Genomic DNA, 72089 nt, shown 5'->3' with positions numbered 1-72089 from the left:
AATGGGCTGCATCACTGTCTGGTACAGCAGCTGCACTGCCTGCCACCGCAAGCAAGCAAGCAAAGTTTATTTATATAGCGCTTTTTACAACAGGTGTTGTCACAAAGCAGCTTTACAGAAAAATCGGCATTACAGAAAAAAAATCTGGGTCCAAACCCCCATGAGCGTCGCCAGTGGCGACAGTGGCAAGGAAATACTCCCTAAGAGCAACAGGGAGAAACCTTGAGAGGAACCAAGACTCAGAAGGGGAACCCATCCTCCTCTGGTCGACACCGGATAGCAAACATTGTTAGTATATAGTATTATAGTACAAAGCAGGGAAAACAGGTGGAGCAAATGGTTAATTAGATTAGTTTATGATTATGCAGCAGCATCAGCATCAGTGGGGTCAGGTTGTGAGGGTGAGGTTTGCACAGCGTACAGCATGAAGCTCCATGGTGGTTAAGCCAGTCCAGAAGGCAGGCGAGCAGTGGCACCCGATCAAGGCAACAGCATCAGACGCACAGGATGGGCAGCTGTTCAACTCGCAAGGCCCTTAAGGGAGTGGTGAGGACGGCAGAAGCCATCATAGGTAACAAACTACCAGCCTTACAGGACGACTATCAGTCCTGCTGCCTCAGGAAAATCAAACAGATCCGGTCAGACAGCGTCACCCAGCACACAGCCTGTTCACCATCCTGCCATCAGGCAGGAGATTCCACAGCATACAGCCCAGAACAACCCTTCGGGTCCTTCGCCAACTACCATTTCACTCAGTCACTCTGTCAGCATTATTATTATTATTATTATTATTATTATTATAATATCATTTTACTGCTATGGACAATAACACAGTCACTTTAAAATGTATATATACTTCACAGAATATCCCTTGTTTAATATATTTGTACATAGAGTGTTTTTCGTACAAAGGTCCCTCCTGGTCTCTGTGTTTTGTGTATATTTTATATATTTCAGTTTTAGTAGTTTTTATGTATTTTTACTTTGTTTTGGCTGAACTTTTTTAGTATGTAAATGATGCTGCCCTGCTGTAGAGTGATTAGCTGAGCCTCACCACAAGCAGTAATGCTAACCAATCAGCGCTCAGTAGCAGTAATGTTAACCAATCAGCTCTCAGTAGCAGTAACGCTAACCAATCAGCGCTCAGTAGCAGTAATGTTAACCAATCAGCTCTCAGTAGCAGTAACGCTAACCAATCAGCGCTCAGTAGCAGTAATGTTATCCAATCAGCTCTCAGTAGCAGTAACGCTAACCAATCAGCGCTCAGTAGCAGTAATGTTATCCAATCAGCTCTCAGTAGCAGTAACGCTAACCAATCAGCGCTCAGTAGCAGTAATGTTATCCAATCAGCTCTCAGTAGCAGTAACGCTAACCAATCAGCACTCAGTAGCAGTAATGTTAACCAATCAGCGCTCAGTAGCAGTAACGCTCACCAATCAGGACTCAGTATCAGTAACGCTAACCAATCAGCGCTCAGTAGCAGTAATGCTAACCAATCAGCGCTCAGTAGCAGTGATGCTAACCAATCAGCTCTCAGTAGCTGTAATGCTAACCAATCAGCGCTCAGTAGCAGTAACGCTAACCAATCAGCGCTCAGTAGCAGTAATGCTAACCAATCAGCTCTCAGTAGCAGTAACACTAACCAATCAGCGCTCAGTAGCAATAATGCTAACCAATCAGCACTCAGTATCAGTAGTCTTAGCGTCCTGCTGCCCAAAACCTGTTTACTGTATATACTGGATGTGTTTTCTCTTTGATCTTTTAATGGGGGTTAATCTCAGTCTGAGTATGTAAACCTGGATTATCACAGAAAGTCCTTACTGGATTTAACTGCAGCTGTGTTTGTTTGGTTTAGTGAAACTGAGACTCAGGAACCCTTTAGAAGGTGAACCGACCCTGAAGTTCAGTCAGGTGGAGTGTTTATAGTTTTATACAGTGTAATAGACTTTAACTGTGAAGACTGTGATCTGTGCCCCTCGTTATGTTTATTATTACATAAACCACACCCCCTCTGTTACAGCCCAGACTCAACCCAACACAGAGCAGGAGACAGACTTCCAGCTGTGGAAAACGCAACAGGAAACAGTACTAAAATTAATAAATAAACTCAATCAAAAAGGCTGCTGGACACACAAAGCAGAGCTCGGTTACAAGAGCACAAATGTCCAGGGGTGGAAAATACCAGAGAAATTGTTTTAATTATAGGCCTACTTAATTACTGTTTTGGAAGATAATCGTTAATCAAGCACGACTCAAACTGAGTACTTGTACTTTTACTGAATTCCAAGAGAAAAACATCTTTCACTCAGAATCTCACAGACCAGCAGATTTCTCTGTTTCTGCTTCCAGTCAGTCGAGGTCCTGCAGTTTCATTTACTGTTCATATTAAAGCATTTAACCAGAGTAAATCTGCCCATAACTCTGTTAATTTATCTCCAAGTTAGAGTCAGTGCTGCTCATTAAATCACCATCAAACGAAAACCTAATTTATCTATTAAAACATTTCATTGTATTTTTATACAGATTATTTTACTGAGCTGGTTCAGAGTCAGAACTGAACCACATGAGACTTAACTGATCTTAGACTTTAGACTAAAACCCTTTTGCTCTGAGTGACTCTAAACCTTAATTATGTTTATTTTATTAAAACTGATGATTAAACATTACATTTTGTCTCTGCAATAACAATCATAACTACCCAAACTGTACCAAATGTGTGAGTAGTGACTGTTTCAGTAGTGACTGTCTCAGTAGTGACTGTGTCAGTAGTGACTGTGTCAGTAGCGTCTGTTTCAGTAGCGACTGTCTCAGTAGCGACTGTCTCAGTAGCGACTGTGTCAGTAGCATCTGTTTCAGTAGCGTCTGTTTCAGTAGCGACTGTCTCAGTAGTGACTGTGTCAGTAGTGTCTGTTTCAGTAGTGTCTGTTTCAGTATTGACTGTTTCAGTGATAATTTTAGCTCATTCTGAGCTGAGAAACTCAGCAGTTCATGACCAGCAAACACAGCTTTGAACAGCTGTTCACACAGAAAATCATCATATTTTTCATTAAAACACTAAAAAGTGCTGAACTGCAGAAAATATGACGATTCTTAATGTTTCTGATTTTCAAGGTTTCCGGCTGCTCTGATTCTCTGGTTGGGGCTGAAGTTCTAAACTCCCAAAAATAAAAAACATAAATCAGTACACATGCATGCAATACTACAAGCCCAGGAGTAAAAATCCTGGACTAAATAACTAAACTTAACTTGTGTGACGGCCTGTGATAACTAACTAACTAACTAACTAACTAAATAAATAATTAAATAAATACATGGTTAGATCAGATTCAGTAAAAACATCACATGGTTTAGGTTAAACTTTCCCTAAAAAGCTGCAGTTCTAGATTGTTATCAGTTTGGCTGGTTAATGAATCATCCAGGAGGTGAATCTGAAGGGATCTGAGTGATCAAAGCACAGCACCTTCAAACGAGTCAAATAACCCGAATCAGATGAGCTGTAGATGGAGAGAGAGCTACATACATCACCTTCTAACACAGTAAGTTCATCACTAATGGAAACGTTCAGCACTGAGGTGCTGATTAAAGCAACTACAGCAACCTACAAATTAGTTTGTTATAAAATCTAAATGGCATATTGTTCGTATCTGTAGTTTGGTTCCCGTGTTCCAGACAAGAACGTTGGATTTCTAGTTCACTTAGAGATCACAGTGACATATCTGGTACCAAATCAGGAGATGTAAACAAACACAATTTGGGAAAAAAGTATTTGGTGACTGCTGAATTTTCCTAACAAGGCTGTGCTCAGGTATGTCATAGTGCTAGTGAGTGTGAGAGACTTTGATAGTGTGTGTGAGAGGGTTTGATAGAGAGTGTGAGAGGGTTTGATAGAGAGTGTGAGAGGGTTTGATAGCAAGTGTGAGAGAGGGTTTGATAGAGAGTGTGAGAGGGTTTGATAGAGAGTGTGAGAGGGTTTGATAGAGAGTGTGAGAGGGTTTGATAGAGAGTGTGAGAGGGTTTGATAGCAAGTGTGAGAGGGTTTGATAGCAAGTGTGAGAGAGCTTGACAGTGTGTGAGAGAGGGTTTGATAGTGAGTGTGAGAGGGTTTGATAGAGAGTGTGAGAGGGTTTGATAGAGAGTGTGAGAGGGTTTGATAGCAAGTGTGAGAGAGCTTGACAGTGTGTGAGAGAGGGTTTGATAGTGAGTGTGAGTGACTTTGATAGTGTGTGTGAGAGGGTTGGATAGTGAGTGTGCGAGGGTTTGATAGTGAGTGTGAGGATTTGATAGTGAGTGTGAGAGACTTGATAGTGAGTGTGAGAGAGTTTGATAGTGTGTGTGAGAGTTTGATAGCGAGTGTGAGAGAGTTTGATAGTGTGAGAGGGTTTGATAGTGAGTGTGAGAGGGTTTGATGGTGAGTTAGAGTTTGATGGTGAGTGTGAAAGGGTTTGATAGTGATTGTGAGAGAGTTTGATAGCGAGTGTGAGAGGTTTGATAGTGAGTGTGCAAGTGTTTGATGGTGAGTGTGAGAGAGTTTGATAGTGAGTGTGAGAGGGTTTGACAGTGAGTGTGAGAGGGTTTGATAGTGTGTGGGGATTTGATAGTGAGTGTGAGAGACTTTGATAGTGTGTGTGAGAGTTTGACAGCGAGTGTGAGAGAGTTTGATAGTGAGTGTGAGAGGGTTTGATGGTAAGTCTGAGAGGGTTTGACAGTGAGTGTGAGAGGGTTTGATGGTGAGTGTGAGAGGTTTGATGGTGAGTGTGAGAGGGTTTGATGGTGAGTGAGAGTTTGATAATGAATGTGAAAGGGTTTGATAGTGAGTGTGAGAGAGTTTGATAGTGAGTGTGAGAGGGTTTGATGGTAAGTCTGAGAGGGTTTGACAGTGAGTGTGAGAGGGTTTGATGGTGAGTCAGAGTTTGATAATGAGTGTGAGAGTGTTTGATGGTGAGTGTGAAAGGGTTTGATAGTGAGTGTGTGAGAGTTTGATAGCGAGTGTGAGAGGTTTGATAGTGAGTGTGCAAGAGTTTGATGGTGAGTGTGAGAGGGTTTGATGGTGAGTGTGAGAGAGTTTGATGGTGAGTGTGAGAGGGTTTGATGGTGAGTGTGAGAGGGTTTGATAGTGAGTGTGAGAGGTTTGATGGCGAGTGTGAGAGGTTAGTTAGGATTTCGGCCTAAACGGCCTCTCATAGCTAATGCCAATACATAAACACTCATAAAATGTATGTATTAGGCCTACAACCACCTGGATTATCATTACAGAAAAAGCTAACTTTTATTTTTGTAGAGTTGCTAAAGCAGTAAAATAATAAAATGCAGAGATTTTAGTGAAGTATCCCAGTGTCCCCTAAACCTTCTGCTCTTCTGGATTTCAAATCAAACATTGGTCAAATCTAAACATCCAATGGAAATAATTATTTAAGCATTTATCTACCAACACTACTATACTATAAATCTGTTTTAGAAAAGAAACTCAACACTTTATTCTCATTGTGGATAAATTGCTTTCAGGGTACAGTGCACAAGATCTCCAAAGCCTAGCTGTGCATCTGGGAAGAATGATGGGTCCATGATAGAACCTCTAAAGTTCAGCAGAAGAGGAGGAGAACCCAGCTGTGTCTCCATGAAGAGTGATGAATCCATGATGGAACCTCTAAAGTTCAGTGCAGGAGGAGGAGAACCCAGCTGTGTGTCCATGAAGAGTGATGAATCCATGATGGAACCTCTAAAGTTCAGCAGAGGAGGAGAACCCAGCTGTGTGTCCATGAGGAGTGATGAATCCATGATGGAACCTCTAAAGTTCAGCAGAGGAGGAGGAGAACCCAGCTGTGCATCTGGGAAGAATGATGGGTCCATGATGGAACCTCTAAAGTTCAGCGGAGGAGGAGGAGAACCCAGCTGTGTGTCCATCAGGAGTGATGAATCCATGATGGAACCTCTGAAGTTCAGCAGAGGAGGAGGAAAACCCAGCTGTGTGCCTATGCAGAGTAATGGATCCATGATGGATCCAGCACAGGTCAGCTGTGAGGGAGGAACTTCTGACTCACGGTACATTACTGCCACCATAAACACCAGTTCCTGAACTCTGTGCTACATGTTGCAGAATCAGCTTGTAAAAGTTGGAGGTTCTTTTGACCCTTTTTTAATAAAATACAGCAAGTTTGTTTTCAGTGTCCAGCTGTGTGTCTATAAAGAGTGACCAGTCAAATTACAGCTATCAGCGTTTGTAAGTTATGTTGAATTCTGGCTAACTTAGGCACAGGCACAAGTTTAGATGATGATTCAAATCTGAGGGAGTGAAGTTGAACAGCTGGCACTGAAGGAACAGAAAGTTGAAATTACACTAGTTTAATTTTGCCTTTTCACAGTTTGCCTGTTTTGTGAGAAGCAAAGGAGATCTTTTTGCTAGGCGTTCTGCCTATGCTTTTTTCAAAACAACACGCCCAAAAAAAAGAAAAAAAAAGAAAAAAACATGGCACATCTAGTGTGTATAGTTTTGATTACTTCACATTTTCAATTTTCACGTTGTTTATTCATTTCAGATTCAGTATGTTACAGCCTTCAGAGTGAAAGCATAAAATGAATGTGTTCTGTTGTGAGAGGAGCTCTTAGCTGTTGCTGCGCCACCATCATGCTTAGCTTTTCTGAAGTTTTCCCTGATTTCTCATCTATAGGCGAGGTCCCACACCACTGATCACTGAGCTACTCTACAATATAAATAGGTGGAATGTGTTTATTTACCCATTCAGATGTGGGATACAAATTTGACACATCAGAAGTTTAAATAGCATCATCATTGTTAAATACTGGCATGATTTGACCCTGTGAACCAACCCTATTCAGCTCTGTGACACATATAAGCAAAACAATAAGGACTCAAAATAAGGACTAAAATTCTTTTATTATATTTTTTTTACATATATAAGCATCATCATCATCACCTTTATTTATATAGTGCCTTTCCCTTGCTCAAATACGCTTTACATATTTGTGCATACAGCATGAACATATTAAACAGGAGATACACAATTAATAAGAAGAGACATGACTAATAGAGATACATAGAATATATATATATATATATATATATATATATATATATATATATATATATATATATATATATAAACTAGATATCAGAACTTTAGAGCTTTAGAGCTGTAAAAAGCATCTTGGTTTTGCTATAGTTCTGTTTTAAAAATGTATATATTAGAAGCGCTCTTAGAATTTAGAACTGAAAAAAACACTCTCTCTAAGGAAAAATGGGGCCTCAATGATGCACTGTAACAAACTGCTAGTTAGCGAACTGGGTGAACTGGATGAACCGTTAACTGGAGTTCTGACCTGTAAATATTTAGTCTCACAAGGGGCGTCTTAGCAATGCTTGGGTTCTAGCAGGACATCTGATCAGGTTCCTTCCACTTTCAAATCTATCAAAGTAATGCTGCTACTATAGAAGCCCTCTTCAGATACTACAAACATTGTATATTATCAACCTATTTCATTCATTTTTGTTCAAAACCCTGGAACGGATGACCTAGCACATCCATCTTCCCACTTTGAAAGGAACAACTGTCCTGACATTGAAAAATATGGAGCTACATGTCTTCAGTCCTCGTGTTCTTTGATTTGACAGCTCTTTTTGACACAGTAATTCAGATGCTCATTCCAAAACTTTCAGACTTGAAAATTGGCAGGGCTTCTCTTGATTGGTTCTCATCCTATCTTTAGGATCGATCCTACTTCACAACATCAGGAGAATATAACCCTTCCAGACTGCAGAAGCTGCTCAAGTTTTTGTACAGGTGCCCCTCAGTGGTAGAAACAAACTTCCCCCTGTACAGTCACTCATTTCCTTCTGTCATGTTCTGAAAACTCTCGTATTCCAGCAATACCTAGGACAATACCATATTGCATATTGAGTTAATAGGTCATTTATCTTCAATTCTCTGTACAATTTTGCACAATCTACACCCATTTTTTTTACTTTGTTTTTTTTACATGTCATTCAAACTGGCCAATGTCTATATTGGTATATGTGTATTTAATTAGATCAAGCTATGGTATGATTCTTGTTTTTTGTGGTTAAATATTCTTGCATTATCTCCAGGTAGTTTGCATCAGTTTAGCTTTTACAGTTTGCATGTTGTGAAAGTCACTTTGTATAAAAGTGTCTGCTAATTGGCTTCATGTAAATGTTAGTATATTAGAATATAAGTAGGAGACATTGTGGGGCCCGATGGTAGAAGATTTCCAATAGTACATCCTAGAGAACTTTGGTGGAATGGCTTCACATAAAATCCTCTCTGATTGGCAAAAGAATAGTATGACACTTAATAGTAAATTTTAATACAATGTTCTTTACAATTTTGTGTTTGGGGCTGCAGACCTGGGGTGGCAAACATTACAGAGGTGGTGGAAACTGCCATCTTTTTCCACCCTCTATATCCACTTTTGCTCTTCAGATTACATATTTAAAACATAATCATGTGCAATTTCAGGGCATAACATATCACATGTGATCATATATTCACATGAGGCCATGAAAAATATGATCACATGTTAAATATGTGACTTTTTTTCCATAAGAATAAAGATGACAATGTGTCTTAGTCAAACACTTACCATAAATTACTATTGATTTCCATCTGTACAGAATTTAATACAAATCTATATGAATGACTCTATCTATGAATGCTATATGACAGTTGTCTGGGGAATATTTATAAATATGGCAGGAACAGTCAAAACCATAATACATGCAACATTTGTCTGCTGAAAAATGTATGAGAAATAATGTAAAGCAATAAATTACATGATAAATTATTATAAACAATGAGAAAATTATTACTGTAAGTTGTGCTAATCCTTTTTGTGTTACTGTGTTTGACTCCCTCTAGGGAGAATTACTTAGAAACAGCACTGCAGATAAACACTCTGTTGGAGGAAACTGGAGACCTGCAGCAGGATTCTTACCAGCCAGCAGATGATATCATTCACAGAATCATAGAGAAACACAAAACCAAGATGAAAAACAAGTATGAGAACTTATTTGAGGGAATCAAAACAGAAGAAAACAAAACTTTCTTGAACAGGGCTTACACTCAGCTCTACATCATAGAGGGAGAGAGTGAAGGAGTGAATGAAGAACATGAGGTTTTACAGATGGAGAAAACGTTCAGGAAAGATGCACAAGACACTCCAATCAACTACCTAGATATCTTTAAACCTCTACAAGGACCTGAAGGAGAAACAGAAAAAGAGAACATTACAGTTGAGTTGGCTAAAGATCTCAGAAACAAAGAAAGAAAAGTACACAAAGAATCAAAACTGCAAAAGCTCAGAACTGTGCTGACTAAAGGCATTGCTGGCATTGGAAAAACAGTGTCTGTGCAGAAAGAAAGAAAAAGAGACAAAAGACCAAAATGGCCAAAGCTTAGAAGTGTTCTGACTAAAGGTATTGCTGGAATTGGAAAAACTGTCTCTGTGCAGAAGTTCATTCTGGACTGGGCTGAAGGAAAAGCCAATCAAGATGTAGATTTCATGTTTGTGCTTCCGTTCCGGGAGCTGAACCTGATTAAAGATGATCAATACAGTCTTCATGGACTTCTGTATGATTTCTGTCCTGAACTCAAAGATGTGGATCCAAAGGTATATGATCAGCACAAAGCTGTGTTTATATTTGATGGTCTGGATGAAAGTAGAATTCCACTGAACTTTTCAAAGAGCAAGAAGGTATCTGAAGTAACCATGACATCATCAGTGGGAGTGTTGATGACAAACCTCATCAAAGGAGAGCTGCTTCCCTCTGCTCTAATCTGGATAACCTCAAGACCAGCAGCAGCCAATCAGATCCCTCCTAAATACATCAACCGTGTGACAGAAATTCAGGGGTTCAACGATCCACAGAAGGAGGAGTACTTCAGGAAGAGGATTAGTGATGAAGACCAAGCCAAGAGAATCATCTCCCACATTACGACAGCGAGGAGCCTCCACATCATGTGCCACATGCCAGTCTTCTGCTGGATCTCAGCCACTGTTCTTCAGCAGATCATGAAACAGCGTCATACAGATATGCCTAAAACTCTGACTGAAATGTACTCACACTTCCTGATCACTCAGACACACATGAAGAACGAGAAGTATGAGGAGAAAGATAAGAGAGACCCAAAGAACCTGCTGGAGTCCAACAGAACCATGATACTGAAACTGGCTGAACTGGCTTTCAAACAGCTGATGAAGGGCAATGTGATGTTCTATGAAGAGGACCTGAAAGAGAGCAGCATTGATGTCACTGAGGCCTCAGTGTATTCTGGGATTTTCACTGAGATCTTTAGGGAGGAATGTGTGCTTTACCAGAGGAAGGTCTACTGCTTTGTTCATCTGAGCTTTCAGGAGTTCCTGGCTGCTGTTTATGTGTTTCACTGCTATGAGAGCAAAAACATGAAGGAACTGCAGATTTTTAAACCAATAAAAAGAGAATAGTCTGACCATGTTCCATTGGATGAAGTGCTAATGGGAGCAGTTGATAAAGCTATAGAGAGTCAGAATGGACACCTGGATCTTTTCCTCCGTTTTCTTCTGGGTATTTTACTGGTGTCAAATCAGAGACTCCTTCAGGGTCTACTGACACCAACACAAAGCAGCTCAGAGAGAACTACAGAGTACATCAAGAGATTAATCAAAGGAGATCACTTTCTCATCTCAACTGACAGATCTATCAATCTGTTCCTCTGTCTGTCTGAAATGAATGACCAGTCTCTCTCCAGAGAGATTCAGGAATTTCTAAAATCAGAGAAACACTCAGAAAAGAGGCTCTCTCCTGGACAGTGTTCAGCACTAGCCTATATGATCCTGAACTCAGAGGAGGTTCTGGATGAGCTGAATCTTAAGAAATACAACACATCAGAGGAGGGTTATAGAAGACTGATCCCAGCTGTGACTGTCTGCAGAAAGGCTATGTGAGTGTTAGACCAGATTTATATTATATCTAGTAAAACCTTCAATATTATTTCAACATTGATGGTTGAACAGGACAATTGTCCACATATCATTTACCCAATTAAAAACATTTTAGCAGCAAATAGCAAACCTAATCCACCTAGTCCACCTAAATCTAATTTCTATGTGAGTGTCACTGCTGTGCTGATCATCCACCACCCAGTCCGCAAGCCAAATTTTATCTGGACAACAGAGATCCTATGGACCAATGATTAATGGAGTAGAGGGTGGCTGATAAACAATACTTAGCATAAGTGGATCACATCTTTTATGTTAATAGGAGAATGCAAATTGATGAGCCATCCATGAGAGTAAAAGTATTGTACATCCAAGTCATAATCTTGTTCACACTCCTCCTGCTTACTCATGTTTAATTTTCTCTGCATTCATAGCTCTGCAGGAGTATCAGAGTATATTTAATTAATTATATTGTAAGGTGACCATGTAGATCAGTGCTGTAATAGCATTTCTTAATTGTACACGGTTTGTCAGACCCACACAGCAACCATTTTAATTATGGCTTAACAACAAAAAACACTACAACCAGAACATGTTTAGACTTGATTTGCCACCATGAAGGCATCCTGCGTTGGAGATTAATCATTAGGGATAGATTATTTATGTACATGGTTGTCTAACTCTTCATAAATAAATACACTATACCTGAGAAAAAACAGTTTTACCCTATTTAAACCTCATTTTTAAATGTGTCTATAAACTATGGCCTGTTGCTGTTTGACATGCCTTCATATAAATTTACTTCTCTAAACTAGAGCACTGGGAAAGGTGGGAAAGGACTGAGCAATGTGATAGACTAAAGACTAAACTGCTTAGAGCAATAAAGAAAAACATAATTCTTTTGATACTTGATGTTTGATACTCGATACAACACTTTTAACATATATTATATACTAATATTACTAAGATTAGAAAAATGTATTCTTTTTCAGATTAGTTGACTGTGCTTTCACCAAGGACGCATGTGAAACTCTCTGCTCAGCTCTACAATCCGCAAATTCCTTCCTGAAAGAACTGGACCTCAGTAACAATGACCTCAAGGATTCAGGTGTGGAGCTGCTCTCTACTGGACTGAAGAGTTCACACTGTAAACTGGAGATACTCAGGTGAACTTTCTATGAATTTATTGCTCAGGAAAACATTTAACAAACCATAAAGTACTAACAACATCATTTATTTAATTTGTTTAAAATGCTATTATATGTCCCACTACTACCAGGTAAAACACACATTTTTTTGTAAAAGTACACACATTTGTAGTCTGAACACAGTACGTTTTTTTCTCATTCCATTCAGAAATTGTACAGTAAATTTGAGTAAATTTTAAGAACTGTAATTTCTCTCCTATTGTAGATTGGCTATCTGTAATCTTGGAAAAAAAGCTTGTGACAATCTGGGATCAGCTCTACAATCAGTAGGATCCTCCCTAAAAGAGCTGGACCTCAATAACAATAACCTGCAGGATTCAGGAGTGGAGCTGCTCTGTGCTGGAATGATGACTTCACACTGTAACCTGGAAATACTTAGGTATTTTAAAAAATTGTATGTATTTTTGAATTGAAAGGAGTTAAGCTGAGAAGGTGCAATATGTTATACTTGAAATGCTGCATTGTTTTTTTTATTTTAATTGTTAATTTCTTGTGATTTTAGAGTTCTCTTATACCAATTTAAAAAAACTTAAAAAAATACTTTAAAAATATTTAAAAAATACTTTTTCACTTATTCTTTTCAGAAATGCTTAACTGAGTATATCATCTCACTTTGTAGACTAGCTATGTGTAATCTTGGGGAAAAAGCATGTGAAAATCTAAGCTCAGTTCTACAATCAGTAAACTCCTTCCTGAAAGAGCTGGACCTCAGTAATAATGACATGCAGGATTCAGGAGTGGAGCTGCTCACTCATGGCCTAAAGAGTTCACACTGTAAACTGGAGATACTCAGGTGAGTTTTTGTGTGAATTAGATATTTAATGATGAATGTTAAGTTCTCACATTCAATGATATTCAGAAATGAATACTGTTGGACTGAGGAGACAGACATCTTTCAACCTCCTTGGGAGGTACAGGAGCTGTTGAGCCCTTTTAAAAATGTGAGAGGTGCTGAGGGTCCATGGGAGATCTTGGATTATGTGACTTGACTACATATTTGAAATGACTGTTTTACAGTGTTTTCATTGTTGAATATGAATTATGGCTACCAGTTACCTTCAGTTGCTGTTTTGCTTTTGATGTGTGCTTTTTTAACTACTTACGTGAAATTATTGTATCATAGTGTCTTAAATGCCCTTTTTTTAACCTGTGCGAAATAGCCTACTCCTTTTTCTTAGTTTTTAATGCTTTGTTACTGAAATAGAGCAAGAACTCCTGCCTAGTTTTCTGACCTGTACCCTGTGTTTACATTGGATTTATGACTATGTTTCAGTTTTTGACACTGACACAGACTGAACGTAATTATTATTGTTTTATTCCTTTCTTTTTGTATTTGCAGCCACACATCAGTGTCCTTGTGCCCAACACTGTCACAATGACCACTAAAATTTACTTTTTGCTAAACACCTCTCCTAGTCCAGCTCTCCAACTGGAGCCTCCTGCCACCAAGGCCTACCAAGCCAAAAACACCAGAGTTCTATATCATGGCCTTTCGGGCCTGACTGGTTGAAACCTTGTAGGAAAAATAGATCCAGCATGAAGTCATCAGTCTACCTTGAGTGCATGTCTAAATCCAGTAGGAGAGATGTCTTCTAGCCTACTTTGATGATTGTGATGTTGGGTACAAACTTTTAATTAACATAATTATGTTAGAGTAATTAAATTAAATGAAAAAGTAAAAGACTGGGATAATAAAAATGCAGTTACAGAGGAGAAGGGCTAGAAATGCTAACAGTGTTTTAAGCTGAGCTGAAAGCTTCTCAAATAGGAACGTTTTAACCTTGGATTTAAGTGTCCAATGTCAGGGCTCTTCTATTGCTCTTTGTCAACAGGTTCCATCTTAAAGCAGCATAGTAGCTGAACGCTGCTTCTCCATGTTTTGTATTTACCTTCAGCAAGACTAACTGACTAGTTCCTAATGATCTCAGAGTTCTGCTTAGCTCATATTGCTGTAACGTAAGAAAAAAATATGCTGGTCCTACACCGTTGAGCAATTTATAGGCCAGTAATAATATCCTAAAGTCTATTTAAGAATGGGGGTGATGTGTTCCCTTTTTTACTCCTAGTGAGACTCTGGCAGTGGCATTCTGAATTAGCTGAAGCTGTTTGTCTTTTTTTTTGGAGTCCAATTAGGAGATCATTACCATGATCAATCTTGCTAGAAATAAATGCGTGAATGAGTTTCTCCAGGTCTGGTTTGCTCAGAAAATCTCTAATCTTGTTGTTCTTCAACTAGTCTGTGCCTCTCTATTCCCAAATAATCTCTGTTTTATCTTTATTCAACTGCCTATCTAGTTAGTATTGTGTTCAAGGCACTTACAAAGTGAGTCAAGGGGACCATAGTTGTTTGGGGAGAGGGCCAAGTAGATCTGAGTATCATCTGCATAGCTGTGGTAAGATATCCCATAGCCTTGTAGCGATATCTCAGAAATATTATTTTCAGCTTCCACAAAGTAGATAGACTTAAGAACTGGGTTGGGCTCTCAGGAACTGTCCTAAAATGGTTCAGGTCATACCTGCAAGGAAGGGACTACGAGAATTTTATAGTGGTATCAAAGGCAGCACTGAGATTCAGTTGTAGTAGAACAGATGTTTTACCAGAGTTTGTATTTAAACAAATGTCATCAATCACTTTAATTACAGCCATCTCAGTACTATGATTAGGCCAAAAACCTGACTGAAATTGTCTAGGCAGCTATTTGAGGACAGAAAGCCAGCAAGTTGTCTGAAAACAATTTTCTCAATTTTTCCAATGAAAGGTGGATTTGAAATTGGTCTATAATTACTCAATAGAATTACGTCTAGGTTTTTCTTTTTTTTAAGAGAGGCTTCACCAGTGCAGCTTTTAATTTGTTAGGAAAAACACCCAACATGAGGTGCTTACTATCTGAAGTATGTCCGCTGCTATTGAGAGAAACATGTTCTTTAATAAGTTGGTTGGTAACATGTCAAGACTACAAGTGGAGGATTTGAGATGACTCACTGTTTTTATTAAAATCTCAATATTGATAGCACTATACTGTGACATTTTAACCATGATATCTTTATGTGGTGATTGAGAGGACATGGGCTCTTTGGTGTATTAATGGCTTGCCTGATATTATGGATTTTAATGTTAAAAAGTTATTCAAACTCATTACATTTCAGACTCCTGTCAGCTGGTGGAAGATGTTCCAGTGCTACTGCCCCTAGACTGTGGAATTCTCTCCCACAATCTCTTTGTGACTGCTCTACGTTCTCCTCTTTTAAAGATCAACTTAGAACCGTTCTCTTTACTGATCATTATTCTTTTTTTAGTTGTTGTTGTTTAGTTTCTCAATGTAAAGCATTCTTGAGGCTGTGAAATACATTATATAAGTTTAAATGATTATTAATATAGTTTTTCCAATTATTCTCAGCTTATTTTAACCACAACTACATAATCAGGGATAATTGGGGATGCTCAAGGAATGTGGACTTCTTAGTGCTGATCGATTGACTCTTCAGTCTACTGTAAATGTAAATGTCATTAATGCCAAATGTCTCTTTTTCTTCCTTTCTGCAGACTATCTGGTTGTATGGTTACAGATAAAGGCTGTTCTTCTCTGGCCTCAGCTCTGAAATCAAACCCCTCCCACCTGATAGAACTGGATCTGACCTACAATCACCCAGGAGAATCTGGAGTAAAGCTGATCTTTGATCTACTGGAGGATCCACATTGTAAATTGGAGAAACTACAGTGAGATACTGACTTACTGTCTCTATACAAAAACTTTCTATTCCTATTGATATAATTATAAATATTACACATATAACTGACTGCAATGTTTTACTGTAAACATGTTTATTTTATGATCAGATGGTAAATTGTTATTCTGAAGTGTGGAAAAGACTTTCTTCAATTTTATTTAAATTAAATAACAATATTTAATTGACAGTAGGAGTTAACTCAGTACAGAAGTCTGCATTATCATTGGTCTAACTATAAAAGACATTTATTTTACTTTCATCTGAATTGTACAAGTTAAACTGTAAGGTTAAACTGTAATGTTTACAGTTAAACTGTAATGTTTTTTTTTATTCTTTTCAAAGAACAAGGTCAAACATGCTGTAGCCCAATTGTTTTTTTGTTTTTTTGTTTTTGGGTTTTTTTGGATACAGATTACAGTTTACCACTACACTAAATATGAATACATCTACTGTTCAGTTTGCTACTTGTGGCTATACCTCGAAAGACTCTATGACTGTAGGAGGGAAGAGAACTCAGAGAACTTGAGCTGGAGTTCTGGGCCATTTAAGCTTCAATTTCAATTGTTGGACCCCTCTTTGATGAGTCGAGGTAGGACTATGGAACAGGGAGGAGATAGGGTTTGGAAACTTTATCACAGGAATGGAAAGTAGAGATGGAAGTTTATAGTTAGATTGGAAGGGATAAGAGCTTCAGGCATGGTCCTCCTTTAGTTATTTTATTACTCTATTTGTTCAGACCATACCTTAAAATATAGTTATAGTGTAAAAAAACTGTATGAGACTGTTTGACTATATGAGATGCATGATTGTAAAAAGGGATAGTACTGTTAGAACTTTGGCTGAAGTTCTTGGTGACTATTGCTTTAACTCCTAGTTGCTTTAACTTCTGAGGTCTTGAACTGTGTTCAGGATTATGAGTAGTATGCCTGAGAAGACTGACATCATGAGTTGGACATCAATACATTGACACAAATCCCTGAGTATTGTGAGACCTATTTTGAGTATCAATAATTGAAGTAGATGCGGAATGAAAGGTGGGTCATATGCAGCATGCTAGGATTTGTATGATTTGGTACAGCAAAATAGCCTGTTTAGGTAAAGAAGAGGACTATCTGAGTTGGCCGTTTGTTGAAGTTGGAGTTGAAACAGCCTGAGCATGGCTAGGGTTGTGAAGATAGACAGAAAAAGATGATAGTTGGAGTAGATATCAATAATTCTTTCAACAATGTTGTCACAAGCATGATGTCATAAGAAAGACAAAACATTATTTATAAACTTATAACAAGAGTATCAAAACAAAATAAACAAAATGATTAAGTAATATAGTAACAATCAAATCAGTAAAGCAATCAAATCAAAAAGGCCAAATAACAAAACAAAATAATAATAATAATAATAATAATAATAATAATAATAAAACAACAAAAACAGTTGCAAGCTAAGTGTATGTGGTTAGAGATTAGAAGTTTAATCCCTTAAAATCTCAAGATTATATACTAAGACTTGTTATTTAGTAACCACAGGGACTTCAATGCAAATCGGTGGAGCTATTCTTAGCTTACAGAAGTGTGTAATAAATGTTAATTTAGCAGTTCAAGGGAGAGTAAAAGTACTCCACAGTGAAGAAAGTGTTACAGTTGTGAAACAGTCAAGCTTAGCTTTCAGAAGAGAAAATGGCTTGGAAAAGAAATGTCTACAAAATCCCCCTCTAAAATATAAGTACAACTAATTTTTTTTATTGCATGTTCAGAGAACACAATAAATCTTACAAGGGGAAAAACAATTCCTTTCAACTTTTTGCTAGCTCACTTGTTTCACTTGTGTTATTGAATACTTCTGACATGAACTATAGAAACTTGGGTTTGGGTCTTAGAGTGGGGGTGTACCCTTGTACAGGGCAGGTTTCCAACAGCGAAAGTTTTCCAAAGACATGTATTCTTTAAGTGAGGTCACATCTGGACCTCAGCTTAGCCTGCAGAAAAAAACACTTGAAAATACATAATGTGCAGGAGGACAATTTAGAAACCCATCGCCTGCTGGAGTGTTACCAGTGTCCATGGGGTAGATTGGTGGAAGCTGAGTTTACAGTAGAGTTCACCAATTTTATGCACAAAGGGCCAGTGTGGCTGCAAGTTTGAAAGCAGGTGAGCTCTGGACTCATCAGATTTGGGGACTTCAGTTAGAGAGAGATTTACCAGTGTGGGGAGTGATAAAGCTAGCAGAGGGTCAGAGCACAGAGGACAAATTCAAGTTCATGATCTGGAGCATCTGCAGGAGGATGCCAGAAGAGACTTGACTCAGGTGTTGGTAGGTGGGGTAGCTAGTGAGAGGGATAGTGGATTCAGTTGTGCAGCTCTTGGTGGGTGGAACTGAATGTGAGGTGTGAGGGTGAAAATTAAGGTGGGAGAACTGAATGGGGCAGGCAGCTGAGGATTTGGAAGACCTGGAATTGGGGTGGTGAATGAAGGGGAGAGTAGATGGGATGAATGAGAAAGGTAGGATGAATGAGGGAGGGAAGGGATGAATAAGAAAGGGTCCGAAGAATAAGGGACTAGTGTTTCACAGCTCCTGCGAAAACAATATCTCATAAAAGTGCCGTTAAGTTGATTTCAGCTCCTATCACTCATATGGACAGTGTTTCGTCCGAATGCCCTGTCCTCTGATTAGGTCTTTTAGGGTTTTTAATGGCTTGTTCATGATTCCTCTGATTGTATCCATCCATTTTATTGCTCTTCCTCTTTAACAGTTCCAAGCATAACTGTCTTTTCCAAGGAATTGGCTCTTCACATTCCAGATTGGTTATCTTGGCTTAAAGCAAGAAGTGAGGCTTGATATATTAAGTATCAATTTGTTTGTTTCCTTTGTTGTTTAAAGTACCCATAAGTCTTTGTCAACACCAAAGTTCAAAAGCATCAATATTTTTATTGTTCCACTTTGTTATCCACCTTTCACATCCATAAAGAACTACAGGAAAAATAATTCTGATCTTTGTTTGTAGAGACAAATCATTACATTTGAAGATCTGAAGGCTTCCTTTATCCTTGTTCTGTTGAGTGCCAATCTGTGTCGTATTTGTTGACTGCTGATGATCCAGCAGCAGTAATTTAACAAGTTGTCCCCAGATCTGTATTCTCATTACAAGATCATATGTGGCCCTTTTAGACCACCAATCTTCAATCTGTGATCATCTTACTCTTGCCCTGCTTCTCTTGTTATAAGTATAGTGGGCTTGTCTCACTTCTTTGCTGATGTGGAGCCAGTATTTTTGTCCTGTCATGACTGTAGCTTGTTAATCTATGTAGAGAACAATATGATGAGGTGTTCTACAAATTATACACATTTCATAATTTCACGTGATCAACACAGTTGAAGGCTTTCCTGTAGTTAGTAAAACACATGTTGACTTCCTTCTCAAATTTCTTGGCATTTTTCAGTTGTCCAGAATACATCAGCAATGATAACTCTGGTTCATCTACCTTTCATAAATCCTGCTTGTACATCTGGCAGTTTTCTTGCAGTGCAAGTCTCTAGTCTGCTTTGATCTTGAGCATAATTTTACTGCTGTCTGAGGGAAATTGTACAATAGTTGCACAATAGACAACTGTTCTCTGAATGTTTCAGATTCAACTCATGTTGAAATGAATAGATATATATGTAAGTGTGTATGTTTTTTCTTTAGGCTAGAGTGTGGAGGGAAGATCAGGATGAAACCAGGACTAAAGAAATGTAAGACACAAATGTACACACAGAAACACACACTGTTTGTGCTATTTCATCTAATATGTGTTTTTGTGTACAGATTCCTGCAATCTCACTCTGGACCCGAACACAGCAAACAGAAAACTCTGTCTGTCTGAGGGTAACAGAAAGGTGGTGCGTGTGAGAGAGGATCAACATTATCCAGATCATCTAGACAGATTTGAAAAGTGTGAGCAGGTTCTGAGTGTGGAGAGTCTGACTGGACGCTGTTACTGGGAGGTTGAGTGGAGTGTGTTTGGGGCTGATGTATCGGTATCATACAGAGGAATCAGGAGGAAAGGAGACAGTGACTGTGAATTTGGATTCAATAAACAGTCTTGGAGTCTGGAATGCTCTTATATGAGGTACTTTGTCAGACACAATAAGAAGAAAACCGAGATACCTGCACCCTCCTCCCCCTCTAACAGAGTAGGAGTGTATCTGGACTGGGGGTCCGGCACTGTGTCCTTCTACACCATCTCCCCTAACACACACACACTAACCCACCTATACACATTCACCACCACATTCGCTGAACCGCTTTACGCTGGGCTTAGGGTTTATTATCACTCCTCAGTGCATCTGTGTAAAATAGAATAGCTTCTATACAGGGTTTGGAATTTGGGCTAATTACTGGTCAGTGTGTATATATATATATATATATATATATATATATATATATGGGTTAACAAGATAAAATAAGAATGTTTAAAGGACTACAGTCAAGCTCATGGTAGGAACAAGACTTTTTGAATACTGAGTGTTTAAGAACTGTTCAAATAGTCCAGGATGAGCAGGGGGAAACCAGCCACAGGTGTTGCGACTCAGAGGAGGGACTGAATGTTCTCCTTGAAAAGAGGGTCCCAGACATCTGCAGCAGTGACCCAAGGTCAGAGACTGTTCTGAACGGCCTTCACCTTGTCTCCTTTCAGCCTAACCTCATCATGTCCAAGCAGTGTTCCAGGTATTTCAAAGGGATTTGGAGGAGTTGGACCACTTGACTTGGAGATTATCTACCTTTTGGAGTGCTTCTGTGCTTTAATCTTTACTAGTCTCTAGCTGGTTCTTTTTGCTTTTTTATCAATTTAACTTGTATTTTAATATTGCTATGTACTTAAACAGGCATTGAGAGGTACTTTTCTCATCAGCACCTCAAGACACATTTGTAAAAGACTCAAATCAGCTAACAATGCCACATAATGCAATACTAAGGCAGACCATGGAGTTTTGCAACTGTAACCAGCGGACATCAACATCACTACCACAGATGGACAAAGAAACTCAGTGTTGTTTCCATTGTGAGGATTTAATTCTGATGATAGAAGTAATACAGGCTTTAAGTATTGAGTACAGAGGCCCTGCTGCTTCTCTCCTCTCCTAATATAAGAAATAAGTCAAAAAACAACAAAAGTAGCAAATAAAGGATAATTCAAAAACAACAGCTGATTAACTATAATAATTTCTTGGCTTTTTATAGAGACAAGACAGGCACATAGAGTAATGCTGTCACTCTACTGCACTCCACTACGAAAGCACAAATGTGATGCTCACAAAATATTTCAGGTTTTAACAAATTTACACATGAAATTATGCACACTTGATAACAGAAATAATATACCCCCTAAGTATTGGTTACCAAGCCCTTAATTCTCTCCTCTAAAGCAATAAATGCATGAGTATAATTCACTCTAAAATTGACTGTAAGCAAAACATTCTAAAGCACAATTGCTAAAAATGAACCCAGGAACATGTATATGATTTTTAATATTATGAGATTTTTCATGCACTGAAAATGTATTGTTTTGTAATGATTAATAAAGATTAAATATTGAAGATTTATGAGAGGAAAAAGGGGAAGGGGACATCCCAAAATAAATTGCCCTGCACCAATACGAACTGTATTATACAGAAAAATTTTGTGTAATTCTAACATTATAACATAAAGTGATTTACTGCATTTTACTGCATCTTTACACACTACAGTAATATTACAGCTGCACCACATCCATTTTGATGCACTGAAATAGCACTATTACAGCAAACCTCACAAAAATGTCTAACTTGGACTGAGTCTCATATGCCGAACCAAAAATAATATTGGACTAAATAATAAAGTGGAACTAACATTTGCATGCTGTTTCCTCCATCCTGCTAAAAAAGGATGTCTCATTCAACTATTTACACACAACCAGAAACAGCACAACCTGAAAATCGTGGCATAAATGAAAGCATTACTTTTCCTAATAATGGGTGGATAAAGCCATGCAAGGCTTTCGAGGCTTCTTCCTGATTGTGCTAAGAAAAGAACTTAGCTTTGGAACACTGAAAACAGTGGCATCTGGTTGTTTGCAAACATGATAGCAGCATGAAGAAGAAGTTTGCGTACAACGTATTGTTAATTTCAGTCCAACATGTGCTCTGGCAGCCACATGTGTTCATTTTAATGTTTGATAATCACATTCACTTTTTAATTATTTTTATTGTGCCTGTGTTTTTTTTCTGTGTATTTGTTTTCTTATTCATGTATTTTTATTGGATGGATATGAACGTGCAACAATAAGATGTTAAATTTGTTTGCATTGTGTGTTCAAGAACTGAGCATATTTTATTGTGGTTAAGAAGTTGTAGTCCTTAAATTCTGAATGACTTCTTACTCAGAAGCTACAGTTCAAGCTGAAGGAAAAAATAAACTTTTTACAAATTTAGTAAAAAGTGTACTATGATCTGTCTACTTTGATTTGAAGGCACATCATGTTATTTCAGAAAATCACTTCATCACTTTTCTTCTGCACAAAACACATACATGCAGAAAGTAGTAGGATATTTTATGGTCAAATGTAGTGGAAAGAAAGTAAAACTCTCAGAAATGGAAATACTTGGTAACACTTTCTATGAATGTCACCTTTGTAAGCATCTATAAACACATTCATAACATGTTATAATGCATTCATAAGGCATTATAAACATGGCTATAAATATTTATAAAAATGCATTACACGTTATAGCCATGCTTATTATGCATTATGAATTGTTAACATAATACATTATAAGTTGTGTTCATAACAAATTATAAGAGCTCATAAGTCGTATTAGTCTGCTCTAAGTAAAGTGAAGCGTACTGTACTAAAGCCTCCTCCAGTGTTAAGAGTGAGTCTTCAAGTTGAAGTATTTACTGAAGAATTTACTGAAACACTAAAACATTCACAATAAAGCACATTACAGGCTTCAAATGTCAGAGTTTAAACTAGAGCTGCCATCAGTGTTTTACCCAATGTGGGAAAGTCAATGTACACCACCGTTAGCCTGGTATTTGTCTTTACACTCTCCAAGCTGGGACTGACTTCTTTGGTACTGACAGTATAACATGTTATCAACAATACTTATAATGCATTATATTAACAATTCATAATGTATAATAAACATGGCTATAAAGTGTAATTCAGTGTAATTCATTTTTATAAATGTTTATAATCATGTTTATAATGCCGTATGAACGCATTAGAACATGTTATAAATGTGTTTATAGATGCTTACAAAGGTGACATTCATAGAAAGTGTTACCAAATACTTTTACAAAGTATAGGTTCTTAAAAAACACTTCATTCCTGTCTTTAGTGACTTTCTCACAATGGTAAAAGGCTCCAACACTGTCTATCACTGTGACTTTGCAATTACTGTGTTTAAACAGATCGTCTGTTTTGTGTGAACTCTTCTTATCAGAACTCAGTTGGTCAGTGTATCACTGAGCATTAGTGTCTAATAGAGAGATTATACTGTACTGTACGGTCGGTTTATGTTTATGTCAGATTCAGTGCAGAGAACTAAGCAGTTTATGTGTAGATACTCATGCATGTCATCATTAAGAATGCTCAATGTGTTTTCCAGAGCTTAAACTATTCCACCTAATTTTCTCCTCAGTTTAGTCATGTCCAGTTCCAACCATTAGCTGGGTCTCTGTCTATCACACAATGCTACCAAGCCGGGAGGTGAAGCACAAGCTTCCTCCAAGAGTCATGAAACTCAACAACACATCTTGTCAAACTGTCACCAACCCAATATCATTGAAGCTCAACACACTTGAATTTTTGTCATGCCCTAAAATGCATATACGTGAAGTCAGGTACACTAAAACCTGAAGCTTAATGGGGACCTTGAGTGCACAAGTAAAAAGGCAGCTGGCGGTCATTTTGTGTGTGACAAGTGCACCCCACAAAAATGTTTAGTAAATCTGGCCCAAACTCTCCTGAGATATCAAGGATAACTTGTGAGCAATAACATGTCCCTCTGTACAGTGGTTCTAAACACAGTTCAATTTAAGTGAGTTGAAACACATTCTTCAGAAGCTGGCAGAGACCATATACTCCTTCAAAGCATACCAATAATCAGTGACTTAGGAGCTGTAGCCAAAGCATCAAGAGAAGCTCATTACTGTCTTCAATAACAATTACCATCTGGTTATTGCGAATGGAAAAACAGCCTAACGGGAAAGATGGGCAACTACATGTCAAGATTAAAGGCCATTAAACATGAGGATGTCATAGTGAATGCTGGTAAAGGAGTGAGATACTCTGCTGGTGGTGAGACACCAAATAAGGACATTAAGAAAACAAAGAAAGGTGAAGTCACCTGACTGATTTTCCAGATGGACACAATGCCTTCAGCCCTGGCCCGACAGCTATTGGTGGATGAAATGAAAAGGCACCAATCAATAGATGGACTTAAAATCGTCCCTCAGCAGAAAAAAAAGTTGTGAAGGACAAGCCTCCAGTCTGCCAAATGGTACAATGTCTCAAATTATAATAATGTCTCGAAAATGCAACCATGTGAATTTTACATATATCACTACATTTAATTTGCCAGTATATGCAGAACTCCATTTCCAAAAAAGTTGGTATGCTATGCAGAATGTAAATAAAAACAGAATGCAATGATATGCAAATGATGTAAACCATGTTTTTAAAGGAAAATACTACAAAGACAATATATCAAATGTTGAAACTGAGAAATTTTATTGTTTTTTGAAAATATGTGCCTATTTTGAATTTGATGCCAGCAACACGTTCCAAAAAAGTTGGGACGGGGGCCTGTTTACCACTGTGTATCATCACCTCTTCCTTTAACAACACTCTGTAAGTGTTTGGGAACTGAGGAGACTCTGCTGTAGTTTTGAAAGAGAAATGTCTCCCATTCTTGTTTTATACAGAATTTCAGCTGCTCCACAGTTCAAATACTTTGTTGTATTTTCCATTTCATAATGCGCAAATGTTTTCAGTGGGTGACAGATCTGGACTGCAGGCAGATCAGTTTAACACCCGGACTCTTTTAATACGGAGCAATGCTGCTGTAGTACATGCAGAATGTGGTTTGACATTGTCTTGCTGAAATAATCAAAGCCTTCCCTGAAAAAGACGTCGTCTGGATGGCAGCATATGTTGCCAAAACCTATATATTTCATTTAGCATTAATGGTGTCTTCACAGATGTGCACGTCACTCATGCCATGTGCACTAATGCCCCCTACACCATCATGAATACTGGCTTTTGAACTGTGCACTGATAACAAGCTGAGTGGTCTTTAGCCCAGAGGACACAGTGTCCATCATTTCCAAAAAGAATTTCAAATGTTGATTTGGCGGACCACAGAACACTTTTCCACTTCCCCCTCATCCATTTTAAATGAGCTCAGGCCCAGAGAAGGTGGCAGTGTTTCTGGATCCTGTTTATATTTGGTTTCTTCTTTGTGTTTTAGAGTTTTAACTTGTATTTGTGGATGCAGTGATGAACTGTTTTCATAGACAGTGTTTTTTTCAGAAGTGTTTCTGAGCCCATGCAGTGATTTCCTCTACAGAATCATGTCTGTTTTCAATGCAGTGCTGTCTGAGGGCCCAAAGATCACAGCCAGCTAATCATGGCTTTTGGCCTTGTCCCTTTCATACAGAGATTTCTCCAGATTCTCTGAATCTTTTAATGATATTATGTACTGTAGATGATGAAAAGCAGATGTTCTTTGCTATTTTATGTTGAGAAATGTTATTCTTGAATTGTTGCTCTATTTGATGGTGCAGTCTTTCACAGAGTGGTGAACCCCTCCTCATCTTTACTTCTGAAAGACTCCGCCTCTCTGGGATGCTTTTTTATACCCAATCATGTTACTGATATGTTGTCAATTAACCACCAGGTGTAGCATTACACAACTTTACCAGCCTTTTGTTGCCCCCGTCCCAACTTTTTTGGAATGTGTGGGCACATATTTTTCAAAAGACAATAACATTTCTCAGTTTTAACATTTGATGTGTTGTATTTGTACTACTTTTAATTAAATGTAAGGTTTAAATGATTTGTACATCATTGCATTTTGTTTTTATTTACATTCTGCACAGCGTCCCAACTTTTTTGGAAATGGGGTTGTAGATAACTTAAAACAATGAGAGCAGTATGATGTGAACACTCACTGCTACTTCATTAAGTACAACAACCCTGTTTCTACGCTCATTGTCCATTTTATCAGCTCCACTTACTATATAGGTGCACTTTGTAGTTCTACATTACAGACTGTAGTCCATCTGTTTCTCCGCATACTTTGCAGTATGATTTTGTGTGTAGTTCTTCAGTTCAGTGCTAGATGGCAGTGTTGGGTATATTTTATATGCTAGACAGAGTGAAGGGGACTTTCACACTGCAGAGAATTTCCACATGTGAAAACAGGGTGAACTGAACACTGAACATTAAACAGTGGCTGAGGGAGCATCGCATACTCCTCACAGTCTCCAGCAGAAGTCAGAATGTGTCTGATTTTTATTATACATCCTCACTCAGTAACAGGAATGTTAATCAATCAGCACTCAGTAGCAGTAATTCCAAATAATTAGCACTCATTAGCATTAATGCCAACAATCAGCTGTAGAGGAGCCAAAGAGAAAGAAACCTTGAGAGGAACCAAGACTCAAAAGGGGAACCCATCCTCCTCTGGTTGACATGAGAGAGAAAATAATAACAGCAGAGATGATTTTCTGTTTCTTATTAAAGTTATGTGTTTGTGACACTACAGAAAATGATATCTTGGCAAGTGGAATCTAGCAAATATAATATTTCTTATTTGGAGATCACTGTAAGAATATTATGAGATTATACTATTTAATTCTGGACATTTTTTACTTGTTTTAAGTAGCTGTATGTAGTAAAAATACTTGATCCCTGAAATAAGTTAATCGTACAGATTTTTTTACAACAACCTCAAAAATTAGAAATAGATCTTATTGATCTAATTGAAATGATTGAGTCAACAATAGATCAGAACATTGATTCAATTAAGTTAATGTTGATTCTTTAACATTAATTTAACATGAATTCAATGACTTATCTGATATACAATTTTTTGTGTGTATGATCTCATAATATTATGAGTGACAGCAGTGCAGAGTGATCACATTATACACTATCACTAAAGTTGTATAATAATAAAAATGAAATAAATTAATAATAATTTAAATTTCACCCACGATTCCCCCAAATTAAATGTCTGTCATCAGATTAAACCTTTTTACCCCCCCCCCAACATGTTCCTCTGTACAGTAAATCTGAACAGATAAACTGAAGTGAATGAGTTTTGTGAGTTTGCTGCAGTTTTTATTGTTATGATCAGTATTTCAGTTCATCCAGACAGTAAAAACATTTTTAACCCTTTTCAGTCTGAACGTAACATTTCATTTCATTAACTCACACAAACACGCTCAGTACACCAAATATAATAATCATACTGTAATTAAAAACATCTCATCTTGAACTATCAACTGTTTATCAAATATTACTTATATACTAACATATGTGTTCCCAAAAGAGCACTTAAAGAAATGTACACCATTTCTTCAACCATGACTGCTGTCCACTGCTGCTGGGTGCTGGTTGCTGAGAGTTTGCATCTGCAAATACCTTAAATTTACAGTCTATATTGTATAAATTTGTAAGCTCATCTTCAAATGTATTTTGTTCCCCATACTTTTCAGGTGTCTTAGCATCTTTGTGCATAATGTAACCACCAAATTCATGTTTATTATTATCACAATTATTATTGACATCAGTCTTACAGCAGGCGTACGCATTCCAGAAGTGAGTCGGCACGTTCACCTTGCCCTCATTCTTCAGCGTCTCAAGATCTTTTTCACGACTCGGCACAACTCCAGTTACTACATAAGCTCGTCTCCCTTTGTTCAAACAGTCTTTCCACAGGGTCTTTCTCACATCGTCTTCCACTTTAGCCCAGTAGATGCCGTTAAAATTCTCCTCCTGAGGTGCTGTGTTGGTGAGGATGCAGGTGCTCTTTGCAGCATCCTCAGAGTCAGTGTGGCAGACAGGAAACAGGTGACCTCTGGTGTAGCCTGATTTTGAGTAGTCAGAATCAAAGGCCTGGACTTTTCCAAGCTGTAACAACAGATGAGGTCACACAGTCAAAAGAATGTCTGTTAAAAGTTGTCTGAGGTTTCAGAACAAAAGGATTGAATGTGTCTACATGGCTTTTCTAAAACACACACACAACTATAAAAGAGAGTAGCCTGGTTCACTGATCCTCTGACTTCTAATAGTATCAACAGAAAAATGTTCTACATTCACTTAACTTGACTGAAGTAAACTAATTTAGGTTAGATTAGCTAGCTAGGTCTCTATGGAGAAGGGGGCGTGGCCGAGCATCAAATGCAGGACGGAGAAGCCAGTCGGGCTAACCCAGTGGCCTAAGTAGCTGATGATCTTCACCTGTGCCTTATTTCTACCAGCCTACTTATAGTCATCTCTTCCCTCAGTAGGTGGCAGAGCCCAGAGAGAGAAGGTGACCCATGAAGGTGTGAGCTGAGCTGAGCTGAGCAAAAAGAAAGAAAGAAAGAAAGGACTGAAAAGTCCCAGTAAGCATCTTGTCTTAATTTGTCTGCAGGCTGAAAAGCTGAGTGGTTTTTGCGTTGTGTATAAATAATAAAAAAAGCTCTCCATCTTCACGTCTGTTCCGGCATCCTCCCTCCACCCATTATTAAAGTTGTTACAGTCTCCCTCTATCAGATGGGTTCTACCAGGCTGGGAGGGTGAAGGTGAGCATATTCTTCCTCCGAGACACGTGAAGTTCCACCACTTTAAAAACTGCTACTAACACAACGTCACTGGAACCCAATATACTTGGCGGGGGAATGCTAACTGCTTGGTCTATTACATCAGCTAACAGATGCCCGTGTTGGATAGCATTGCGCTCAGTGATGGGGAGAGGAAAGACCACCCTACCCACCCTGAGAGAGAGAGTAATGATGATCTCTAAGACTCCTGAAACGTTACTCTTGATGGTAGTTCAACTGTTCAGCTACAATATAGAAGACAAAACAACAAAAAAGCAACAAAACACACCAGAATAAAACAGTATAATCTGCATATTTAAACATTGCAGGTAGGTCCTCCACCTTCCCATCACTCAGCAAGATGCTAGCCGATGTGTGTATTTGTTGGCTATCATGAAAAAATAGCCGTTAATGCCCAAGAACACTGAGCTGTCATATGATGTTAGCATTAGCAGCAGTTTGTAAAGATGCAGTAGAGCTTCCACTGATATCTGTCTTTGAACGTGAAATGTGAACCGTATGAAGTAGTTCAATAAATTCTTCATTTTTGACAGAAATTAAAACGCTACTGTTCAAGGACCTGTGATTGAAATCTACACGTTCTTACCTGTGAGTCAGTCCTGAAGTCCATTTTAGGTCTTGGCACTTTGCAGTCCTCTGTCCTTTTAAACTCATAGGCAGAGTAAACGGGAATCTTTCGTTTGGAATCATACAAAGTTGCATAATGATATTCTTTATTGTATTTCTGACAAATCTGCTTGTTGTCATCTGACACAGCATTGTTGTCAGGAAACATTCTGGGTGGTTTGCCATCCAGAAAGAACTGACTACAATGCTTTGTAAAGTCATCTACTACATCTCCCAGAGCTCCTAGAGTGAGGAGCATCAGCACAGCAGCCAGCAGCTTCATCTTCAGAGAAAAAGAAGGGAACACTCAATTATACAGAAAGAGGAGAACACTCTCTCTTCTCTAACAGTCTGCAGAAAGAGGAGAACGCTCACTCTTCACTAACAGTCTACAGAAAGAGGAGAACGCTCACTCTTCACTAACAGTCTACAGAAAGAGGAGAACACTCTCTCCTCTCTAACAGTCTACAGAAAGAGGAGCACGCTCACTCTTCTCTAACAGTCTACAGAAAGAGGAGCATGCTCTCTCCTCTCTAACAGTCTACAGAAAGAGGAGAACGCTCACTCTTCTCTAACAGTCTACAGAAAGAGGAGAACGCTCACTCTTCTCTAACAGTCTACAGAAAGAGGAGAACGCTCACTCTTCTCTAACAGTCTACAGAAAGAGGAGAACACTCACTCTTCTCTAACAGTCTACAGAAAGAGGCGCATGCTCTCTCCTCTCTAACAGTCTACAGAAAGAGGAGAACGCTCACTCTTCTCTAACAGTCTACAGAAAGAGGAGAACGCTCACTCTTCTCTAACAGTCTACAGAAAGAGGAGCACGCTCACTCTTCTCTAACAGTCTACAGAAAGAGGCGCATGCTCTCTCCTCTCTAACAGTCTACAGAAAGAGGAGAACGCTCACTCTTCTCTAACAGTCTGCAGAAAGAGGAGAACGCTCACTCTTCTCTAACAGTCTGCAGAAAGAGGAGAACGCTCACTCTTCTCTAACAGTCTGCAGAAAGAGGAGAACGCTCACTCTTCTCTAACAGTCTACAGAAAGAGGAGAACGCTCACCCTTCTTTTGTAGTCCAGTCTTCAGAGAGTGTCCTCTCACAGCTTCTGATGGAGATTATATATCCTCACTCTGGGAGGAGCTCATGTTAAACCACACACTGTGGATTATACTATCAAACCATCTTCAATCTATTTATATGTACTTTCCCAGAATGTCCAGAATGTACTCTACTGTTCTTTTGGTGTAAATGTAATTTTACTGATGGTTCACTGTGTGTAGTGGTTCAGTCATATAAATTATTATACACGTCTATCAAAACAGGTAAACGTCATTAATCTGCTCTCACTTCCACGCTGATGTACTGTAGCACGTATGAGACATGTTTTGCACGTTTATTCTGGTTCTGGTGTTCTACAGCATTTGTTAATGGGCTTGTTCTGCTAGGGACCCTTATTCTGAAGGTGGGAGGACATATCTGTTGGAATGGGAGAAACTGAGTCAGGCAGGGCCTCGGATATGAGGAGTGCAGAAGCAGCAGAGATGGGATCGGAGGCTTGGCCTGAGCTAGTGCGTGAGCTAGCTGTTGACCTTGAGCCCCAACTACAGCTGTTGCTGTTTTCAGTCCATGTTCTATGTTATGTGTTGTTCACCCTCCGTCACCCTCAGTCCAAGGCAGATTAAAACAGGGCTGAAGCTGAGAAAACCCAGCACAGCTCGCCAAAGATATTACATTAACAATGCTATTTCATTTCTGTGAAACTGTTACATTAGTGGGTTCCACATATCATTTCTGTCCAGATGCCTCCCAAACACTGAAGTGCTACTCCTCCATCATAACTGCCTCCTTTATACATCTAACGAAATAGGATAAAAAGAGTATTATCAATAACAGATATCCCGCTGGTCATCATGGGTATAGGAACAAAAGCAAAGATAAATTAAATAAACGTATCAAATGAATAAAGGCCTGTATTGAACACTGTGATTGAAAGATACCACCTGAATCCTCCCCGGTCAGAAGGATGGAGGATGGCTAGTCCCATTGATTTAATAAGAATGTTTAGAGATTTGAGTATGTGTGTTTGGGTGGGTAGATGTGTGATTTGGTAAACAACCAATAAGAAAGATAGATATATAGACAGACAGAGAGGCAGGCAGGCAGGCAGACAGATACATCGATAGATAGACAGACAGACAGAGAGGCAGGCAGGCAGACAGACAGATCGATAGATAAATAGTTTTAGATAATACAAGTTCTAGAAGTTCTAGTGAACAGTGAATGAATAATCATAATAAGCTGCTGAAAATATATACAGGTATGTAACTAAATGGAGCTCAGTGTAAGATACTTTATCATTGTATGAGTAATATAAAGCGTGAGCTGCTCTTGTTGTGTGTATTTTGTATTGTGCGCTGGTCAGCGATTGACCACACGGGGGCACGCTGCTGTACAAGAGGTCACCCACAGGGCTCTTTCCTCATTCACACTCTCCACTTCACTTTCATTATTAAAATTTATGAAAGCTTTATATTAGACTTTGTGAATTTGGGAAAAGTAGAGGACGAGTGTTCACCTTTTCTCCTGTTTTAATGTAGAAATTTAGGATAGACTTGTGTATTTCTGTTCAAGTTAGTTAGTTTTGTAAACTTTAGTTGTTTGGTGTGTTATTTTAGGCACATGTTCTTCCCCAAAGCTACATTTTTTCCCCTCAGCAGTTAACAACTCATGTAAACCTAAACCTTCTTTTAGGTTTAAATAAATGAACCTTCTTGTGAAACAGTGTCTGGTGTTTGGTCTGGTGACAGACCGGGTCAGAACAGAACTCGTCCTTTGCTGATTTTTGTCCGGTGAGTTTTTGCATTTTATTCACTTGCTTGCTGTTTTTCTTTTGGAGGGGGAGGTGTGTACATAACCTCACAGGCTGATTAGAAGGTCAATCTTCACTTTTCTTTTATGTTTTAGGTTGCTTAGCTATATGCCCACCAGGCTGAGATGAAGAATAGTAGCCTCAGAGACTGATGAAAGACACCTTTTGCCTTCTAGGCTCAGTGGAAGGCCAATGATAATTTACTGTAATTTATTTAACATAACCTACGTAAGATGCTTCCACAGCTGATTGGATGGCCGCTGATCATTTCCCACTGTTGCTTGACATTTATGCTTTTATTTCCCTCACGGCTGATGTAAAAGTGCCATGTTGAAAGGCTGACAGGAAGTATTACCGCCACACAGGCTGATTAGAAGGACACGGTTCACTTTTTTCAGTGTTACCGAGTTAAAATCCTTTCCTGCACATTTTAGTATTTCTCCTGCTTTAACACCCACTTTGACTCAATGATGGCTGATCAGGTGTGTTGGGAGGAGGGAAAACAGAAATGCTGAGCAGTGGAGCCTCCAGGACCAGGGTTGAGAAACACTGTGCCTGTCTATCTTATCAGCCTTGGAAGGTTGTAGTATTTAAAGCAGACTTGGACACATCGTCAGTTAGTCATGTTAAATAATTTACCATAATCTAATCATTGGCCTTCCAATTAGACTAGAAGGTAAAAAGTGTTTTCCATCAACTTCTGAGGCTAGTGCACTTCACATCAGCCTGGACGGCACATAACTAAGTAATGTGAAAAAATTATTGACCTTCTAATCTACCTGCGTGGCAATAATCTTTACTATCGTCCTTTAAGACCACACCAATTTTACACCAGCAGCAGTGCAATCTATTTATTTTATCTATATGTTTTATTGTTAGCAAATATATTAGTTAATGTTAATCAACACTTCATATGAAAATAACATTAACACAGTTGTTACTGGTTTATTTAATATAGTGAACCGCTGCTAATGTAGTCCCACATGTTGTTCTTGTTAACAGATGCATTGCTTAATGTATGTTGGTCAACACTTATTGTAAAGTTTATACCAGTTAAATGCATTTGAATACATTTCTTACAGTAGAGTTTGAGAGTCAGGCCTTCCTTTCTGAGCACTCACTCCCACAGCCCCCACACTCCTCTGTTATCAGTTTAACATTGGCTCTATGGCTCTTTAACGGTCCAGAGAGACAGTAAACTAACGGACACACTGTTTCAAAGCAAACACTGGAACAATATACATATGCGTTATGTATGAAGGGTATCAGCCTATAATTTGCATTCTGCAGTTTATGTTGAGGGCTGTAAGAAGCTGATTATGAAGAGAAGCTTTAGTCATTCAAACTAGTGTGTAAATTCATTGGAACTGTGTTGTACTGTACAGTCTTTAATCTTTGAGATTAAAAATCTCAAATACTAAAATTAATCCTAATAGTGTTTGTGCTTCAAAAGCCAAACATGTGATTTCTAGAATATAAAAATTGATGCACTGAAAATAACAGGAAACATAAGAATAATAAACATTCAATAAAGAACATTTTTATGCAATCAATATTGTGGCAATGTGAATATAAACACTTTTTAAAGTCCCTTTTTGAGAGGAGTGCTGCCTCCCATGAGCCCCCACGTGTGCCCTCCTCAAAAGGGGACTTTATAAAGTGTTTATGTTCACAGGTTGGATTAGATTCTTTATTGTCCTTCATAGAGGAACATTGTCTTCACAGCCTGTGCTGTTCATACATTGTTCTGGGACATGCAATATCATTACATACATTTGAATGAATACTAGGAAAACAGTACAGACAATGAGGCCATCCATAAAGCGTGTTTAAACATATACAGCCTAAATATTAGTTACTTCCTTTAAAAGCAGTTTTACAGCATCTATTTCAGAGGGGAGGCTTGTTAAGGGCTGATATGGCTGACAGTACAAAACTTTCAGCAAAGCTTCTTTACACTCTAGTGCTCTGTATCTCCGGCCTGATGGGAGTAAAGTGGAGAAACAGTGCAGTGGGTTATCGGGGTCTTGTGCTTTTGTGATGGCTCTTCTTAAAATAGCTTCATTGATCAGGTTTGACAGGTTGTGTTTGCGAGACCTATGATTTTTGAGGTATGATGCGTAACATTTTGTTAATGTTTGACACACTGGAAAGTAAAAGGTTGAATAATACAGGATAATAGACTCAATCATGTTCCTACAGAGGAGCAGGAGCAGTGAAGGGGCTTCGTAAAGAGCACTTCTGTCAGCAGAAAAGTCTCTGCTGACATCTCATGTGAATTTCCATTACCTGCTTGTCAAAGCTGGCTTTATTGTCCGGATTGAGTCCAAGGTACTTAAAACAGGACACAACATCCACATCTTCCCTCTGATTGTAATGGTAACTGAGCTGTGAACAGTGCAGTGGAAGTTTGGCGAGATGATCATCTCCTCTGTCTTTGATATGTTCAACTGTAGATATTCATTTGTGCACCACTGTGTTAGATGGGAGAGGGAGTACTGGTAAGATGAGACAGAGTTACTCTCTTTGAGAAGTCCAAGTATAGCTGTGTCTGAATACCTTAGATAGGTGGTGGCTGGTGAGGGGCTTCTACAGTTGTTAGTGTACAGGGTAAACAGAAATGGACTAAGAACGCAGTCTTGTGGAGCTCTGGTGTTAATAGTGGTGTTGAGGACAGGACCTTACCTATCCTAACAGCTGTGCACCCAGCAGATAAGGAGTGGAGGGACTTTCAGATACTGGAGTTTTTAATCATCTGATGTTGCTGGAATGTGTTGAAGGTGGAGCTGAAATCAATGAAGAGAATTCTGGCAAAGTGACCTGGTGTCTCTAGATGCCACAGCGTCCACTGTTCCCCATTTAGCCCTATAGGCGAGAAACTGGTGAGAATCCAGCTGTGGTCTAACAGCTGGAAGAACAGAAGTCGGCGCCAGTTTTTTCAGGTGCTTCATCATTATTGAAGTTAGTGCGATAAGCCAGTTATGATTTAGTTCAGAGGGTGTGTTGTTTTTGGGCACAGGAATGACTGTAGTCGTTTTCTACTGACCCAGTCCTGATGGACTCCATGAAGAGTGAATGGAGGACAGGTGAGAGCTCCACAGCACAGACTTTATGCACTCTTGCTTGCCGTCTGGACCTGGAGCTTTACTTGTCTTGGACCTTCTGAGCAGCAGGTGAACATCCTCTTGCATGAAGAGAGGGGCAGTGCATGCTGGGTCTGATTTGGGTACAGCCCTAAGAACTCCTCACATTCCCCAGAACAGCTGAGAATATCAAAATGTGCATATAAAGTGTTCAACTCCTCTGCAAAGGAGACTGGGTCATTTATTGCTGGTACATTGTTTTTTGGTTCTTGACCAGTAAGAATTTTTAATTTCTGAAAGACTTTTCTTGCATTCATTATTCTAAAGTCCTATTCCCATCTCTCCATGCGCTCGGTTTGTCCTGGATAATATCATTCTTCTCTGAAAGGCACATGATTTCATCTTTGAGTTTAAGTTACGTTGTTGCGCTTTAGTTTTAAGTGTATAAGTGTTACTTGTGCTCTATGGTGTTTGTGTGTAGTGAAAATCGGTGTGCGGTAAGAGCTCACAGAGGAGAGATAGTGATAGAGGTGGGCTTCATGCTGTTCAGGTGGGTTATCAGTGGCTTCTTATACCTTGTTCTGAATAAAACGGCCAGGAGAACTCAATGTGAACATTAGACGAAGTAATAAATAAAATAAAATGCAAACAGTAGAAGAAACAGCTCTGGCCTTTCCCACAGTAGACAGAGTGATAGACGGACAAAAACACTGAAATAAATGCAAATGAAGGTAAATTTCAGCTGGGTGGGACTAAACTTGGTGTCAGATCTGCCAAAGCACCAGTCAGAGTTATCAGTGTGTGCACGTCAGCTACTCGGGTTCCTCTCCTCACACACCAGCAAATACAGAGCACTAACTTAGCATTTATCATCGTACATCACAGAACCGCTCAGTGTAAATAAAACAGTTTATCAGACTCGTTCCAGTGATCAGATCAGCCTTCAGGCACCGAGAGCTTTTACTGAACTGCTTTTAGCTGGAATTTATTACAGGAATCTCTAAACCTTTGCTCTAAAACCTCTAATATGACTTTGGTATGTTTTAGCTATTGTTTGACTTTGATAATTCTTTTAATTTATTTTATTGTTGCCTAGTCATTGTTACGTGTATTGTATATTTATTATTATTGTTGATGATGATGATGATGATGATATTACCTTTTTAGTATTTGATTTGTTTTTCCTATCAATTTTTTTTCAATTTCTGTTTTATCTTGGCTTCATTGAAAATGAGGGTAATGTACTTTAATGTACTCTGGAAAATGCTTTTTCTATGGCAAGTGAGGACCTCAGAATCTGAAGGATCTGGAGAGGTTCTGTATGGAGGAACGGTCTCAGATCCTTTGCCATGTGAGAAAATCACAGCTGTTATCTTTGCAAAGGGAGGCACACAAATTATTAAATGAAAGGGTGTCAACACTTGTGCACATAGAGATTTGAGAACCATTTTTGTTAATATTTTGAATCAAAGATCAAAAGGATAAGAAATAAACATGTCTTTACAGCCTGTTTTGCTCATGTGGCGTGTTTGAGGAGGGCACTACATACATTACTGATAATATTAGCGATGGACTTTTTCTAAACAGTCCCATGACCCGTATATCAAACCATCACATAAGGCGAAAGTACATAGTAAGCTGAATAATAATGGTGTATTGCGGGGGTGATTCTTGGACCAGGGCTGACCAATTAGACCAGCCCCCCTCAAACGGTAACTGGTGCTAGCAGGAGTGTGTGAGTGGATCAGAACATTTTGCTTATCAGAGACAAACTTCCTTAGGTGTGTTGACCTGAACACATAATAAAGCCTAAACTACCCGACTACTTACCTAATTTAGTTATCCATATCAAAGTAAATCAAGCAGAGCCAGAGTGGACAGTCAGGAGAGTTGGGCTAATGTATAAACACATAAAAGCTCAAAAACACTCAGACACACTATAAATGTAACAACTGAGTGTGAATACGTAGTAATTTAGGGCCTGTACAGCTCCTACTGACTGTAACTCATACAGAGGATAGAGATTAGATGAAGCTGAAGTTCTTATTCTTATTTCCTGTTCCACCTTAAATGATGGCGCTAGTTTGTAATTGCTGCACTACTTAAGGTGGAACGGGAATTGGAATAGGCAGCTAACATCAGCCTCGAGAAATTATCAAATGAAGTGAGACAGTGAGGTGCTGCCAACACAGCAGACAGCGTTTATAAATAGAGTTTATTACTGTATTCACATTTTCATACATGATTTATGTAAAGATGGATGGCAGCAGCAAGAGCTGAAGGTATGAAAAGGCTAGTTAAGCAGGATGAGGAGATTTCTGAGCAGGTGGGCAGCGAGAAATGCTGACAGGACATTAAATAAGACAAAAGGTTTCATCAGTTTTTTCATGTTATCACTATCTAGCCACCTTGTTTATCGCAGTATAATACATAATAGAGCAAGGAAGATGAAAATGCACAGATTTTAGCAAAAAACTATTGCTGCACAAAGTGAATGCTGGGTGTGTGTAGCAGGAGAAACACAGTTAGAGTTTAAGGTGGGCTGGTCCTCATCATATAACTCCTGATCTGAAAACCTGAACAGAGAGAAAAAATTTATCCTGAAAACAGCTTGTGGTGGACTTCCAGAAAACGTCTCCAGCTCCTGTCACCCTGCAGGGTGAGAACACTGAGGTGGTTAACACCCACAAGTACCACAAGAGAGTCTGTGGTGTCCAGTTCCATTTTCTGTTCTGCTGTGTGCTGGGGTGAAGAACACTAACAGACTGAACTAGATCATTAGAACGTCCAGCTCAGTCCTGGGGACCAAACTGGACCCAGTGTAGATGGTGGTGGAGAGGAGGATGCTGAGGAGGCGTCAGTGATCATAATGAACCTCTCCCACCCACTCCACAAAACACTGAAGGCACAGAGGAGCACAGTGAGGAGCAGACTGCTCCAGCATCACTGCAGGACAGAGCTTTCACAGGTTATTTCCTTCATTACTACTTCCTCACTAGTCATGCTCTTTTGCACAATACTGTATTTTATAGAAGTTCTACAGCAGGTACTTTATTTATTACTGTGGACCAATGTTGAACTGTAAACCACCTCATCTGTGGATTACTGTCATTACAACACTGCAACACTTAATTAATTAATAGTAACTGTGACTATATATTGTATAGTTATAGCTATATTATATAGTATTGTATAGTATTACATGCAATACCGTTCCTTATTCTGTTCTACTGTTTTTACCTTACTAATGTGTATTCTAAGTCCAACTCCTGTCCTGACATCAGCGTACAGGATCTGTACACACATGGCTATGGTCAATGTATTTAAGTAGAAGAAACATCCCAGACAGACCCAAGTGATTGTGCTTTTTCAGTGTCCATGGTGAAAGAATTCAGACAATAAAAACCCGAAATGCAGAATGGCTCTGCAAAGAAACTCTTCAATATCAAAAGTATTACTCTGCATGTAGTTCCTCAGTTCAGCATTAGATGGCAGTATATCTCTGTGTGTAGTTCTTTCAGATTTCTATCTAAGTGACCCTTATTAATGCCACAATGGGGAAATTTCACCTCTGCATTTAACCCATCTGTGCAGTGAAACACCACATAAACATTAGTGAAAGCACATACACTAGGGGTCAGTGAACACACCTGCCCAGAGCGGCGCCTGGGGAGCAGTTGGGGGTTTGGTGTCTTGCTCAAGGGCACTTCAGTCTCGTACTGTCGGCTCAGGGGATCAAACCGATGACCTTCCGGTCAAAAGGCTGGTTCCCTAATCTCCAGCCCATGACTGGCCCCCTCCTCTGCTTACTGTTTGGGTTTTTGGTCTCCCTACAGAAAAGGGGTTCCAAACTTTTTGCCACTCATGGCAAATCTTAACCTACTGAATTTCACTTGACACTTCACTTAATTACCCAACATAACAACTCACAAAACTGTGATCTGTTTGGTGTAGCAGCGACTGGAGGTTGATGAGTTTGACAATGTCAGCCTGCAATTTTTATATTATAGTTTACATTGAGGGCTCTATGAGCTACTTGTACAAATATTTAATTACATTTTTTTTATTCTCAAAAAAGGAACTAGACTTTCCATATAAAAGGGAAAAATATAAAAAGGAAAATATTTTTCTTCAAAAACCCAATGTGTAATATCTAGAATGAAATAAATAGTAGTGAGAATGATCACATGCACTGAAAAACACCAACGCATTGCCACTCCCTCACCATCTTCCTGATTATCCATTTACATTTAAGCATTTAGCAGATGCTTGTAGACCGACTTACAGTAGGTGAATGTAGCCTTCCCAAGGACTCTTATTGGTGTAGCATCATGAATTAAACCCCTTTCTGCTACATGGAAGGCAGCACTATTTCCCATTATGCCATATTCCCCACTACCCCATCCAGTGTGGCTGTACTATGGCCTTACATTTGCAGGGGTGGGAAACCACAAATTAGTTTAGCGTCCCCACCTTCTGGAGAGGTTTAAGAGAAGCACTGCCTGTTTCTATCACCCTGTAAGTTTGGTGCTCATAGCTGGCTTAGTGATCTCCACCTAGGTCATTCATCCTGACTTCCAGATATTTTTCCATCTCATCCGGCACCATCCTGGGGTTCTCCATATTCTCTATGCTCATTGATTGATTAAAAGGTTCTGTCTGACTTTATGAGGAACCTGTGACACTTCCTAGGCTGAACCCTAAGCGCAGTCATAGCCCTTCCATGCTCCACTTGGACTCCTCTTGGCTCTGTCCACTCACACCACACTACACACACCTATGACTCATCCTAGGACTCATTTTGTTTGGTTTGGTTGTTTGCTAAGTCTCTGTGTGTCTTGAGTTCCAAGCTGGTTTTTTTTTATTTATGCGTGTTTTGACCCCTGCCTTTCGTCTTTCTGCTTTTTAAAAATGCATATGTCTCAGGTATTGCCTGACTGTGTTTTGACTCCTGATTGTACAGACTGTGAGTGAAGTGTTGGACTGCCACGATCACTTACAATCAACCTACATGCCTCTTTACAGGGTGAGAGCACACTCCAGTCTACAGAAAGGTTGTACTACCTACGCTGTGTGAAGAGTTACACTTATGGTGAAAATCCTTCACAAAGGCAGTCACTGATCAGCTGTAAGTGTCTGATCACACTGCACTCAATAATCAGTTCAGCTCACAGTGATAAACTACTCTACTGAGGAAACTGATGAGAACAATGGTTAAAACCTTAACAATGGTCTTATTAATTTTGGTTAATGAGGCTGAAAACATTTTTTTACATGAGGTTTTATACTGTGGTACTGCACAGGTGAAGAATCAGGAGACGTCATGTTCTGCTTAGAAAAATGCTCTTTCATTCTAGAACAAGCAGAAAAAAATCCTGGTGAAACAACTGAAATGAGGGCAGGCCACTCCTGACCCTGTACTTTCTCCCAGTGTTGAGCACTAACCCAAATGAACTTAACCCATACCCCAACAGAAAACACATACAGACAACTTACATTTAGAATAACAGCAACAAACAACATAAATGGGGCACTGTGTGTGTGTGTGTGTGTGTGTGTGTGTGTGTGTGTGTGTGTGTAGATTCCTCTGAGGTGAATCCAGTGTGAAATACATTTGTGCTAAATGTAGGTCAGCTTGTCAGTCAAAGACTGTTCACTCATTAATAAGGTGTAGGAAGGGTAACCTAACTGAGCAACTTCTATGGCCCAAAATATTAATGTTAAGGCACTGAAAAGTGATGTATGTATTACATTTACTTGAATTTCTTCATGAAAACTGCTGTTCATTTTTTTTCCTTTGCTACCTCAATAAATTCATTAACTTGGTCACCTCATGGTGAAAACTCTAGTTAAAGTTAGAGAACATCTGCAGGGGAAACTCTATGTGGCTGCAGAACAACCAAAGCTACACCCTGTCCACATGCCTCAGCTCAGCCACTCCCATCAGATCCATGGTGTCAAATGTCAGATGTAAAACCCAGGAAGACAGAGAGAGAGAAAGAGAGAGAGGAAGAGAAAAAGGCCTCACCATCCTCTTCTGTATATTTATGGAGGGTGTTTGCTGAAGGTCAACATCTGCAGATCTAACATCACATGTTGAATCACATTCTTCTTTAGTTGCAGGTGAGTAAAAATGACTTTATTAAGCAGTAACAGAGATTTCAAACGAATGTTTATGAACAGCTGGAACAGTTCAGGTTGAGAATGCTTTCGCTTTCGTTTTGTGAAAAAAGGTTTTGTCTGAACTTGTTTGGAAATGAGTTCAAATGCTTCCAGATTTAAAGCAGTTGCCAAAAGAGAATGTTAAACTAATGAGTTCATGCGTTGTGTTTTCATCAACCACTGTTATTTGAAAATCCTGTAATATTATTTGTTTGTCAGATATCACTTCCTGTTGCACTGAGAGTGAACTTATTATCCTACACTGTACACTACGCTGATTCACTAAGATCTGAAATAAGTAATAATTTGCATGTACAGCAGAGTATTTGAGTGGAGACATTTCAGCTCCTTTCGTTTCTGTAAACACTCTGCTCCAGCTCTGCTCCAGGTTTTCTATGTCCTGCTCCTCGCTCACCCATCAGGGGCATATGATTCATTCTCAGGAAATTTATTTTCTGGAATGTCTGAATGTCTTTTCCATATATCTGGAACATATAAACAAGAAACAACATATTTTATTAATACTATATTTTCTGGTCAAGTTTGAATGAAAAATGAGTTAAACATTCTGTGCTGCACAGGCTTTTTCAGAAGGTTTATGTTTAGTGTTGGCCCAGTCATGAGCTAGAAACCTGCTGAAGGTGCTTTGTTTACCAATGATAAACAAATGCAACATCTTCTTTATCATTCACGCAGCAAAATGAATGACATGAGACTGACTCTGTATGATGTCTGTAGATTTGTGCTGTGATCGGTGAGAATTTCTAGTCTGTAGTTCTGCTGAAGAGACGCTGTGTATGAACGGCTGCCATATGAGCTGTGGAGTCACTGTCACATCACTCGTCACTCAGAGGCAGTCAGTGTGGGAAAAAAGGACTGACTGGCTCGAGGGATGGAGTGATACTGGAGTGATTATGGAAAGAGAGAAACTCTGACACTCTGACTTTCTGAAAAGCCGTTTTGTGTTCCAAGCAAAATAACCTCACTAACCTAACCACTCCCACTGCTCTCTGCTCACATAACAGATTGTGTGAGCAGTTAGTGGGTGTTTTATTGGGTAATTTACAAAAGAATAATCACTCAGATGAAGACATGACCAAAAAGAAATCTGAAATGCAGATGAGGCTTTATGTGTGCTAACTGTTCTTGATAGCTGTGACAAGTTCAGATCTCAAAAAGGTGTTAGCTGAAATGTAAATACATAAAACAGATACAGGAAAAATAGGACAAAAGAAAAAGACAGTCAGTGGTAAGGTAAAACTGAAAATGAAAAGGTAGGAGAAAGATAAGAATTAAGACAAAGAATAAAAGAAAATATAGCATACAATAATACTTACGTAAATAAATGAGGTTCAGGTGGACGATAAAAACATCAGAACAATTGAGATGCAGGATGGGAGTCTTTAGTTTATTATTTAATTGACCTGTATGAAGGAGGGTCTCCCAATGAAAGATACGTGTGGACATGACTAAAACTTCCAATCTGTTTTTGCTGGTGGCCTCAAGCCATGTGCAGCTAGAAAACATGCAGAGCACTCCTCTTTGCTCCTCATGGCTGGTTATTTCCCATCACCATACCTGTAAATGAATTTAACTGATAACATGGATCAGAACAGATTTCAATAAGACATGTATTGTCCAACTGATTATTATATTTATCAATTGGCTCATATTGAAGGGAAGATCTGAATGAGACACATCTAAATACATCAAATAAGTATTTTTGTATTTTTCTGTTCCACAATCTCATTGATTGTGTGGAAGAACAGTATATTCAGTAAAAGTGGACCAACAACTTAAGAGGTTTTAATGAGTTTGTGTCTTTTTTTCACTATTTGTAAAGACACTACGCTGCATTTTACATCTTTTAAAAAATGCCTTTATTGAATGTTTCTCATTTGAAAGATGCAGTCCTCTGCAGACCCTGTTAGCAGGTCAGCTTGTACAGTTTTTGTTATGTTGCCAAGTTTGCGGATATTCTTACACACTCAAACCCAGTAAGTCTTTTTTTTCTATTGTGTGTTTTTGTATGGATAAACTGTTAACAGGGATCAGCCAGGGAGCAGCTGTGTGTGTAAAGAATAAAAAACTATATGATGAAGCGTCACAGTTCCAGCAGTGGAGGAGGATCCTCCGACCCAAAGTGAGTAACTTTCCATCAGCACTAAAACAGAGGAAACAGAAAAATAATTAATAAAAAGAAGAAAGAAATATTACATATTGTTTAACTCACACACTCATTGTGAATGAACTCTAGGTTAAAGCGTGCAGGATCTCCAGAACCCAGCTGTGTGTCTATAAAGAGTGACCGGTCCATGCGTGACCCTCCTACATTCAGAAGAGGAAGAGAAGAGCCCAGCCGTGTGTCTATGAAGAGTGACCGGTCCATGCGTGACCCTCCTACATTCAGAAGAGGAAGAGAAGAGCCCAGCTGTGTGTCAATGAAGAGTGACCGGTCTATGCGTGACCCTCCCACATTAAGAAGACAAAGAGAAGAGCCCAGCTGTGTGTCTATGAAGAGAGACCGGTCCATGTGTGACCCTCCTACATTCAGAAGAGGAAGAGAAGAGCCCAGCTGTGTGTCAATGAAGAGTGACCGGTCTATGCGTGACCCTCCCACATTAAGAAGACAAAGAGAAGAGCCCAGCTGTGTGTCAATGAAGAGTGACCGGTGTATGTGTGACCCTCCTACATTCAGAAGAGGAAGGGAAGAGCCCAGCTGTGTGTCAATGAAGAGTGACCGGTCTATGCGTGACCCTCCCACATTCAGAAGACAAAGAGAAGAGCCCAGCTGTGTGTCAATGAAGAGTGACCGGTGTATGTGTGACCCTCCTACATTCAGAAGAGGAAGGGAAGAGCCCAGCTGTGTGTCAATGAAGAGTGACCAGTCTATGCGTGACCCTCCCACATTCAGAAGAGGAAGAGAAGAACCCAGCTGTGTGTCTTTGAAGAGTGACCGGTCCATGCGTGACCCTCCTATGTTCAGCGGTGGAGAAGAACCCAGCTGTGTGTCTATGAAGAGAGACCGGTCCATGTGTGACCCTCCTACATTCAGAAGAGAAAGAGAAGAGCCCAGCTGTGTGTCTATGAAGAGTGACCGGTCCATGCGTGACCCTCCCACATTCAGAAGAGAAAGAGAAGAGCCCAGCTGTGTGTCTATGAAGAGTGCCTGGTCCATGCGTGACCCTCCTACATTCAGAAGAGGAAGAGAAGAGCCCAGCTGTGTGTCTATGAAGAGTGCCCGGTCCATGTGTGACCCTCCTACATTCAGAAGAGGAAGAGAAGAGCCCAGCTGTGTGTCTATGAAGAGTGACCGGTCCATGCGTGACCCTCCTACATTCAGCAGAGGAGGAAGAGAACCCAACCATGTGTCTGTGAAGTGTAATGGTGTCATTGACAACCATCCTCATCTCAGCAGTGGAGCTGCACCTTCTGGTCCAGGGTGAGTTATTTCCCCTCGGTGTAACACTGATGAGTGGACATGCTGGTATTCTGTAATTTGGTGTAATATGATCTTAAATCCTACAGTAACATTATTGTGGATAGTTCAAAAGGACATCACTGTATATTAAAAGTTCCATTCTCAGCAGAGAGTTTATAGATAAGCAGAGCAGCTCTGGGTTCAGATCTCACTATGCTGTCACGTTTGGATAATGTTCTGATCATGTAAATATTGTCCCTCCTCTGCACAAAAAACACTGATGTAAACAATCACAGCATGCACAGCTACAGAACAGGAGGAGAGATCTCAGAACTTTTTGTTTGTATGTTTGCAAACACAAACTATGTGCTTATAAATTCTATTAAAGTGCAGAAAAGTGTACACATACACTAAACGTCCTTGGTGAACCTTGGTAAAAATATGATTTTGTTCAACAACCAGCAGATTGCTATCAGGCTAATCCATTAATAGTTAGAGTCAGGCTTTAAGTCTAAATGTTTCCTGAAGGACTTGTGGTACACCTGCAACATGCATAAGTCAAAAAACTTGGGTCATGTTCATAAAAGCTTGCCTGAAAAAAATTACAAAGAATCTTAAGACAACACTAAGAATGTTGTTAAATGTAATTCTAGAAAAATTAAGACGTGCTGAAACATTTTCTTCAAAAAGTCTTAATTATTTTCTAAAGATCTTCTTACAGTTAAGAATACAAGAAACATTCTGAAGCTTAATTAACTGTTAACTGGTAACTTTTGTTCAATTACAATTACAGTTATACAGTCACATGTCATATGTTGTTATTTTCAGGAGACCATGTGCTGCTCAGATATGTCATTACTTGAAATGTAAATGCTAGAATTTTGATATCTTTATGAATTTGTCCATTTTTGATCAAAATTTTCTTGTCACCTCCTAAATTTAGTACATTATCTTTTTATAAAATGGTTCTGGATCTGTGACCTGACAACACAAGAATTTTGATGTTAGGTCATTCTGTTACTTACTATTGATCAAAAATAAACGATTGGAATAAATTGACCATCTTTTTATTGATTTTCTGTACTCTTGGGTCCATGCTAAACACTAATAAACATCTAGCCATGCATTGGATTCGTTTCCTCAGAGCCAATATTATTATTATTATTATTAGTAGTAGTAGTAGTAGTAGTAGTAGTTTATTTATTATTGTTTACTGGTCAAATAATGTCATGAGGAGCACAGGGGGTGTGACCCTGCAAAGTGGCTCTCGGAGGAGGCCAGACACCTGGGTAAGAAGGATGCTCACTGTTGCTGTTATTAGTTTAGTTGTGTTGCTTAGAGGTAACTGTTTCCGAGAAGGTTGGGTACAATCAAATAAAACTACATGAAAGTGGCAAACAGTTTAAGCAGTTGATTATGGCCATTTATGTGATGGTGTTATCATTTCTGTGTTTTATCTTTTTAGGCTGAACTCAACAGAAACAGCACTAGAAATGGTGAGAACAGGACACCAGCAGCAGGATTCTCACCTAGGCAGAGATGATGTCCTGCACAGAACCTTAGAAAGGCACAAAATCAGCATGAAGAACAAGTACGAAAGGTTATTTGAGGGAATCAAAACAGAAAAGAATAAAACTCTCCTGAACAGGATTTACACACAACTCTACATCATAGAGGGAGAGAGTGAAGGAGTGAATGAAGAACATGAGGTTCTACAGATGGAGAAAACATCCAGGAGATGCTTACAAGACTCTCCAATCAACTGCTCAGATATCTTTAAACCTCTAGAAGGTCCTCAAGGAGAAACAGAAAAAGACAACATCACAGCTTGTGTGGCTGAAGGTCTCAGACACAAAGAAAGAAAAGATAACAGACCAGAAGAGCCAGAGCTAAGAGCTGTTCTGACTAAAGGCATCGCTGGAATTGGAAAAACTGTCTCTGTGCAGAAGTTCATTCTGGACTGGGCTGAAGGAAAAGCCAATCAAGATGTAGATTTCATGTTTGTGCTTCCGTTCCGGGAGCTGAACCTGATTAAAGATGATCAATACAGTCTTCATGGACTTCTGTGTGACTTCCATCCTGAGCTCAAAGATCTGGACCCAGAGATTTATGATCAGATCAAAGCTGTGTTTATATTTGATGGTCTGGATGAAAGCAGAATTCCACTGAACTTTGAACAGTGCGAGAAAGTATCTGACATCACCATGACATCATCAGTGGGTGTGTTGATGACAAACCTCATCAAAGGAGAGCTGCTTCCCTCTGCTCTAATCTGGATAACCTCCCGACCAGCAGCAGCCAATCAGATCCCTCCTAAATACATCAACCGTGTGACAGAGATTCAGGGGTTCAGTGACCCACAGAAGGAGGAGTACTTCAGGAAGAGGATCAGTGATGAAGACCAAGCCCAGAGAATCATCTCCCACATTAAGACAGCGAGGAGCCTCCACATCATGTGCCACATTCCAGTCTTCTGCTGGATCTCAGCCACTGTTCTTCAGAGAATCATGAAACGGCATCATACGGAAACCCTAAAACTCTGACTGAAATGTACTCACACTTCCTGATCACTCAGATAAACATGAAGAATGATAAATATGAGAAACACAATAAGAGAAACCCAAAGAACCTGCTGGAGTCCAACAGAACCATTACCCTGAAACTGGCTGAACTGGCTTTCAAACAGCTGATGAAGGGCAATGTGATGTTCTATGAAGAGGACCTGAGAGAGAGCGGCATTGATGTCACTGAGGCCTCAGTGTATTCTGGGATTTTCACTGAGATCTTTAGGGAGGAATGTGTGCTTTACCAGAGGAAGGTCTACTGCTTTGTTCATCTGAGCTTTCAGGAGTTCCTGGCTGCTGTTTATGTGTTCCACTGCTATAAAAATAAGAAAATGAAGGTACTGCACATTTTTACATCACTAAACAGAAAGTGGACTGTGAATGTCCCATTGGATGAGGTTCTGAAGGGAGCAGTGGAAAAAGCTGTAGAGAGTCAGAATGGACACCTGGATCTTTTCCTTCGCTTCCTGCTGGGCATCTCATTGGATTCCAATCAGAGACTCCTGCAGGGTCTACTGACACCAACACAGAGCAGTTTAGAGAAAACCAGAAAGTACATCAAAAGATTAATCAAAGGAGAACAGAAACAATGTAAAATCTCAACTGACAGATCCATTAATCTGTTCCTCTGTCTGCCTGAAATGAATGACCAGTCTCTCTCCAGAGAGCTTCAGGAGTATCTAAAATCAGAGAGACACCCAGAGGAGAAGCTCTCTCCTGGACAGTGTTCCGCACTAGCCTGCATGCTTCTGACTTCAGAAGAGCTTCTGGATGAGCTGGACCTGAAGAAATACAGCACTTCAGAGGAGGGTTATAGGAGACTTGTCCCAGCTGTGTCTGTCTGCAAAAAAGCTGTGTGAGTGTTACACCTAAATGAAATAATATATATATATATATATATATATATAATGTGTGTGTATATATATTGATTTGATGACTTACCAGTCAAAATATAAGTGTTTTATTTATTTAGTAAAAGCACTATGCAGTATGCATACTCCCTATCCACTTTATTAGAATAGAAACCCCCTCTTGTAGCTCCTCTTTGCTTTTGTTGTAATTTCTGACCACAGAGCCACTCTTGGTGGTTGAGCCACTTTCAACCTATCAGTGACAGTGCTGTGTAAAAACCCCAGCATCACTGCTGTGTCTGATACATGCATAACAGTATCACACACACACACACACTACAATGTCAGTGTCATTTCATTTTGACCTTCAGTCAAAACCTTACCTGTGATGAATGTGGTAGAAGGGTAAACTGAGAAACTGTTCTGCAACAAATAGACTGCAGTTTGTAACTGTACACATACAAAATTGTATTTTAATTTAATGCAGGTGGAGCTCATAAAATGGCAATGGTAGGGGTTTCAAATAAAATGGCAAGTCAGTGGAAGTATAAGGAGGGGTTTCTGATAAAGTGCAAAAAGAGTGTACAGTCTGAGTACACATAATACATGTGTAGGCCAACAGGTCTGATTATAGTTAAACTCACCACAAACTCATCATCATTACCTAGTAAATTGCATTGGTTATTTCTGTGTAACACTTGCAAGAGCCTTCTTCTCAACAGTACAATAAATTCACTCACAACAACTGAACTTAATTAATTTAGAAACATAAAGAAACAAATATTTCGAAACATAAATAACATAAAACAAAGTAAAGTTATTTGAAATGACTGCAAGACTTATTTTGTAACACACTGCATTGTTTACAAGAAAATAGTGACATTATTTATACACACACACACACACACATATATATATATATATATATAAACCTGTTAACAATAAACCTGTTTCTGGCAGTGTGAATTAGTGGTGTTAAATATTTAATAACACATTGTATATGGATCTTATATTTACTAATTTTGTTATGTTTCAGGAGTTGCTTTGTCAGTCAATGCTTTACTTTGCTTCCCACTTGCAAAAATGTATGATACAAGAATAATATTTACAATGAAAGATGCATGACACAAAGAGCTGAGCTGAGAACGAGTAAAGGTTAAAAGAAAAGCAGCTGACTACTCACTGGTTATGCAAGAACATTGACTAATGGGACCCAACCTGAATTCATATTCACCTGATGTGGTAACAAATGCTAGCAAATTGTCACATTTGTAAATGTTGTTTTTTTTTATTTTTAAATTTGCAAGAGCACAAAGTGAAACATTTATTCTTAATAACTACTACTTTCTTACCCTTAGTAGGTACTTACAAAAAGATTCCATGTTATAAACAAATGAAAATGAACATTAGCTCCCTGATTAATGATACAATAAATATAATCAAATACAGTAATTTAAGAAAACACTTATTGCAAATTGTATTGCAAATTACTGCAAAATTAGTTAATTCAATCATTCTATTTATGGAATGCCTTACTGTCACATACATTAAATACATTCATAAAACATTTCTAAGCTTGCTTATAAATAAAATATTTTCATTTGCTGGGACATTATTAGTCACTTGCTAATAGTTAATTAGATATTAAGAATCAGACCTTAAAATGAAGGGTTACCAATGTATGTACTGTTTTAAATATTTCTTTGCAGACTAGCTGGCTGTAATCTCAACAAGCATTCATATGAAGCCATCGGCTCTGCTTTACAATCAGCAAACTCCTCTCTCAAAGAGCTGGACCTCAGTAACAATAACCTGCAGAATTCAGGAGTGGAGCTGCTCTCTGCTGGACTGAAGAATCCACACTGTAAACTGGAGATACTCAGGTGAATTTTAGTGAATTAATTTCTGATTGGGAAAAAGGTTGAGGTACAACAACCTATAAATCAATATGTATAACTGCAACATTGATGAATATCAGTGTTTTCAGAATTCTCTTGAGAATATCTGACTCTAAGTATCCTAGTAATATAAAACACACAAATGAATGTGTAGCTTATTATGTACGTTGACATATTCTTTTCTTTTCTCATGGTGAAGTCCTCCTTTAAATATAGTGTAAGATATATAATAATGATGTATCCTTTGCAGACTAGCTCTCTGTAAACTTGGGGGGAAAGCTTGTGAAAGGCTGAGATCAGGTATACAATCAGTAAACTCCTCCCTGAAAGATTTGGACCTCAGTAACAATGACCTGCAGGATTCAGGAGTGGAGCTGCTCTCTGCTGGACTGAGGAGTTCACACTGCAAACTGGAGATACTCAGGTAAACTTTCTGTAAATTAGATATGAAACAGCAAATGTTAAACCTTGATATTTAATTATATTTCAAGGTGAAAACTTGTCAGAAGCTTCTTGATCTGATAAGACAGATCATTTTCATTTTCAACTATTCAGGAAGGGCAGGAACTATTTAGATATTTTAACATAGGGGGAGACATGGTGGGATTTAACAAGCTATGAACAAGTAAGAGAATACATTTATACCACTCAACTTTTGCAACTTCGAATTTTATCTCCAGTAGGAAGCTCTCTTTTTACAGCATCATTTTTGTTTGCTCATTGACTTTCCTTTAGCAAGTTCCCACACTGCTGTGCTTGCCTCATCCTCTACCGTCTTCCTCTTTACAACTTTCTACTAATTAAAAATCTATGAATTAGAGTATAGCATAACAGAATGCTATACTGTTGTATACTTTTGTACATATTGCAAACAGTACACTATGGTTCTTGTCCCAAAGAAACCCCTGCCCTATTGCCTCAATGACTGTTACCTGTAGCCCTGACCTCAGTTTTGACAAACTGATTTGAAATGTTAGTGGATCCATTACAGTTTGCATAGTACCCCAACTACTTAACAGATGGTGCCATCACACACCTATTGCACACAGCTCTGACCCATCTGGACACTAGGAGGAGTAATGTTCAAATGCAGCTTATATACTGTAGCTAAACTTTAATACTATAATCCATTACATACACAGCTGTGTCCTGAGCCCCTGCTGTATTCACTGTACATGTATGACTGTGTGGCCACTTCTAACTCTACCATTGTCAAATTTGTTAATGACACTGTTGTAGTGGGCTTGATCTCTGAGAATAACACAAAGGCCCATCAGGAGTAGATTAAGCACCCGGTGTCTGAAGACTTACTCTTTCACCTACTCTTTCAGTGGAAGGTCACTGTAGATGGATATTGTTACAGAAAAGCTTTTCTCTTCTTAATTGCTTGAACTCTATGATGGATTGTGGATGATAACCAGGGGTATTGGTTGGTTAGAGGTTGGTTAAGCTGTGATGGCATCCCTCCAGTATGAATCAACCATGCTTAGCCTCAATTTGCAGTACTTCCTGTTGCCAACATTAAAATATTTTTAACCTTGGTTCTGGAGGTCCCCTTTTTGTCATATTTCTGTCATATCCTACTTTTTTCTCAGCTGCCAGTAGCTTAGCATCACAGTCCTGAGTGAAGGTTTTCAGACTTTCTGTTCTGCTCTTAGCTTCTTCAGTTTGGCCACAAATGTTTTTAAATTTCTTATCCAGAATTTGGGGAGCTGAAAACACAGGCAACCATTGTTGTCAGTGACTTTGGCTAAAATAGCAAGAGTTGTAACATGCAGAAAGAAGCAGTTAGTATCTTCAATTTCTTCTTTCTTCAGATCTCTGTTACATCTGAAGATATTACCACCAATGCTCATTTTATGATGACTCCTACAAGTATACCTTCTGCTTGTTTCATGTTTTTAGTGTCAGTGTTTAAAAGAACTGGTTATGTAGCAAGAGCACTACTATATACATTTGTTGTCTTAACCCAAATGTTGTGAATCTGATACTGGATATATATAATTTGTTGTTTTTTGTTTCTTCTTCTTTTTACTTATAACTAATTTTCTTTTTTAAATTTTATCTTCATACTGCAGTGCTGTCCAGACAAAAATGGTTTCTGCCTTGGAGTCTTGTCTCTTCTCAGAACTTTGTCCTTATCATATATCCTCTAGCTCAGAATCAGAATGAAATTTTAACATGTACTTAGTTGTGTGAACAGGTTGACAGTTTATTATACTTTTGTTATGTTTGGCTTTATATCAGTGTTTCACAGAATTTAGTGCTTGATGTTTTTATTCTCTACTGCAACTGGTTGTTGCTGTATGCAAGTGTCATCTGTCTCTCTTTTTCTTTCCTTTCTGCAGATTGTCTGGTTGTATGGTTACAGGTGAGGGCTGTGCTGCTCTGGCTTCAGCTCTGAAATCAAACCCCTCCCACCTGAGAGAACTGGATCTGACCTATAATAACCCAGGAGAGTCTGGAGTGAAGCTGCTTTCTGATCTAGTGGAGGATCCACACTGTGCACTGGAGAAAGTACAGTGAGTTACTGACTTACTGTTTCTGTATGCAGACAGACTGTAATTACACATATTATACACATTACTGACTGTAATGTTTTATGCTTTTACCTTTTCTTTAAGGAACCTTTTTAGCAACTGCAGTGCAATCATGATCAAATGACAGCACTCTGTTTCTGTCTGTCTTTCTGTTAGAGCTCATGAAAGTTCACCTCTGAGTAGCTTCTCTTTCAACATTAGTACTGAACTGTCTTCTGTATCCTCAGGAACACCAAATATTCATAGACTATTGCATCTAGATTTACAGTCATTCATCTTATTCACCAGTGCTTGTTGAAGCTCATTATTTACCTCAATACTCCAATTTTCCATGCTGTCAAATTCTGTCATTGCTTTGTCCATTTTCATGTTTTGCTGTTGTATTGTCTTTGGGTTAGCCGTTAACATTTGGTCAGTGTCCTGATGGAATGCTGCAAATAAATGTTCTTTATGAACTCATCTTTGAACATTTTAAGGTCTGCTTTGAGTTCTGTTTTGAGATCACTGATTTGTCTGCTTATGTTTCCAAGTCCAATGTAAAATGCCTCAGTTGCCTCACTCTCATCAGTGCCATCTTCTCTGGTTGCTTGCATGTTGTTCTCAATCTCGTCTATGTCACTGCAGTATAAATCTGTCTGCTGCTTTTCTTGTGGCCTTCTGCTTATTGATTTACCCACTCATCCCTTCAAGTAATACTGTAAATACACGTTGAAATACACGTTTGACTTTTTGTGTGTTCACAGGCTACTGAGAGAAACAGAGAAACAAGATATTTCTTTTCAACACATACTTCAGTTCACAGAAATACTCTCCAAATTCTTTTCAGAAATGTCACCTATGTAATATTTATCCTCTTAGACAGCTAAAAATATGAAAAAAAAAAAAACTTCTCTACAGTTTAATATTACGTACAGGTACCCAATGTACACTGTCATTTTAAAATGTATAGGTCACAAAACCCAGCTCAGGCTCTGACCACAACCAGTCCTGTCACATAATATGACAAGCAAACATTTTTGAAATATAGACACATGGTTGTACAATGTAACTGCATGCTGCAATAGGGATGATTTCCGTCTTGAAACATGTAACTACACGTGAATAAGAAGTTAGCCAATTGTGGTTAAATTGTCCTTTGACTGAAAAAAGCTGCACAATGTGCCACTGTATTTTATCTTTTGGAGCTGTATGTACTGGCCCAAACAATTCTGGAGTTTATCTCCAGTGCAAGATACATCAACTATCTTGCCATGCAGTGATACCTTGTTGTTTGCTTGTTTCAGACAGGATTGAGATGTAACAAAATACAAGTATTGGGAATACATATTCAGAATGCAGAAATTAAGTTTCTGTATTCAGTCCAAGTTAGATTATAGAATACAGTTACTTTGTACTTTTAATGCTCCCTTTTTGTGATTGCTGTGTTCTTTGGTTTTTAGCCTTGCCTGCTGTAGTTTCAGGTCTATTTGCCCTGAATTCTCAAGGAAAGACCAACTGAGTTTTATTTCAATCTGCAAGAATCCACTCAGTTTTGATTTTGTAACAAAATTACAGCAGAGTTTTCCCCATGTACTCTAATGTACAGGTATTCTAAATGTATCCTGAATGCATAACGTTTTATGTATTGTTATGGAATATGTTACTGAATACGTTTAGGACAGATTATTCCGTGTTCAGTCACTGCTTTTCCAAAGTATTTTGCCCAGTCACGGTTTCAGGTCATTTAGTGCAGTTTTTAGGAAGTACTTGGGTTAGAATCTGTTAGGAACTGACAACTCTGGAGAGTGACGCAACATTAAAATGTCCAGAATGAGAAGTGGTATTTTAAGAATTTCATGGGGAATGGACAGTATTAGGAAAAGAAGAACTGTGATATTGATGGAAAGATGCTAAAAAGTCAGTTGTCATAACATGCTGTGTCATTTCACACTCAAAAAGTGTTATGACAACAACATGTCACTTAGTTGACAAAAAAACAACTTTTATGAGAACTGAGGCTTGTAATAAGTCCGTACAAATGTTTATGCATGTTTATGTCAGTCTGTTATTTAGATGTAAGAATGCTGCCCTACAGCAATGTGTTATTGTGTGTTCTTCAGGGTGGATCATGGGGGGAAGATCAGGATCAAACCAGGACTAAATAAATGTGAGTTAAATTCACACACACACACACACACACACACACACACACATAGACTTTTTTTATATATATATATATACACACACTGTGTTTTCTCTAATCTGTATATATGTGTGTGTGCACAGATGTGTGTGATCTCACTCTGGATCCAAACACAATGAACAGAAATCTCTCTCTGTCTGAGAGGAAAAGAAAGGTGGAGTTTGTAGGAGAAGATCAGCATCATCCAGATCATCCAGACAGATTTGAACGCTATGCTCAAGTTCTGAGTGTGGAGAGTCTGACTGGACGCTGTTACTGGGAGGTTCAGTGGAGCGGACATGGAGCTGATATATCAGTATCATACAGAGGAATCAGTAGGGGAAGAGGCATTGACAGTATGTTTGGAAATAATAAACAGTCCTGGACTCTGATCTACTTTAATAACAGATACTCTGTCAGTCACAGTAAACAGAAAACTGACCTACCTGCCCACCTATCTCCCTCTAAGAGAGTAGGGGTGTATCTGGACTTGGCATCCAGCACTCTGTCCTTCTACACCATCTCCCCTGACACACACATACTGACCCACCTACACACATTCACCCCCACATTCACTGAACCGATCTACGCTGGGTTTAGGATTAATTCTGGCTCATTATTTCTGTGTTAGAATAACCTCTACGCACTCTGGGTTCTGCAGTAGTGAGTGGCTATTGGCATTAGTTTATGTGTGCATGTATGTTCATTTGTGTGTGTGGGAGGGGGTGTTTGTGTGTGTTTCCCGGAGAAAAAAAAAAAGATTTTTTACACTGATTAGTGTGAGGAGTCTCTGGGTTACCCTATACACTACATTGGCAAGGCAGATTGTACCTACACATTTTTAAAGTTTTTTAAAATGTCTCCTGGCATACCTTTCAAATCAGGTTATATGGTCGGCATGAAATGTGGGAACATGCATTCCAAAAAATGTTACGTCCATATTCTTCATTATATTGTTTTCTCATTGCCTCCCATTACCTACTGTTATCCTGCTGTTATTTCTACTGTTATTTAACATGGAGGCTCGGCTGCATGAGGCAGTGGAGGTGTCCTCACCTCCTCTGGACTTAATTGTTGGTCCATTTATACATAGGGATACTATCAACTAAGCCATTGACAACATGGTTCAAAAAGGAATAGTTTCACCTACAACTTCCTTTTGAGCTGTGCATCTTGTGCTTTAAAAGGATGGGGGAACTGGATTCTGCATGGACTATCACTGGCTCAAGGCAAAGACTAACTGGGATTGATATCCTATGGCAGTGTTTCTCAGCCCTGGTCCTGATGGCTGCCTGCCCTGCAGTTTTTAGTGTTTTTGCTTCTGCCAACACACCTGATCCAACTAATTAGTTCAATAATAATAATAATAATAATAATAATAATTATTATTATTATTATTATTATAACAACAACAACAACAATAATAATAATAATAATAATAATAATAAATGTCTTTATTTACATCTATATACCCTTTAACTGCACTCAGCACTTATGCACAATACAAGGTTTACAGGTATGACTGTTTGTGTGTGTGTGTGTGTGTGTGTGTGTGTGTGTGTGTGTGTGTGTGTTTGAATGTGGTAGGAATAATTGTTTTATTTTATTTTATTCACTACATGTAAATGTCTGTCTGTTACTTTGCTCTGTGAGCTCCTGTAATCAAAATCAAACTCCTTGTATATGTAAGCAAGCCTGGCCAATAAAGCTTGATTCTGATTCTGATTTATAGAGCACATACAGAGACAGGTGATCGAGTATTAATATTAAATCGTGTAAGGCAATAACAAATCATATTAAAAAGATAAATTCCAAAGAGATACAGAGTTTTAATTAAATATCTAATTCAAACTTAAAGGAATACATTTAAAAATGTTTATTAAAAGTAAGTTTGACTGTCTAATAAAAGCTGAACTGAGCTCCACAGTTTAGAAGCAGAATAACTGAAAGAGTCTCTCCACGTTTTCTGGGTTTTACTGAAGGTGTTTGAAGGTCAGAATCTGCAGATCTGAGATCATAAACAGACAGACATTCAGGAGCTTTAAGGTCATTTAGAGCTTTAAAACCTTAAACCTTAAACTCTCTCTAAAAGATCCAGGCGGTTAGTGCAGTGTGTAAACAGGGTGATATGAGCTCTCTGTGTTGGTGCTTTGAGGATCCATGCTGCTGGGTTCTGTATGGGTTCTAGAGGATGGACAGTAAGAACTCTGCTGAACAAACGCAGCTACAAGTTTCTCTGAGAAAAGACTGAACTTTAGATTTTCTCACATGATAAAAAGCTGCTTTAGTGACTGTATTTACATGCAGATTTAACAGAACTTAGAGTCTAAGATCACACCCAGGTTTCTACTGCAGGTTTGGTAGATGAAGATAAAGAGCCGAGATTCTCATAAAGCAACTTTCTCTGAGTTTCAGTACCAACAATCAGCATTTCAGTTTTTTCATGATTTAGTTGTAGAATTTTTTATCACATCCACTGAAAAATTTCTGGCACACAGCTGGTCAGCCTGTCTACAGAGTTTTGATTATCAAAAGGAATTGAAATTTATAATAGTGTGTCATCAATGCAGCTAAGAAATCTGATATCATGTCTCTTAAAGACATCACCTAGAGATAACCTGTACAAAGATAAAAGCAAAGGCCCTAAAACTGAACCTCTTGGGACTCCACAAGAATTGTTAAATCTCTTTGACGAATGATTTCCCACTGAAACCAAGAACTATCTGTTCATTAAATAGGATTTAAACCATTCTAAAATTGTGCCTGAGAGGCCGACCCAGCATTCAAGATGGTGGATTAAAATCTTGTGATCAACAGTATCAAACATTGCACTAAGATCCAATATGACCAAAATAGAGGAATTTGTGCATCAGAGCTGAGCCTGAGGTCCTTCACACATTTAAAATAATATCTAAAATCAGTGAGTAGCTCTGTCATCTCACAGCAAGGAGAGCCTGGGTTCGATTCCCCGGCTGGGCAACCAGCGTCCTTTCTGTATGGAGTCTGCATGTTCTCCCTGTGTCTGCATGAGTTTCCTCCTACAGTCCAAAGACATGCAGTCAGGCAAACTGGAATAGGCCCTAGGTGAATGTGTATGTCTGTGTGTCTGCCCTGTGATGGACTGGTGACCTGTAGAAAAGCTGGGGTTTATTAGTCAGTCTATGGTGGAAAAAAGGATTTTGGTATTATTTTAAGTCTATTAATTACACTGGAGAGGTATGACTGTCTGGATATTTTCATATCGTTATTATAGACTGAGATCTGATCTTTGAGAATATCATAATGTACCTGCAGTCTAGTTTTCACCATAAGCGCTCTGATTTACGACAATTTCTCTTAAGCTGAGTTATTTCAGCATTCATCCACAGATTTTTGTAGTATACAAGTTTTTCTTTCATTTGACTACAGCGAGAATGTCAAGGGTTTCCCCTAATCTAGCACTTAGATCAGAGACCAGATCATTACAGGATGGATTCAGAGCTGTATTCGCTGAACTATTATAAATGCTTTTAAACTTCTCAACAGTTTCTGAGTAATGCAGTGTAGTGATTCAAATATGATGATCCTGCACACCTTCACATGTTTTACATGATAAGTAGGAAACTGAGGATCTGAAAAAGAGAAGAGGAGCAGAGTTAGACATGCAGAATGATGAACAGAGCTGTAGGCTGATAAATCTCTAAAACAGCAAGTATGACATTGGAATAAAGGTAGTCAAATCTTGGGGGATAACATTAACATTAACATAAGTAACATATGGTGTAAATGTTAAGTGTGGAGAATGAACCAGGAATGAACAAGAAACAGACATGGCATGAAATGCATACTAGGGTAGCGAACAATAATTATAAGGCCAAAGTGAGATCACCAATAATATGATTATTTACACTATTACCAATAGTTACAAAAAGCAATTTTTTAAGACCTGCTGCTTACGTCAAGGGGAGTCTGGAGCTGAATGGCACGAGGGAAAAGCAACTATAAAAACAAACAATAAACAAAACATAGTACAATAAAATAAGTCCTCATCTCACAGCAAAACAAAAAAGCCTACATGCTCTGTTCTTACCTATACCAAAACGTAAACACAAAGATTGGCACTCACTGGTCAGCACTGGTTTATCTGCGCACCCACTATTCAAGCTGCACTGAAACACTTAAGTCCAAATGTAACATCCTGCAGCATTTCACAACTTTTCATCCAGTGCTACTTCTCTGCTGGAGTCAGGTCCATTACTGGAGCAGTTTAAGTACTGATGTTTGAGTATTAAGTATTATTTGTATTAGGTTTTATTTGCGTGCCTAAAACAAATAAAAAAATTGTTTTAAATAATATTTTCAGGTTATTTTGATGATTATTGGTTCCATACGACCTAACACTATTAATGTCAGAAGAACTGTTTTTCTGAGTATCCAGTAGATGGCACCAGAGTCAAGATAATTGACACCCCCTACTGTTCAGCTTTTGGGGCCCTTCCCCCCCCCATTTTATTCTCACTTTGTGATTGAAAGTAAATCTGTACTTCTACAGCAAGGGTTTGTCCTACTATAGTTACATTAAAGATGGTGATATTAAGTTATTAAATTCCTGTTTACCTTTGTTTACACTGACTTCAGCAAATTTGAAAAATAAAACTGTTCTTCATTCTCTAGAAGACATATGACTTATTGTTATTGTATAGTGAATAGTCAGCTAACTAATTCATTAATCATCAGTTAATAATGTACTACCCTAAATCACTATTAACTACCGAGTAATAAGTCAACACTCATTGGTAGTTAGCAGTAGTTACTAAGTGTTTAGGGAGCACTATTGATTCATCCCTGCTTAGACCCTGCATAGTTACCAATTAACTATGAAACAGTATTGTACAGTGTAACCAACCCATTTCATGAAGCTCCCAGCACACAGTTCTGATTCTGATGCTGCTTCCAGAGACAGTCTGGAACTCTGGACAGTCTGGAAGTGGAGCGACAGAGGACCAGCAATTTCATACCCTACATGCTTCAGAACTCAGCAGCCTCGCTCTGACTTTGTGAGATTTACCACTTCAGGCGAGCTTCAGTACGACACTCTACTGCAGGGACTGCAAGGATATGAGCTTAATTTTATCCACCTGTTAGCAATGGGTGCGGCTGAAACGCCTAAAAGTATTGGGTGTCCCAATGCTTTTAGCCATGTGGTATCATTAAAAGTGGCTTGTGCAAGTATTTTGCTTTTTATTAGTTAGATTTTTTGATAGTTAACTGTTTCTATATATACAAATTACTTTGTTCTGAGACATTCTCAGCAAGTCGCAAGTGCAGGAGAATCTTTATGTCTTGTTAATTTTTTTTGCGTACAAATTTATTTCAGACGTTTATATCATTTTTAAGCATTCTGAAACTAACAAGCTTTCACTGTGCTCTGGGTTTCAGTTTCATTCTCTACTGCTACTAAACTACTACAGGGTCATAACAGGTGTTTCTTGCAGTCAGTGTGTGGAGAGGGAAGCAAAGTAACGTGTGTGACATTCAGGGCAGATATTATTTCAGCAGGTTTTACATAAAGAGGCTGTGTGTCTTTTCTAAATGACAAGAAAGAATGGAGAGAATTGTCCAGCTTCACTGCAAACAGCTTTTATTGAAGCTCAGCAAGAAAATCCAGTTTAATAGAACATAAAACACAGAAACTTACCACAGCAACATCTTGTGGAAAAGCTTAAGCTAAGACCAAACCTAAAAGAAAAGCTATTAATATCTGAACAGTTTCTCTTTATGCTCTAATAGGAAGTTACTTTCATTAACATTCATTAACCATCATTACTCACACAAATATCCTGTCAGGGATGTTAGTCATGACGACAGAAACTTTCACCAAAAAGCAAATAAATATACAGCTTATTTAGTGTTTTCTTCACATTTAAAAGTGCTTCATAATGAGAGATCAAATCATCAAGTGACCAAAAAGTTGTAGGTGGTTAGAAGGGGACGCTTCATATGACTTGACTTGTGTTCACAGAAGCAGTTTAATTAATTACAGTTGTAATACATTAGTACAAATAGAAATAATAAAAATGCAGTGTTACTGTTCTGCTTAATAAAATGTGTAATGTATGCCTAGTATAGCATTAGTTAGCACAAACATTAATAGGTAAAATTAAGACTAAAACTTAACAGTATTTCTCCGCTGGAGTTTCTTCATGAACACACTGAATGCCTGCTTATAAAGTTTAGTGAGCTCAGAATTCAGCTCGTCAACAGTCATCTCCCTTTTGTCAAACTGGATATTTAGATAAGGGTTTATTTGTTGAGCAAGGTAGGCTTTGGAAATGTGTTCCTTTTTGTTGTTAACGCAAGAGAAGGCTGTCCAGTAATGACTGGGAATGTTAAGTCCATTTTTAATGCTTTTTTCCCTTATTTCTATGGGCAGCCATTTCTCTCCTGGAACCACCCCAGTCACAATATAAGCTGGATTGTTTAGCTTACACAGTTTTTTAATTTCTTTGAGCATTGGATTTTCCACCTGATTTGCCCATTCTTCATTGCTTTTTCCAGTTTGTGGTGCTGCGTTGGTGAGTGTAAAGCTGGACTCTGCCTGTTCCTGATCAACAGCATAACCGTTTGGAAACACATGGCCTTTAGTAAAGACTGAAGTATAGTCTTTTTCCTTAGCCTGGAAAAGAATCTTGTCTGCAATATCTGGTGTCATCACCTTCATCTCTTTGTTATTTTCCGTAGACGGTAGATCAAGCTGTTATGAAGAAAGAGAAAGGAAGTGTAAGTGAATAAAACATGATCTAGTGATTTAGTTACATACTGAGCCACAGTCGTGAAACTTAAAAAGGGAATTACAGTCAAGAGTCACGGTGTTGGGGGTGACAGGGAGGGGAGACAGCACACTGAGGCTCTGCTGAATCATCACACATCATGTGCTGAGCACTGAAGTTGTACAAAAGATTAAAGTCAGCTAGCAAATCCATGTCATTCCTGTGAGTACAGGATGGCTGGTCACCTTGTTCGATAATTCGATAATTAACAGACAGGTGCTGCTAATCAAATGCACTTCATTAGTTGATCATTAGTCTGATCACTTTTACAAAAGCAGGAATTTCAGAGAAGAGAAATACATCACCTAGTCCCTTCTTGACAAAACAACGTTGCAGCATGAATTGTGTTTGCAAAGCTGCTTCTGAACAAACCACAAGGTTTCTGGAACAATTTCAGATGAGACCAAAGTGGAGATGTATGATCATTTTGCATGACAGCATCTTTACTGAAAACCAAACACAGCATATCACACAACACTCCTTTCCAACTGTCAAGCATTGTGGTTGAGGGGTGATAATTTAACCTGGTTTTGCAGCCAAAGGGACCTTATCCTAACCCTACAACCATAAAGATGATGATCAGCTCCTCCTTGTACCAGAGTCATCTAGAGACAGATATGAGGTCATCTGTCTGACTTGGGTAAGTTTGCATCATGCAACAGGACAGCGAGCCCAACACCAATATACAGATAAACTGCTAAAAAGGAGAGAAGGAAGGTGTTGGAACACACATCTCAATTACATTGTGCTGCTGTGGTGGGACTTTAAGAGATTTTTGCATTAATAAACACCTTCAAACATAAATGGTGGATAGAAGAGTGAGCCAAAACTTCTCTAAAATGCTGAGAGAGACTGAGAAGAGAATCAGAGAATAGTTACTTACTGTACTAGTATTTCCCTCATGGCTTCTGCATCTTAAATGTTTCAATAATGGCATGGTGGAATTAAGTGTTTGTAATCCAACATGAATGTTTATAAAACCTTATTTCTATAGACATCACCTGTCATCTGTCAAAGGCTAGTTTAGCTAACTTCGATCAAAATTGGTAAATGTAACCTTTCTAGCAAATGACGCCTTTTGGAATAAGCACTTATGTAGAGTTATATTAGTTGTCATGACAAGCTTCTGTAGGTGTCATGTAGTCATATGAACAGTACCCTATAGTAAAGTATTACCAAATAAATTAATAAGTAAATACCAATTCCACAAACTTCATTGGTAGGTTCTGAATGCTTTCAATTCACCATCATTCAAATGAATGGTCACAGAATATGAATGGTGTACAGCAGCATGTTTGTATACCATGGATACTTAATGAAAGTATTCTAAATTATCCAAGTGCTTTTAGGTTTGCACAGATTTACTCACCTGAGGTTCTATCATCCACTCATCAGGTCGAATACTTTTGCCTTTACTAGTAAAAGTGTATGCGGAGTAGACTGGGATCCTGCTCAACCTGTCGTAGAGAGTGGCATATCTATACTGGCCTTTCCAGCGCTGGCAAATCTGCTTATACTGTTCTCCCTTGAAAACAGTAGGGGTGATCACTTCATTCTGATTATAGGGGTTTCGGATAAAGAACTCAGGGCAGGTTTCTTTAAAAGACTGCACGACCTCGGACACGGACAGCGAGGGAAAACCCAGCAGCAGGAGCAGAGTGTGGAGCTTCATCCTGAAAACCAGAGCTCTGTCTGAGGAGAGCAGAAAACAGGGGCAAATAAATAGAGAGCATCTCAAAGGAAGGAGTAGACATGTGATCTGCTGTAATCAGAAGGTAGGAGGTGGAGTTCCCAAATGCAGAATCACCTCAGCTGCCAGTATAGTGTCTTATCATTCAAGGCAATAACTTTAAATGTTTCACTTCATCCACCTGTATAAGAAATGTATTAGAAGGTGGGTTGTGCCATGTTTAAGAACGCTTTGTAATGCTTAAGAAAATAAAGAATTTGCTTATGAATGATTTTGTTTTCAAAAAAATTACATGAAAGCACATGTATTACAGTGACTAATGAGCAAAATGAATCAATGTTCAGGCATATTTGTTAGGACTTTTATTATATTTTTTACTGCTTGTCCCTGAAACCTACTCATTGATCCTTAATACAAAATTGTTGTTAGATAAGAAACACATGCTCTTTCATTTTTTCTGAGAATTACACATTGTGGGCATTATAACTGGCTGGATGAATGCAACAGTTTAAAACACCATGAGGTAGATCATTTAGGGGAGTCATGATCGGTAAGCTCTGAGGAAAACCACGGCATCACGAATACAGAAAAACAATATAATCAAGTAGGGCTAAATAGACAATAAATAAAGCAACACAAAATCCAAACATTTGTTCAATTGATGTCTTGTCAAAAACTGAAGCAGCCAAAATATTCTGATACGCTATATGTACATTACAGCTAAAATGTACTATATAACGGTATATTTTTGTCTCATGCTTGTCCCTTTACACAGATTTTTTTTTTTTTACTTTTGACAAGAGAAGACTCTGCTACTGCTTTTTTTATTGAACAGAAATCAACGGCAAGCAACACTGGAACTACAGAAAGCGAAATAGTGCAGGGAATGTTAAAGTTAAATGGCCGACTGTGTCAACCTTTCGTCCGTACAACCTTTCTCAAATGTTTTATTCCAGTATTACTTGCCATTGATTTTGTCCAGTGAGTGCGGCGCCAAGGGTTCGGTTTATGAAGAGGAACGTGAATTTGAGTAGGAACTGAATCAGATGTAACACCAGTAAGTGCTTTTGAACAGCTTACAGAGCGTAAAGATTTAGGGTCACTGCATCAAACACTGACTGACCGGTGATGCAGTCTGAGACCTTGATGTCAAACAGAGTGAAACTTCTCATCAAAACATTTTGACTTATCAGGAAGTTTGTGTGTGTGGCTAATACACACACACACACACACACACACACACACACACACACACACACACATTTAGCAATTGCTCCCAGGACAAGAGGTTACACTGTACACAGCTCTGTGAGGGCACAAAATGACAAACCATCCACCTACATGCACATACAAGGAAGCAACATAATTACTTTCACCATTAAATTCTTACTATGATTAATTGGATGTCTGTGGTTCTGCCTCCTTGTCCTAATTGGTTGGATGTCGGTGGCCCCACCTACTTGTGCTAATTTGTTGGAAGTTGGAAGTCCCACCTCCTTTTCCTGACTGGTTGGCTGTCAGTGGTCTCGACTTCTTGTCCTGACTGGTTGGTGTCGGTGTTCCCAACGTCTTGTTTTGATTGCTTTAATGTCAGCAGTCCCACCTCCTTGTCCTGATTGGTTGGATGTTAATGGTTCCAGCTGCCTGTCCTAATTTGATTAATGCCAAGGGTCCTGCCTTCATGTCCTGATTAGTTGAATGTCGGTGGTCCAAATCCCTTGTCCTGATTGGTTGGATGTTAGTGGTGCCACCTTCTTGTCCTGAGTGGTTTGATGTTGGTGGCACTGTCCCTTTTCCCGATTGGTTGGATGATGGTGGTCCTGCCTCTTTGACTTGATTGGTTGGATGTTGGTGATCCCACCTCTTTGTCCTGATTGGTTGGATGTTGGTGGCTGTGTCCCTTGTCCTGATTGGTGTGATGTCAGTTGTCCTCCCTCTTCACCCCAGTTGGTTGCATGTTGGTGGTTCTGCCTCCTTGTCCTCAATGACTGGATGTTGGTGGAGCCATCGCCTTGTCCTGATTGGCTAGACATTGGTGGCCCTGTTCCTTGTCCTGATTGGTTGGATGTTGGTGGTCCTCCCTTGTTGTTCCAATTGGTTGAAAGTTGGTGGTCCTGCCTTCTTGACCTAATTGGTTGGATTTGGTTGTCCTCCCTCCTTACCTTGATTGATTGGTGGTCCCACCTCCTTGTCCTGATTGGCTGGACATTGGTGATCCCACCTCCTTGTTCTGATTGGCTGGACAGTGGTGACCCCACCTCCTTGTCCTGATTGGCAGTACATTAGAGGTTCAGCCTTATTGTCTTGACTGATTCAATAGTGGTCGTCCCACTTTCTTGTTTTTTCTGAAGAGTGGAAACAAGAGTTCAATATTGCTAATTCATTATTGGTGTGGAGAGTAGAAACTAACAGTAGTTCAACACTGCTAGTTCATTACTGGAATTGCAAGCTGAAGCTAACAGTAGATGAACATTTCTAGTTCAGTACTGGTGTGAACAGTGGAAGCTAATGATGCAGCAACATTACTAGTTCAGTACTGACATGGTAAATGGAAGATAACAGTAGATCAACATCACAAGTTTAATACTGACATGGTAAATGGATGATAATGGTAGATCAACATCACTGGTTCAGTACTGACATGGTAAATGGAAGATAATCAAGTTTCAAGTTTATTTATTTGTCATATGCACAGCATGCCAGGACATTTATGCATTGAAATGCTTGTGGTGAGGCTCGGACAAACACTCTACAGAAAGTAAATAAGTAAAAATAAAATTACAAGAAAAACTAACTGAAATATATTAAATATACACAAAATATAGAGAAAATACAGATAAAAATATACACAAATATAGAGAAATGTACACAAATATACAGACAATATACATTTTAAAGTGACTAAGTGACTGTTATTGTTCTTAAAGTGGCTTAGTGTTAAGGTGTTATTGTCCATAGCAGAGATGACATGATGTAATAATAATACTGACAAAAAGACTGAGTGAAATGGTATTTAGTGAAGGACCCACAGCTTTACAGCTTGTTCAGAAGCCTGACAGCCTGTGGGTAGAAACTGTTCATTAACCTGGTTGTCCTAGCCTGTATGCTGCGAAATCTCCTGCCTGATGGCAGGATGGTGAACAGGCTGTGTGCTGGGTGGCTGCTCTCTGACCGGATCTTTTTGGTCTTCCTGAGGCAGCGGGACTGGTAGACATCCTCTAAGGCTGGTAGTTTGTTGCCTATGATGGCTTCTGCCGTCCTCACCACTCCTTTAAGGGCCTTGCGGTCAGGCAGTGCAGCTGCTGTACCAGACAGTGATGCAGCCCGTGAGGATGCTCTCTATGGTGCATCTGTAGAAGTTGGTGAGGATCTGAGGAGGCAGACCAAACTTCCTGAGCCTGCGCAGAAAGAAGAGACGCTGACGGGCAGATCTTACGATAGTGTTGGTGTGGAGGGACCAGGTGAGGTCATCAGTGAGGTGTACGCCGAGGAACTTCACACTGCTGACTCTCTCCACTTCGGCTCCATTGATGAACAGGGGAGAGTGACCACCCCTCTGCCGCTTCCTGTAGTCCACGATCATCTCCTTTGTTTTGCTGATGTGGAGACAGAGATTGCTGCCATGGCTCCACTCTGACAGAGCGCTGACCTCGTCTCTGTAGGCTGTTTCATCTCCATCAGTGATGAGGCCTAGGATGGTGGTGTCATCAGCAAACTTGAAGATGATGTTAGACGTGTGTTTGGCTACACAGTCATGTGTATACAGGGAGTACAGGAGGGGGCTGAGCACACATCCCTGGGGAGCCCCTGTGCTCAGAGTCAGTGTGGAAGAGAAGCTGTTCCCAACTTTCACCACCTGAGGTCTGCTCGTCAAGAAGTCCAGTATCCAGTTGCACAGATGAGAGTTCAGACCCAAGTCTGTGAGCTTAGGAATGAGTTTGGCAGGGATGATTGTGTTGAATGCTGAGCTGTAATCTATGAACAGCATTCTTACATATGTATTCTTTCTGTCCAAGTGTGTGAGAGCAGTGTGTACTGTTAGTGCAATGGCGTCGTCTGTGGATCTGTTGGAGCGGTATGCAAATTGGTGAGGGTCCATGGTGGCTGGAAGTGTTGAACAGATGTGAGCTTTGAGCAGCCGCTCAAAGCACTTCATAACTGTTGATGTCAGTGCAACAGGGCGGTAGTCATTCAGGCAGGTGACAGATGATTTCTTGGGGACTGGAACAACTGTGGTTTCCTTAAAGCACTTGGGAATCACTGACAGTCTTAAGGAGAGGTTAAAGACGTCAGTGAAAACCTCAGCCAGCTGGTTGGCACATGCTTTAAGTACACGGCTGTGGATGCCATCAGGACCGGGTGCCTTGCGTGGGTTAACTGCCCTGAAGGATCTCACCACCTCAGACAGGGGAATGGCTAGAGCGCAGCTCTCCTCATCTACTGGGAGTTTCTCAGCAGGTGAGGTGTTAGTTGCCTCAAAACGAGCATAATGAGCATTAAGTTCATCTGCAAGTGAGGAGAAAGAGCCGCTATCACAGATCACACCTTCTTTGTAGTCAGTGATGGTGCGCAGGCCACTCCACATACGTCTGAGATCAGAGCCAAGATAGTTAGATTCCACTCTGTCCCTATAGCTCCTTTTGGCCAGCCTGATGGTCCTCTGAAGGTCATTCTTGTAGCTAGCCGGGTCACCAGAGTTGTAGGCAGCAGCCTGAGCTCTTAGTTTGGCTCGAACCTCAGCATTGATCCAGGGTTTCTGGTTGGGAAATGTTCTGACATTGATTATTGGTACAATGTCTTCAGTGCATTTATTGATGTAGCTTGTGATGGAGTCAGTGTATTCATTGATGTCTGTGCCAGCCGCATCACGGAACATCTTCCAGTCTGTGGATTCAAAGCAGTCCTGAAGTGTGAAGATGGCCTCCTCACTCCATTGATAGACTGATCTGAGAACTGGTGTCGCCTGTTTAAGTCTTTGTTTGTATGCGGGCAGTAGAAGAATAGAGGTGTGATCAGCTTTGCCGAAGGCAGGGCGGGGGAGGGGTTTGTAACTGTCCTTGATTGCGGTGTAGCAGTGGTCAAGAGTCTGTTCTCCTCGGGTGGGAAATTTAATGTGCTGGTAGTATTTAGGCAGAACCTTCTTCAAGTTTGCCCTGTTAAAATCCCCAACCACAATAAAATCAGCCTCAGGGTGAACGTTCTCAAGTCCATTAATGATCTCGTACAAAACTTCCAAAGCACGTGACTTATCTGCCTGCGGTGAGATGTAGACTGTACTGAGAATGACTGAGCTGAAGTCCCTGGGCTAAAAAAGGGTCGAACTTTGACTGTTATGAGTTCAATGTCTGGAGAGCAGCGACTGGCTAGAACCGCCACATCTGTTCCCCATCGAGAGTTCACCATAACACATACCCCGCCGCCTCTGCCCTTACCAGAGTCCAGAGTCCTGTCCTGGCGGTAGGCAGTGAAGCCGGTGTGATGCCGTTGTTCGGTGTTCCCGCGGAGAGCCGCGGCTCTGAGCGCTAAAACGCAGCAGCTCTCGGTGTCGCGCTGAAACCCGATCCGCGCGTTCAGCTCGTCTATTTTGTTCTCCAGCGATTGACCGTTTCCGAGCAGAACACTTGGGAGCGGAGGGTTGAAGCTCCTTCTCCTTGTCCTGCATAAGACCCCGGCGCGTCGGCCCCTCTCGCGCTTCCTCCTGCTCCGCCGGCGCGCGTGTTGGTAAACAAAGGGGCAGAGAAGCAGCGAAGGGGCAGCCGTGCGCGTCCGAGCGCGTGTTTGTGTTGAAATCCGTCTTGAGCGATGATCGGATGTTCAAAAGAGTCTGTCGATCATACTGAATGATCCCAAAAGCGGTTTGTGCAAAAACACAAAGAAACAGCACAATAAAACAAAAACCTGTAGAGTTTACCCGCAGCTCATACTGGCTTTCAGACATCTGATTTGCATATTAAAACATCAGCATTTCAGTTCTTAAATGAGGACTTGTCAGTTATCTTTTTTCCATGGTGTGAATAACATGGTAAAAAAAAAAAACAAAACAATAAACAAACAAAAAACATATGGCATCACATTTGGTGTGCATGGTTTTGGTAGAAAATTATGTGACCTTTAATCTATCATTATGTTACACAAAACAGAACAGTTCTTCAGTTTGCCTTTTTTTAAAACGCCTTGTATTAATTCATTTTTGTCTTGTAATTATTTAATTATATACTTTATACTTTAACTAGACTAAAGTAACCTTCCCAACCTTGATTATATGACACAATGTAAAACTTTTGTTGTTTTTCTGTTATGTTTTGTGCTGTTTTGGTTACACTTTACAATGTCACTTTAATAAGTGTTGACTAACTAACTCACATTAATGCATATGTTAATATGAAAAACACATGAGGTACTACATTAACAGCAGTTAGCTAATAATAAGTACACACTTAACACATGTATTAGTTAGTTTTGTTACAAACTTCAGTTCCTATTTATATAAACTAATAATATTATTTGTTTACTTAATACTCCCCATCTGCTGTTAATGTAGTACCTCGTGTTGTGCATGTTAAGAAAAGCATGTTAGTTAACACTGTAAAATGTAGACCAGTTAAGTGCATATGAATGCATTTTTGAGAGTCAGGCCTTTCTGTTATACCTGCCTTTCTGAGCACTCACTCCCACATCCTCCACACTCCTCTGTTATCAGTTTAACATTGGCTCTATGGCTCTTTAACAGTCCAGAGAAACGAACTGACACACTGTTTCAAAGCAAACACTGGAACAGTAGTACATACGTCTTTGAGGGTATCAGCCTCTACTTTGCATTCTGTGCTTTGCATTGAGGGCTGCAAGGAGCTGATTATGAAGAGAAGCTTTAGTTATTCAAACCAGTGAGTAAATACACTGGGACTGTGTTGTACTCTACAGTCTTAGTTCTGGACCAGAGAGAAAAGAACTAATCTTTAAGTTTAAAAATCTCAAATACTAAAATTAATCCTAATAGGGTTTGTGCTCCAAAAGACCATGGTTTTAGAATAAAGAAAAAGGTGTGGAGAGCTGTCAAACACAAAAAAATCACATGAAAACATGACAATGAAGAACAGTTAATCCAGAACATTGTTTATACATTCAGTGAAAAGGTTTACTGCAGTGTTTCCCAGATCTGATCCAGGAGAACTCCATGTGAACATTAGATGACGTAAAAAATAAATAGAACGCAAACAGTAGAAGAAATGTTATGTATCCCCAGGTCTATAGAGGGAATACTACTTATGATATGGATCTGATGTCTAAAAATACAGGAGATTATTTAATGTTATAAGTTTCTCAGCAAATGTAAAGCTTTATAATGTTTTTTCTCCTCTCATTTCTTAATAAATTAGGGAGATAATGGTCATATCACAAGACCATAATACATCAGAAGCCCAAAATCTTGATGGTAAAAACAATAGAAGTTGGCTAACATCCATAAATTACAGTCTGTAAAAATGTCTACATTTTTACTTGGCTGTAAATCCATAGAAATATTTGTGTGTCCATACAAAATGTTTTTTTACTACAATACTAGTTTACTTTCATCACATTTCCTCCTAGTTATGAATATCTACATGCTACAGTTGTCAATTGACCAGAAAAGTTAATACTTTTCTACAACCTAGACTGAGTAAATCTTTTTTCACATTTAAACCTGTTCCATTGTATTTGGATCTGTAGCTTTCTAGCTAACACTACCTGGCATCTCTCTCCTAGTTAGCTTAGCTACTGAGATCCAAAGCAAGTTGTATTCAGGGTGATTAAGACTACTTTAAGTGTTCCAAAGACCATGTACACAAAATTAGACTGAATTATCAAAAAATAATCCACTGTTAAAGAACCTTTGTAGGCAATGTTACACGTTTAACTAACGTTAGCTAATAGGCTATTCAAATTATATGAGCTTTTGGAAGTTCTTAAATTTGTGACACCTGTAATGTGAACATTTCCACAGTGTATTCAGTTCTTACTGTGTAGATCTTTTCCACTCTGTGTTTCTGATTCGATTAGTTGTCACCTGAATGCAGATAATAATGTTTTATTTCTTTTTTCTCTTTTTTTCTTTCCTTCTAGTGGCCCAGCAGTCATGCAGATTTTGTGGCACTGTCTTCTGTAGAAGAACAGACCTCATGAAACATGGACTACAGCATGGCTGTCTAGCACAAACACTAATAACTGCTCACATTAATGTACTATTTTATGTAAATCTGTAAAACAGTGAAGATTATTTGATCTGTAGTTTTTTTTGATTTACATTGTAATTAGTTTATTCTATGGCTGATCAAGTAAACAATGCTGTAAAAAGTGAGAACAGCAGAAGTTGGTCTGAAGTGTTTATGAGTTCGGAATTGACGCAAAATATTGATTTTGTAAAATTCTAAACTAAATTACACTAAAATTGTGCAATATGGTATCTTGGAGGAAGCTACAAATGAAGCTACAAATGAAGCAGAGATGTTGATTTTCTTGCTACACCCTGATGTGAAGACTTACTGCGGTGAACACCAGTCTCAGAGTGCTGAAAGCATTCTAGCACCTCCTGCTGGTCAAACTAAAGAACCTCATCTCGGGTCACTACATCTAAAATTGTGCTTTACATTGTTTAATTGAAAGTATTTATTCAAATTGAGGAAAACCAGTTAAACTACTTGCTACACAAACATCAGAACAAC

The 72089-nt window shown here is 39.1% G+C and overlaps 3 protein-coding genes and 1 pseudogene across 3 annotated transcripts; 2 read left to right on the top strand and 2 right to left on the bottom strand.

The window, feature by feature from the left end:
* The first annotated feature begins 3440 nt into the window (after positions 1 to 3440).
* Positions 3441 to 21221, top strand: LOC118812747 (annotated as a pseudogene).
* Positions 21222 to 27252: 6031 nt separating this feature from the next.
* LOC118812797 (endonuclease domain-containing 1 protein-like) lies at positions 27253 to 30494 on the bottom strand. The gene is made up of 3 exons (XM_036577925.1): positions 30403 to 30494; positions 29324 to 29626; positions 27253 to 28042 (listed from the first exon to the last, which is right to left on the bottom strand). The coding sequence occupies exons 2-3, from the start codon at positions 29624 to 29626 to the stop codon at positions 27467 to 27469; spliced, it is 879 nt and encodes a 292-aa protein (XP_036433818.1). The 5' UTR covers positions 30403 to 30494; the 3' UTR covers positions 27253 to 27466.
* A 10786-nt stretch (positions 30495 to 41280) lies between these two features.
* Positions 41281 to 55557, top strand: LOC118812742 (NACHT, LRR and PYD domains-containing protein 12-like). Its single transcript, XM_036577855.1, is given in 10 exon segments — positions 41281 to 41417; positions 43516 to 43599; positions 43714 to 44898; positions 46343 to 47382; positions 47385 to 48297; positions 50002 to 50175; positions 50441 to 50614; positions 52539 to 52712; positions 54830 to 54876; positions 54996 to 55557. Coding segments are annotated over 9 exon segments (4284 nt in total). The 5' UTR covers positions 41281 to 41417; positions 43516 to 43549; the 3' UTR covers positions 55523 to 55557.
* Positions 55558 to 60629: 5072 nt separating this feature from the next.
* Positions 60630 to 63695, bottom strand: LOC118812794 (endonuclease domain-containing 1 protein-like). The gene is made up of 2 exons (XM_036577923.1): positions 63070 to 63695; positions 60630 to 61624 (listed from the first exon to the last, which is right to left on the bottom strand). Exons 1-2 carry the CDS (start codon positions 63370 to 63372, stop codon positions 61037 to 61039), a joined length of 891 nt encoding a protein of 296 aa, XP_036433816.1. The 5' UTR covers positions 63373 to 63695; the 3' UTR covers positions 60630 to 61036.
* Between the last annotated feature and the right edge of the window lie 8394 nt (positions 63696 to 72089).

The sequence above is a fragment of the Colossoma macropomum genome, unplaced genomic scaffold (assembly GCF_904425465.1).
Source record: "Colossoma macropomum unplaced genomic scaffold, Colossoma_macropomum, whole genome shotgun sequence".
NCBI classification, from domain to species: Eukaryota; Metazoa; Chordata; class Actinopteri; order Characiformes; family Serrasalmidae; genus Colossoma; species Colossoma macropomum.
This window is presented reverse-complemented; position numbering and strand designations above follow the sequence as displayed.

Excerpts from the sequence above, each read along its gene's own strand:
- LOC118812797 (XM_036577925.1), bottom strand. The coding sequence starts at position 29,626 with ATGAAGCTGCTGGCTGCTGTGCTGATGCTCCTCACTCTAGGAGCTCTG. Across the intron at positions 28,043-29,323 it reads ACTTCAGGACTGACTCACAG|CTTGGAAAAGTCCAGGCCTT; the intron begins GTAAGAACGTGT and ends CTGTTGTTACAG.
- LOC118812794 (XM_036577923.1), bottom strand. The coding sequence starts at position 63,372 with ATGAAGCTCCACACTCTGCTCCTGCTGCTGGGTTTTCCCTCGCTGTCC. Across the intron at positions 61,625-63,069 it reads AGTGGATGATAGAACCTCAG|CTTGATCTACCGTCTACGGA; the intron begins GTGAGTAAATCT and ends TCTTCATAACAG.